The sequence below is a fragment of the Teleopsis dalmanni genome, chromosome 2, assembly GCF_002237135.1.
Source record: "Teleopsis dalmanni isolate 2A chromosome 2, ASM223713v2, whole genome shotgun sequence".
NCBI lineage: Eukaryota > Metazoa > Arthropoda > Insecta > Diptera > Diopsidae > Teleopsis > Teleopsis dalmanni.
This window is the reverse complement of record NC_051847.1, coordinates 99056685-99128773: the sequence shown is the minus strand read 5'-3', so window position 1 is coordinate 99128773 and position 72089 is coordinate 99056685. Positions and strand designations below refer to the sequence as shown.

Here is a 72089-nt window from a genome sequence, read left to right as displayed (position 1 = left end):
GTAAACCTAAAGTACGTCTGATCGAAAATCAATAAATTTTGAAAGGACAAATAAAATGATTTGAATCTTAAAAATACATAAAAAATATTTACTTAAAACTACACCGAAAACCAAAAAAAAACGTTATTTATATTGAATCGAACCAATAGATAGATACTATTTTAACTAAACCGAAACAAAACCCTTAAGAAAAAAATTTTCACTTTGAAGAATAGAAAAACTCATAAAATTTGGAAATTTTATAAGTTTATAAATGCATGAAATAATTAAATATTGATTGTTTTATAAAGAATATAACCAGAAGAAGAACTAAATCAGTGCCTTACAGGTGAATTTAATACGGTTATGCATTGGCGAAGACAAAGCCTCTGTTTTTATATACATAGATACGCGTATTTCGCATAGATACTTTAATCTATTACACAAACAGAATAGTATTGAAATTTAACAATTACAAAAAAAAAAAATACAATTAATTAATTCAATTATTCTACAGCTGGTTTATGACTTCGTTCTGATATAAACACATCAAGTAAATTTGTTAAAACTTTCACAACAAATTAACAAAACTCCAGGAAAATGTGCGAACATAAAAGTTAAGTACGGCTTTGGGTCAATTGGTTAAGAAGCGGTGACTCTAAGCTTCAAATTTGGCAGGGCACGAGTTCGATTCCTGGTAGTTGCAGTCTCAAAAAATTATTTAAGAATAATTTAATACAAGAATTATTTTTCAGACCACTGATTGTGGCTATTTGGCAATACTCGAAAACGGCTGTATGGTCAGCCAAAAATTAAATTAATTAAAATAATATGAAATGAATTTTTGTTGTTATAGTTCACCACTGTTCGAAAAAACGTCTTTACGTTTAGTTTGTAAACAAAAAATTTGCACATTTTAAGCTTATATATTTTATTTAAATTAAATATAAATTATTTATATTTAAACTTAGTACTATATATAAATTTGTATTCACTTATAAACAATTAATGGATGTTACACTTGACATATGCACAATGTGTAAATATATTATATGTGGCTGACAAATTTATGTGACACATATGAAACATAGATTCACTATTCATGTCCACTGTTATTCACTATTTTGGGTAATCGCCTTAGTTCGTATAGAAAACGATAAACAATTGGGACTTCCCACTTCTGGGCTTTGTGATTCCTTTTGCTTATTGTAGTTTTTTCTGTTAAACAAACTCGAATTTAACAACACTTTGTTACATTTAATCATTTGAATGCTCAAACAAACACCACAACAAGAAATCTCAACCCGTGTGAGAGCAGAAAATCAATGCGAGCTGACGATGGTTGTGAAAAACAAACAACCATCTGTCTTTTGATTGGCTGATTATAGGAACGCCTACTTAAGTCCTTATTTGATAATGGGTACAAATTTACTATGTGTTTCATAAGATCACCTTCTAAAAAAACATGTACACCGATTTATGCACGTGTATGTACAAAGTTACATACATTTGCATTTTGTACCGGATTTTACTTTCTGGAATGAGTTGTTAAATATGAGTTGTTTTGTTTTGATCAGTCTTTTAATTCTTAACATTAACTTAATTTATAGAAATAAACTAATTTACTATATGCAATTATTACAAATTTAATTTCAAACATGTGTAAATATTCTTGGATGATTTATTAACATAAATAATATAATAATATAATAACATAACCTCATTTTCATAGCAAAAATGTCTTTAACAAGTTAACATCTAATTTTAAGTTGAAAAAAATGACCGATCATTTTAAGTAAAATTAGTGAAATTAGAAGTATTTAATTAAACATAAAAGAGTTTGTAAAAATTTGAATAAAAAGATAATTAATAATTATCGCAAAACAATAATAAATCTCATGCTTTCACATCACTTTTCTTATATGTGAATTGAAAAGCAAATAGTGTACTAAAATACGATTGATGCGTACTGTTTGTGACATACTTAGATGTATTAAAGTTAATATAATCAAGAGGTTACTACAAAATTTAAATTTGGAAAGCATTTCTAACGTTGCGCAAAGTCTCTTAATATGTCTTCAAAATGATTATTAACAAGATTTAAACTATTGTCAAAAATATTTATAAATCTAAAGTGCCAGATTTTACATATAATGTGTTGACCAGTGATGTCTATAGTAACTATAAGTTAAAATAATAAATAATTCACATTACAGTTATTTATCCACAAACTAACAATTGCACATTTAACATTAAATATGAAAAATAATGTGGGTATTATGTAAATCAGGGGCTGTCCAAAGCAGGGCACACGGGCAGCATAAGGTCCGCAGCTACTATTTGCGCAAATTTTTCTTTGGTATGTTATGTTTAGCTAAAATTGCATAATTTTATTTTTATGGTATTTCAAAAAAATGAATTAAAATAAATTAATAAAACTAAATATACTATTATTGTCGTATTTCTATTTCTCTCCAAACATATCCTGAACATAGGTATATATTTATTTGCTTCTGCTGTCCTTCAACCTATACAGTGATTTGTATTGGCTCGTAATTGACTCTTGTCCAGACAGCTCTGATATAAATAATTTAGATAAAATTCTGAACTCAACATTAATTTTACCCGGAACTAATTTCATTTCAGAAAAGAAAAATCCGCAGCTATCCGTACAAATAGTCTCTAATAGAGATATTAAAAATTTTGTCTTGGTGAAAAAAGAAGTAGATAGATTACTTTTATTAAGAAAACAATGCAAGATTGCTTAAAATGATCTTATATTTTTAACAAACAATAGAAGTTTTATTTAAACTTGTTTCCGAATGAAGTGAAGAATTTCTTCTTGTGGAAAATCTGTCTAAGATTAAAAACTTCTATAGTTACTGAAACGCAATTATGGGATGCGACGGCAATTGCATTCCGCAAAAATCTAGTCACGCAACAACTAAGTTTAGTGTTTGCCCTCAAATTGTTGCGACTTAATGTCTTTTTAAAAATACCTTGGCTAAACATGTTTAGTATAAAACTTTTTTTAAAAGCTTTTCTTAAATGCTTACAGAATACTACAATGTCAGCTATGTTATTTAACATACCTAATAATAGATTACATCCAGTCCAATATATTTTTAATTCAATTTGAATTTGAAAATTGTGTGCAATATGAAAAAGAGTTCTTAATTCTCTTGAAAGTAGAAATGTGTGGTAATTTTAATCCAGATCTGCTTTCAGAAAATGTTATTCTTTCAATCTATATCAAATCACAACTGATTACAACAATGTAAGCCAAATGAAACACCAAAGTTAAATATGTTTAGTCTATTGAAAATGAAAACTTTTAGGACCCTAGGCTACACATGCTTAGCTAAGGTATATTTGAGAAAGCATTTAGGTATATCCTAACCAATGATTATTTGGTATAAATAAAAACAAGCATGATAGCGAACAATACCAGTGAACGATACAATCATGTCTAAAATTATAACACCTCTCATTCTTACCAATAGTCCACATCATCAGACTAATGAATGCCATTATTCGTTTTGGTTATTACTAAATTGAGTAGAAGAATCATTGATCATTATGATACATAAAACAGACACGAAAAATACATTAGCATGCTTTATTCTTTGTTTCTCTGGGTTATATGAAGAGATATGTCTGACAAAGTTGCTGCCTATTCTCAGCGACATCATTTATTCCATTCTTTCCGATTTGGCTTTAAAGAAATTAAAGACATGCTTTTGAACGGAGGGAATATTATTGTATAATGATTCTCGACGTTCAACAAGGTTTTGACAGACTAAGACACAGCAATTCTGTGTTGTCTTGAAGCTATTATTCAAGACAATTTGGAAATCATTTACTTTTGCTGTAAAAATGGTAATTTCATGAGATATTAAAAACAAGGAGCAAAAATGTTGCCATATCACATTGATTTTTAATAGAAATGCTTTCCTAGCAATTATACAGAAAAGTGTTCAAATACCCGAAGCAAATAATGTGATCTTTAAGCTTAAGATATTAATTTCTCCTATATACTAGCATCATTAAACCAATTTGGATTCATTGTCTTCCACTGATTGGCAATGTAAGTGCTTTAAATACAGATATTCTGCTAAGAGTTCAGTCAAATATATCAACTGAACCATTTTATATCAGAAATGAGTAAATCATAGAAATTCGGAATAATTAGTCAAAAAATCGTAGAAAAACTATATACCCATATCTCTCGTTTAATCAGAATACTTGTTTCTACGACTATACACTTACGCTTAAAAAGATCAGACCGTCCAGTCATAAGACAAAACTCAACTGACCTTATTGTTTTCTATAGTTTTTGTCTTCGCTACTGTTTTTATTGTTTACTTTACGTTTTTCAAAAAGTAAAAGCTCGTAAAAAAGTATTACTTATCACCGTTAACTTGTTAATGTCTTTCTACAGCATAATATTGTAATATATATAAGTTAAATCTTATAAGATTTAAATACTTATTGTAAGTCTCTAAGAAAGAAGATTCGAAATACAATAAATTAATTCAATAAAAAATTTTAATGTATAAAAAAATGATCTAACCAGGTTTGTGTCTGGTTAACAGCTCAGAGTTTCACCTTTCTATAATCTTTACACTTTACACTTAAAATATAGTACTTTCAGTTTCAAATTATTTATTTGATATAGCATTTGTTTCTAATTTTATTATTACCTTATAATAACAATATAGTAACCAGAGTTCGTATTTTCGTACCCATGAGCGGCTCATTTTGGCTCATTCTGCTCACGGCTCATGAGCCGGCAAAAAACTCTTTTCATACGATGGCTCACGCTCACGAGCGAGCCCAACTACAGAGCTCACGTTCACGAGCAAGAGCCGCCATTAAGATATAAATGGGCTCACGCTCGTGAGCAAGAGTATGAGCTGCGGCTCATGAGATCTCATGCGCCCAATTTAAGACTTTATTATTATTTTTTTTTGTGAAAACATGTCATTAAAAAAGATTTAAAATATTAATAACCTTAAACTAACTATAATATGGAAATAATCAAAGTTTTTAAAATAAACAATAAATATATTTGTATTGTTTATTTGTGGAAAATAATAATATTTTATAAATTTGTTTTTTAAATTTAAATTATTGTTTCATTATATTGCTTTAATATTAATAATAATAAGCTAAGTTAATTTCAAATTATATATTTTCACATATAATGTTTATAAAAATAAATAAAGCAAATAAATTAATAAAACGCTTTTTATTAAACAGTTGAGCTCGTGAGCTCTTGGCTCGTGAGACCTCATGAGCAGCTCTTCAATATGAGCCAATTTTGGGCTCACGGTCATGAGCCAATTTTGGGCTCATATAAGAATTGGCTCTTGGTCGTGAGCCTGAGCTGCTCATGAATGAGCCAATACGAACTCTGATAGTAACTTTCTTTTGATTTCAAGTTCTATATGATTGTTTTTAATCCTTTGCTTAAAGAATCGGGAGGTAAGTTCGGTATACCAAGTTAGCGTAATCGATGCTGCGTGGAACTATACTATCGTTAATTGTGGATTGGTTTCATAAGATCATTTTTATCTGTTTCATTACGTGTTCCTTAACACATATTGCTGAATGGCGTCATTGAGAATCCAGATTTGCTCAAATACATTTTACTTAGTAACGAAATAGAGGGATGTGTTACAATACCAAAATAAAGCATCAATTATATCAATAAAAATTTCATGAGGAGCCAAGAATAAAAAAAGTAAGTACAGTCAGTATAAAGCATTCTTCCTAATTTTATGCAACTTACGTGATTCAACTCGGAAATATGACTCGAATACCGCGAATTGGAGAGAAGATTTGTGGAGCATACCACTTAGTTACCTAACATTTTGTATCAAAAATAATACTAATATAACACTGTAGCTACTCAATTATTCAAGCAAAAGTAAACCTTTAAAAATTTTTTTCAATTTTTAAGACTTGAAAAGCATATCAACGGATAATTCTCAACAATAAATTGAATAAGGAGAAATCGTAGCGCTCGTTCAAGATTATATCTAAATAAGCGTCCTCACAGTGATTTTCAAACTGAATACTATCGTGGCATAATTTCATTATATACTAGATTGTCTTTTTTGAAGAAAATGGAAAAAATTTTGATAATTAGGCAAATATTTCTTAAAAAGTTGAAAATTCTTGTTATATTTTTATAGTTTAATAATTTAAATAACGCAATATATTCAATATATTATATTCTGTAATTAAAAAACAAAATAATAATCTTGATTTGAAATATGTGTTTTTCGACTCTGGTAATTCCTATTCCTTAGGTTGGTAATGCTATCCCTGACATCTGCATTAAATTTCATGACAATGTCTGCAATTGTCCAGTAGTTGCGCAGTCTAATATCTGCGCATGTTCTGTAAACAGAAATTTAATTTAGAGATTTTTACAATGTCTAATTCTGTTGAGAAAAAAAATTGAAAAATATTTTGTTTGCGTAACATTTTTGCTGCAGAAATGTTGAGAATATGCAGCAGGCTTCGGTGACCAAACTCACAAAAAAATAACACTAGTATTGTTTATACCACTGAGGAATTCAGAGAAGGAAGAGAAAATATTGAACTCAAAAATTGTTCTTAATCTCAACTAATGATTAACTTGTCAAGGAAAATAAAAATTTGGTGCTCAAAAATTATCGATTGGCAATTAGGGATTTCACCCATACTATTAACATATTTTTTAGTAAACTCCAGATCATTTTTTGCCACGTACGAGTTCTAAGCCTCGTACTTGAAGTCCAAACAAATTGTATACTGATTATAAACAATTAAATTCGATTATTTCCTACGACTACTGATGATGAGTACTTGGCAATACTCGAAACAGCGTTGTATGGTCAGCCAAATTTCAAAAAAGTGCATAAATTTTTGTTGTTGACTTCTTTGCTATTCGTCCTAAAGACGAGCCACTATTGGCAAGAAAAAACTTCACATACAAAAATTTCCTTTTGTGCAAATTTTAGTTCCTGGAGCTGATAAAATGTTCTATGTTTTACTTTTAAGATCAGTTTCAAATTATATTTTTTCATGTGTGATTACGACGATGTAAAAAGTAGAAATATTGGAGACTCCAGTATTGTATGAGCTTATCAAAAGAAAAATTTAGAATTATCACATGAATCTTAATAGGACACTGTAAATAAAATACCACCTTACAAGACTGGGTATACATGCGGATGTAAACCGTAGATTCCGCGAAGAGAATGATGTCAACTCTGCGCTAATGGACTCACGGAGTAGACTCCGTATATATTCTTTCGGAAGAGGCAGTCAAACTCTGTAAAGTAGGTTCTATATTACTTTTTATCAACGCAACAGGGCTTAGAGTAAGTCTCTAAGGGGTCACAATAGACCTGATAGTAGCAGTGCCACATCTTCTCTCAATAATAATAAAAAATTTAAAAAGAAATTGATATGAATTGATCAAGAAGATTGTCTTTTTCAAAGTGTCAAAATATGTACTAATAGAATCATGCGTATACCTCAATTAGATTAATAGAGTAATATTAACTTAATTCTATATTTAAATGCATCAAAAGAATAACATATCAACATTTACTTTTAATAAAAAACAGTTGCCATAACTCTCGAAAAGACATTTTTATCGTATTTGTATTTTTAATTCATGGTTATTATGGTTATTCTATTATTGGTCATATTTGTAACATAAAGAACTGACATATATTTTGCCATGAAATATTTAATCAGTTATTATTTTGCTTTAAGTTTGTATTTAATTTTTACATAGGGGGTTTGATAAGTCAGTGACTTTTTGAATTTTCCGCGCAGTTACTCCAAATGCAACAGTGCTGCCGTCAGCTGTAATTTACCGGTGGGCAACTTTCTAATTTTGAGCAAGCTACGTCGTTCAGTTGGTGTTTGATAGCCGTTCAAAGCAGACAACCTCGGAAATTACCACGAAAATGGAAAAAAGTTGTCCACTGGTAGATAACAGCTGGTGGCAGCACTGTTGCATTTGGAGTAACTGCGCGGGAAATTCAAAAAGTCACGGACTTATCAAACCACCCTCGTATCTTTTGTTTGAATTATTTTTGATAACGATCAAAAATTTTTTGAGCCGTCAAAATTTTCTTGGAAATGTGCTGTTAAAAAACTGATGACATGATGTGTATATAATAATCAGATTCTATTCTGTGGTCCTATATCATCAGCCGAAATCCTTGATTTTTTTATAATTTTTGTGCCAATTAAGTTCTACAGCAAAGAGTTACTCCAGACCAGTATCACGATAATCTCGTCACCATTTTCAACAATCATTATTATCTTATTATATAGTTATCAGGGGATCGATTTCTCAACTGTGAGCAGAAATGCAATTTTATAATAATTTTTATATAATAAATTTTTATTTTATATATTTATAATTTTTTTACAATTCTTATAACATAAAATTTCAAAATTTTAGTTTCGTTGGAAAATGCTACATTGACATTCCAATACAAACTTTTGCTCTTCGCTTGCTTTTGACATTTTTCCATTTTTAAAACCTATGAAAAATAATAATACAAAATTATACTTAATTTTGCACAAAATTATCTATTTTTCTTTAACAATTCACTGCCAAATTTGCGGTAAATAAAATTTGATGAAAGTGTATAATTTTGACAAAAATACTCACTATTCATAATGGAGGGATAACTCACCATACTTACTTGGTTGGCCATTACAGACGTAAGTCGTCCTTGCCCGCGTCGAGTAGTCTTTGAAAGGCGTTTTTATTCCCTTGTCTTTCGCCGATATTGTATGCTGGGTATTTCTCTGCGCTAGCGTCACAACACTCTTGATCCTACTAGCTGTTTCTTTTTCTACGGTAATAGCCAATCACCTCTTCAGTAACGATATACATAGAGTTGGAGATGTGGTTCCATTGCGCGCATATACCGGTTTCTTCAAATACTGGGAGAGCGGATTAGGGAAGTCATTAGCTGTTGTGATTGCAGGTTTTCGACGTCTAGCTTTCGCTGTACTTGTTCACGTACCTTTTTTATCACACATAAACGTGTGTGGATCTTGGCTGCAATAAGATAGTGATCCGGCTCTATGGCTCCTCGGATAGTACCTACACCCAAAACACTGGAAGCATGCCTTCCGTCTATCAGAACGTAATCAATTTGATATCTTTTATTTTGATCCGGTGATAGCCATGTTGCTTTATATATGATGAGATGCTGGAATCTGGTACTACTAATCACCATGTTTCTGGCCGCGGTGAAATCAATCAGCCTTCATTATCAGAAGTTTATGTGTAAAGGCTGAACTTTCCGACAGTGACACCAAAGATACCTTTTTTACCCACCTTTGCATTAAAGTCTCCCTCAACGATTTTGATGTGTGATAGGGACAGCGTTCATATGCTTGTTGAAGCTATTCATAGAAAGTTTCCTTGCACAAATTAGAGTAATGTAGAAATAGCTTGCCTTCATACGGATATTGACAAGTATTTCCTTTATTAGTGTAAATGTTGAGACCAAATTTCTCAACCGTCGGCTTCGTGCTTTGTTGCATGGCAGCCTTAGTAGATATCACAATGTTGTCATTTAGAGCATCCTTGTCAATGTCAGCCTTATATTTCTTGAGGACATTAACCAGATGCATAAATGCACCTTCTTTGTAAAGAGTTCAGACATTCCAGGTACATATTTTTAAATCGTGTTCCATATAACGTTCGCGATTGTCGTCATCAGTAAATAATTTCCTTATCTGAGACTATGTCTACGTTTTAATTGAAAGATGTTTTTAAATAATGGTTTCCAAGCCCGATGCATAACCTCAAATATTAATGAGGAAGATTTCGCTGCACACATTAGTTCATTACGTACGGATGATTGTAGCTATCCAGAGAGGGAAACGTGGAGGCTGTGTGTCAACTTGGAGAAGACAGTGACGCGCTTGCATTAACCATGTTAAATGCAATCAGACACTTTACCTTTTATGATCACTCAGTTGATGAATAGACCCCCAGACCTACAGATAATCCATGTACTATTATCATTACATGTTTGGATACTAATTTCGAAGTTAAGACTCTTTATAACATATATTTGTTGTTAGGTCTTTACTATATTATATAGTATATAGTAAATTATATAGTAAATTTACTATATATATACTAATTTACTATATTATTACGTATTTGAGTTGACCCACAACGTATATACTGACTAAAAATCAGTTGTTTCTCTTTTGAAGGCAATAGTTCTAGATATTCTGTAAAGATGATATGTATAATACATGTTTGGCAACCTTGTTAATTGGATAATCAAAGTGAATTATTAGTAAATTAAAAACATAAATACCTTCTAGAGTAAAGTAGATGTTATTATATTTCTTATGCGCAGGCCGTTACCTATAAATGCATATTTCAAAAACTATTTATTATTGACATTATTTTGTGAACATTTTTCATATGCCGATATTAAATGATACGCAACAAAGCGCTAATGCTTGTTTGAACAGACAACAGAGGCATCGTTTTATATAAATAAGACCTAAAATTCCAGTAGTGAGTAGATCATTGGTAGAATCATTTATTAATATTTACCACCCGTTTTCATCTAAAGTCATTTACAACCAGCACTGTTTTATACAATCTTACTTCAGGAAATGCTACGTTTCTCAACTTATAAGCCAATTATTAATCGGCATATGTCACAAACGAGACACCGAAAACTATGTAGACGACAGTCTTTCTCGAACTGCAACAAATTAATGCGAAGCAGCAGAAGTATTAATGCTATCGAAAGTACAAAAGAGCTATGAAGAGCTGGTGTCACTAGTGAATAATCTTTGAAGTTAGAAGCGTACAAGTTACCGTTCTCCAGTACTGAGGTGTTCAATGACGTTCCAACAACTAATTTCGACCGAAAGTACATGTATTGGTTCAGGCAATCTTCATCTGACCAGATTTCGCAATAGATGTAGCGAATTTTGTCAGAAACTGCGTGTCTTGCCAATTATTAAAGCTTTAGCGACAGATTTAAACACATCCTCCTTGATATAGTAAGACAATTTCCACTGTTTCACAGCAACCACATCCGTGACAATAGATGATAATAACAGCAACAGGACAGTGAGGATGCAGGCTTCTATTAAGCCGCTTGTGGCCGAAACAACGGAAGCCGAGCCCTCACCCATGTACCCATGGGGAGGGGTACTGCACAGATCACAAAAACAATCTCACTTCACACAAAAATCTCTACACATAAGCTCTACCAGGAGTTACAACAGATGGACGGCAAGCAACAGTAGCAGCGGTCAGCCCTTTTTTATACGGCACATCGCTTCTGATTTATTTATTCGTAATACCAGAAACCGCAATTGCCGTAATTGTTGCTGCAAAGTTGTTAAAAATTCTCTAATTTGGCAAATTAACGTCTTTAGTAACAACAATGGTACACTTTCCCCTTCTCTCATAATACAGAGCTCCCTTACTGCACCCAAACGCAGCGGCGTTCAGTGATTCTAATTCGGTACATCATAGTATAGCATTCAATGATAGACCGCACAATGTTGTTGCTAATGACACTGAAAATGTTCTATCGGCCAGTAGTTATGGATGTATTGAGTGAATTCTTAAATTATTTGACCTCACCTATGTACGAATGAAATGATATATAAGTCCACTGCATCCATTCCGGAGGACCCACATACATCTGTCAGAAATTCTGGTATTGATAAAGATTATAACATTATTATGTTGGGGGACTTAAACTGCGATCTATGATGTCTCCTTTATGGAATTCGGCTATTTTTCTAAATACTAAATATACTTTTTTATGGTCTTATTCTCTCGACTACAAAAAGTTCTATTAGATTATCCCAGTACTGATTTTTTTTTATTATATTATATTATATTATATTATATTATATTATATTATATTATATTATATTATATTATATTATATTATATTATATTATATTATATTATATTATTAATATATATATTATATATATATATAATTATATATATAATATATATATACTTATATACATCCTTATTATATATTAATACGTTTATTATATTAATGTTTGTTATAATTATATTAATACATATCATATAATATTATTATAATACTAACCATAATTATTATTATTATAATTATTATGCATAATAATAATTATATTATATATTATATTAATATATTTTACATTGTTATATATTATTATTGTACATGTATAATATATATAATATAATATTTATTGATAATAATAATAGAATAATTATATTATATATTATATTAATATATTTTACATTGTTATATATTATTATTGTACATGTATAATATATATAATATAATATTTATTGATATATATATATATATTAATTAATATATTATTTTTATATATATTATGTATACATTATATTATAAAAATAATATATTAATAAATATATATATATATCAATAAATATTATATTATATATATTATACGTATACAATAATAATATATAACAATATAAAATATATTAATATATACATATATATATATTGAAATATATTATATTATATTATATTACATTATATTATATCATATTATATTATATTATATTATATTATATTATATTGTTTTATATATTATATATTATATATTATATTATATTATATTATATTATATTATATTATATTATATTATATTATATTATATTATATTTTTCGGCTGGAGCATTTTAGTGTTGGTTTATCTGACAGGGTAACATGCATTATTTGTTTGTATCTGGGTATTGGTGAATTGTTGAAGATACTTTTTAATTCAGCCTTGTTTATTTCTGTAAATTTTGACATTTTTCGCCTTAAGAGCTTTTTTTCAGATAAAAATTAATAAATATTTTTGCGCAATCGCAAAACTTAAAGCTTTTCATAAGGGCTACCACAAAAATTGATTATAAAAATTAACAGCACAATTTTTCCATAGAGCACACAATTTTTTTCTTTCATTTAAAACTTTTGCTGAAACTCATATATTAAATATGACTAACTACAATTAGTTCTAATGAGATTTCTATTAAAGTACTTTATTATGCATATGAAAGCAAGTGTTGGAGTATGATATAAACCAAAATATGTATAAACTATTTCGCAGTGTTTAAGTGTTCGACTTCTAAAAGGACAACAACATCGACAGCTAGATGACAACGAAATGATAAATGAATGAGATGAATTACATAAATGTGAGATATATGTAACAACAACTGATTTGTAATTGAATGAAACATTTTGTTATGTGCGATTAATACTAGAAATGTATAATTCAGTTTATTACTAGGGAAGTATTATTATATTTGATGCTGATGGCGAATAGGAGATCCCTGTGGGCGTTTTTACTGGCTTGGTTAACACTTATAACAGGTTTTAAGCGGAGAATTTTCTAAATGAAGGAAATATCTTCAACATTGCTTTTTTTTTAGTTACTACATCAGTGCACATAACCAACTTAAAAGTTCCACATACGTACACATTAGAACGAAATTCTGAGCGCAGTCCTTTAGTGCTTGATTGTGAATATGAAGTCGGTCCAAGAGAAAAGGGGTTTGTGTTAAAATGGTTATTTAACAATCATTCAATTTATCAATGGATACCATCAGTTAAGGGATTCGCAATGGTAACTTTAATATTTAAAAGCTTTATGTTCTTAGCATTATATATGGATTCTAAATATAATATATATTACCAGGGATTTATGAAATCTAAAATAGATACCAACATTTTTACCATGGAAGGCAGTCCAGGCATAATTTCGATCAATAAACCTGATTGGAATATGACTGGGGAGTATACCTGCGCTGTTCAAACATTTGAATCAACAGATAAAAAAAGTGCCCGCTTACAAATTATTGGTACGTATATATAACAACAATAGTGATTTGGTAATCATAATCAGTGATTAAAAGATGGACCGATATTTTGGTTTTAATTTTTGTTAAAATATATATACGTTGGCAATATATTTTAATGATAGTTTTATAAATAACTTATATAGGAGCTCACTAAGTTGAACAATAGTAACAGTGTGCTTTTATTTACCTCTAAATTTGAAGATTATTATTCAAAAAAACTTACCGGCAATTAAAATTTGTATGTTTGACGAGATTTAATTAAAAGAAAAATTTGTTGTTTTTAAACTGATAATTTTGAAAGTGTACATGCAAAACTTTTGATCGGTATTGCCCATTATTTTTTCTTTTTTATGAATCGACTTGAAGTTACCAATGCCTGTCAATAACGTTAACTCCAAGAAACTAGTATTACTAGTAACTATTATTAATATACTTTATGAAGATAAATTTGATACTCGTGTCTAAAAGTAAGCCGATCTGTAGAGTTTTGCTACAATGTATAAGCTGAGTACGAACTCAAATTTGAAGTAATTTATTAGAAGTAAAGAAGGCCAGATCGGTTTAAATCTAAACTGATCTGGCCAGCTGATCTGATCTGTATATATAGATCGACTATGTGGTATACAGCTACATATGGGGAACATTCAAAGTAGTATTTAAAAATTTTTCGTTATGAATGTATATATCTGAATTGTTTTCAGTAGTTCTATTAAATTTATTGATGCCCGAATAAAAAAATTTTTGAATTTTATTTGTTTAAATTATTTAATTCAAATAAACACAGTTTTTGTACCACACTTTTAATTGGTCAAGAATTCTGTGAGTCGAATGTTTAAGAATTTTTGTAATATCTGATATTGACGTTGATATGATGATATAAGCGAGGGCTAAATGATAGGTGTATCGAAACTTATAGCTAAAAATCTATGTGACCAAGCGTTGCATCCATGTTGGTACTTCTCCTCTGGATCGAATCCAAACCCTTTTTATAATTTCTATAGAGATTCGAATCAGAAATTGGGTTAGGTACGAATAGCTTGTAGTGACTAACAATCTTACAATGCTACCAAAAGCAACATCATCTTTTTTGATGGGAGTCATCATTTTTCGAAATCTGTTTTTATACATCATTATTATATTTAATCCACCTGTTGGTCTATGATTGGTGATGGCAGTTAGATGTACAGTATGTCAAAGATGAGTTTACTTGCTTTTTTTTGAATTTATATTTCACTAATGATATAGAATTGTTTGACAATCAATTTATTTCATAAGAACTTTTTATTTAATGTGTTTAGTATTTCATATGACTTTCTTTAGCATCGATTATATATTATAGTATATATATAATTTATGCAAACAACTAGAGCGGGAATTAAAAACTTAATAATTACATGTTTTAGTAGGATTTGTAAGAGTTTCGATAGAAAACTCACCAATTTTGCACTCATTTTCCATAAAAGAACTGTAGAGTAATTATTGGTACTGTCATGGAACATAGACTATTAGAGGTACAGGCTCATAAAAATGACTTGGCGGGAAACTACAAGAACTACTATATGCCTGTATTACAATAAACTTTCGCATAGGAAGTAATTTCTGCGAAGTAGGTAGAGAACTAGAATGAGACGGTATTGTCAACATAACTTTTACTAGCCCATTAAACTCACCACAGAGGGCGTTTTCGTAACAGTATCTCAGTAATGATTTCTGGTTGCTTCTCTACGTAGACCTTTGTCTACACGTAGCTATCAAAATAAAAATGAGTCTTGTCGCTGAGACCAAGATTTTTTAGTGAAAATAATTGAGACACATTTTCAAACTAGTAAATAAATTAGACCAGTTTATTTTGTCAAATACTTTAATCATATTCAAACATGCATATATACCTGAATTAGTTGGTATTCGCCAACATTTTCAGGGATATGAAACATTAATTAACAAAAACTGAAGCTCTCTATTAGTTGCCACTAGTTTTTTGTCAACTTAATAAAGTTGATAGAATCAACTTAATGTTATTACAAATATTTTTTTTTTCTTGTTTTTGTAAAACATACATTTATTTATTGCATCTTCTCTTAGAATGAGACTAACAATAAGTTCTAAAATCTTATAACTAATTACATAATATTACAAATTTTAATTTTTCCTTTACATAGTGTAAAATATAATAAAATAAGTAAACCTTATATCACGAACCTCACTTAGATCAATGGGTTAAATTTCATTGGAGTGAATGTAAGGTGGTAATTGAGAAAGCAGTTCAACTTTATCCGATTAGTTAAAAGAAAGGTGCGGTTTTTGCTTCAAGCTATTGAATATTAATTAATGGGTGAACGGCTCTTTTTAGGCGGGAAGTAGAGGATAGATGTGCGAGATTTCTTGCTAAGGGATTAACATGTTCTGCCAGCCTGTTGCAAATATGATATAAATTATTTAAATACAAATATTATAATACAATACAATATATATATATCTTGAGCAATGTTGACCGATCTTGACTAATGTGCGTACATGTGAATATATAAATAAATATCATTATGTCCTTAGTAGGCGTCTTACAAATTGGCATATCGCATTGCATTTTTGAATTATTGCAACCATTATTTCACAGATAATGTTTAAGATTTCCTTCATTGAAGACATAATAACCAATAATAACCATCTCTAATCGATGCGTAGCGACAATCGGGTTCTAAAAATTTACTTCCTTTATAAATGGTTTTTATAATTCCTGATTATATTATGTTATATAAAGTTTTGTTAAGTTATGTTACGTTATGTTAAGTTACGTCCATGTTATTTTATCTTAAGTACATATATCAAAGACATATAAATATTTCTGTCTTTATATATCACGTTATACCAAAAACATAGAAATAGTTTTGCCCAAGTAAAATATATTGTATTCGCTATTGGTTTGATTGCTGTCTCCACTAACATAATATTAGTAATCATACATGATATAATAAGTACTATAGTTTTTATTTTTGAACAGACATGTGTACCCCATTGCCTCTACCTTTTCAGAATTGACGATTTCTTTAACAGAGGGAAATTACTTGTTTTTTATTTCTATGTTTTTGTGTTATGCTTTCAGATATCACATTATATATTATTAGGTCTGTTCCACGAGCTACTCGTAGTAAACTCAAGTAAAACACAAGTAAAATTTACCCGAAAATACAAGAAGATTTGCTGGTGGAAGGGACTTGTGAATTCAGTGGTACTCGAAGTTACTACGAGTAGTTCGTGGAACAGATCTATTATTAAGTTATGTTATGTTAAGCTGTATTACGTTATTTTAAGCAGTGTTACGTTGTGTTAAGTAATGTTATGTTATATTCATTTTTTGTGACTGGTTTTAGAATGACTGACAGAAATATTTTAATGAATTACTTTAAAAGGTGTCGTATATTGCGAATTTTTATATTACTATTTAATAAATTATTCATCAAAATTTTGATAATAATTAAAAAATGTTATCTATAATTATATATATTTATATTTATATATATTTATAATATATTTTAAAGACTAAAAAATTATAATTGACACAAAAATAAATTACTTTTCTTGCATTAAACTAGTTCCTGAATCCGATTTCGTCTTGGAGGCTAGAATGGATAAAAAACACACTGATGTAGATGTCATGTGTGCAGTTCAGAATGTTTTTCCACAGCCAGTACTTTCCGTAATGTAAGATTTTTTACGTATTAATATCAGAACTCCCGATTTATTGAAGCTATTTTTAGATTCGATACTAAAATTCTTGATTCGGTTTTAACGCAAATGGATCAAAATTCTAGTGGATTGTATAGTATGACGGTCAGAACGAAAATTCCTAGAGAAAAATTAGAATCACCGACACCAATAACTTGTGCTTTTTATCTGCTTGGTACTAATTATACCAAACGAAGAGAAACTATTTTTTATGGTAAGTAGGTAAGAAAATTAAGCACAGTCTTTATATTTATATGAGGTTAAATATATGAATTAAAAATTTAGTTTACACAAATTCTAAGAAGCAAAGAAAGATTTCAAAGCAAATAAGCTTTATTTCATAAGAATTGTATATTTAAGGTCTTAGTAATATCATATAGTTAACGTATATGTGAATTCCGTAAATAAAAATAAGACAGTGAAATAGTAATAGTAATATTTCAATATATAGAGCATATCATCTCTGTAAGCACTGCTATATAACAAGAAATAAGACTACTCGTAATTGGTAGTCTCGTGATAGTCCCGTGATACACCAAATGCAAATGACTTATATCAATAATTCACGTATATAAAAAATTTCTTGAAAGTTCATACAAATGTAGGAGTAAGAATAATTGTTCAAAACTAGACGATATCACTATATACCAAACTGTATTAAATATAGTTCAAAAACTAACTACTAGCAAAATATATTATAAAAAATATAATATATTTCAATTCGCTCCCAAATTTGCAAGTGAGGCATCAATATTAACTCCATTAAGAATATTAACTTTTTATCTGAACAAAACGTTTTGAACATTTTGTCTGTGAGTTCACAACATCAACAATCAAACACATAGAATGAGTTTTATTTTGCTCTGCTCAAAAATAAAATGCTAGATTTGCGCCTCATATTTGCTTTTTAAAACACAAAGCATTTTTTTTTACCTTAAAAAAATTATAATTATTTTTGAGTTTTTCATTTTTTAGGCAAGAATAATAATTAATTTTTGCAGAATGTACGATTAATTTATATATAATTGAAAAAGTAAAAGGCGAATAATAATAATTATTTTCTAATATTTTATATATATATTCTTCTCATTTCAAAAGGCAAATACACTGTATGTAAATCATGCATTATACAAATGATAAATGTAGTTAGATTAATAACTACTTAAATAAGAACCTTGGCAAGTTTTTTTTGTGAAAATTTTTGAGATAACTATTATTTTTGGTTCCTGCTTATAAAGTCTATAAATATATAAAGTCTAAGTACTACTTGCGACATTTAATTTGCTGATGGTTCTATGGAAAACAGATTATTTATATATCATAAAAAACTATTTCCACATTTTCATTACATTTATTTATTCATAAATAGAAATAGATAATAATGTACGTAAATTCAATATTTACCTAAAAATTAATTTTTATATTTATATATTATTGTGATGTGATATATTATGCAATTCTGTGTTCTACAGAAAGAAAGATGGAAATAGCCATTAAAGGATATTATTTTCTTTACATATTTTAATTGTGCGTTTGCCTTATACCTAATTGAATTTTAAGACTATTCTTCAATATCGTTTTCCTATAATTTTTTAAACACATTCGGAGTTCTTAAATTATTCTGATATTTCAAATGATTCAAAAAGTATTGGTATAAACCTTTAGTAAGTTTTTATTTTCACTCCCTAATGAATAAAAAAAGTTATCTCAAACATATATTAAAATCGTAAATTATTACTTAAGTTCTTTAACAAAGCTTTTACTTTATTATAAATATGTTTCGTTACATTTATTATTATGTTGGCGATATAGAGGGTATCCGGTAACTCGGTAACCCGGTAATCGGTCAAGTATGAATGTCAAAAACATGTGAACGCTCATTTTTAATTTGTCCTTGGGAAAAATACGATTTTAATTTTGTTTGATTTGTTGTACATAGGACCAAGGAAATAAAAAGAACCGTGAAAAAAAATTAAAAGTTCAAAAAAATGATCGAATCTGTTCATTTTTGTCTTCGGTAATTCGTTAACTCATAAACATTGTAATTAATCTATCACTATCGAACAGGTCTGAAAACGTAAATTTTTTTTATATTGTTTATATAGTTAATATAAGTGTATTCCCAAGGACGTATACGTGGAATGTAATTAACAGATTGGTAGAGCAAACTTATATGCAAATTATTTTACAGTTCAGGTGCATCTCATATTATTTCTAGACGGCTTAGTTTATCCGTTTTATGTTAAATAAAATTTTGATTCTTATCTGGGACGGCCAATAATAATCTCAGTTATGGTTTGTGTTTTATTTATATTTTTAGATAGAGCTACCAACATACATCGTAAATGGACGACAGTTGCTGTTGTTATGTCGATTGCGTCATTGGCTTTAAGCAGTTAGTTCGATCTGTTTTGATTATATATATGTATGTTCTTGTAGGGTATTTACACTTAGATCTTAATGAATAAATAAATTTTGCGGTATTTTAAAATGCTTATTTTGTACATGCATGTAAATGTAAGAAATGGTAATTTTAGTAATTAACCGTAATTGTATAGAAATATGCAACTATATAATAAAATTACATTTATTATCAAATAATTTCAATTCTGTACATATTTTTATTGCAATTCTAATTTTAACTTTTAAATTTTAATTTAATATAATACAATATATTTTTAAGCTTGGAAAGTTGGCACTTATAAATAAACAACTTATATGTAACTCTTATTATTACAATATAATTTTCTTACGTAAGTATGTCTAATTTATCTAACTTATCACAGACAAAATCACTTAACAGAGTTATCAGGACTACTATATGGTTTACGAAACATACACAAAAATAAAACCAGTATAGAGAAATACGATAATTACAATATGAAATTAAAAATTATTTAACAACGAGAGTGCATACGACTTAGAGCTTACGCAGTATTTTCCCAATGCATCCATTAGCTGCGCTCTGAACAAACTTATAATTATGTCATTTCAAGAGTTATGCATAATATGATATGACGACATACTCACATTGAAAGTATAACGAGTCTGCTACGGTCCCTACATTAACAAACAAGCATGTTAACAAGCTATATCTAGTACAAACAATCATAAGAACGCAAAGGATGGAAACGAGATATTTTTACAAATGGTTGCGAGATATTTCATGAACGGACTAAGAGATCAGGTAATGCAAGTCAGATTTATTAGGCTGAAAGGGACGTAAGTAGTGGCGACTTATCCAGTGACTATAGACATAGTAAACTCAAAGATAAATACAGAGTTTAAAAAATTACTATATGTCGATTTTTTAGATTCATTCTGAAATCTGTTGATCTGCCTTCTTTGTCCAAAGATATCGAATTGGATGACAGTAGATGAGGTCGAAAGGTAAGAACACCACTTTATGTCCTTTTGAGCTAAAGATATTCTTGCTCCTACTGTGCATTCGAACCATTTTTTTCGTTCAGCATTAACATGGAGTAGTGAAGCCACATTTGCTACCTGTAATGAAAATACATTGCAATCCATTGCTCTATTGAAAAGTGCCGAAGATAAAGACAATCCTGGATCAAAAATAATTAATGTAATGGAAGGTTGTGTGCCACTTCTGGTCAATTCGTTGGCTTTGCAGTAGACAGGAATGTTCCTATGGCTCAGAATACATTTCAGGCTACCTACTGAGTCCATCAATGTCTTCTTTAAAAATACGTCGCTCTGAACTAGCTTAGATGTTGTGAATACACCTGTTAGGGACATAGGGACAACTTGAGACCCAAGAGCTTTTGTTGGCGTAATTAAAACCAACAGAAATTTTAGATTTATCGAGAAAAATATCAGGATACTAAGTTAAGGATAGACACGATAATAAAGAAGTTAAAACTTACTGTGATATATTGGAATTTCTCACAAATAAATGTGACATGAAATAGAATCTAAAATGATTTCTCGGTCTATTTATTGATAGCGATTACAAGGTTGTTTAAGCATATTTTTAAATGTGACGGAAATATTAGTGGACACACATGGAGTAATAGATCTGGAAATTCAAGGGTCAGCTTACAGTTGACCAGAGAAATAAAATGAAAATTGAAGAGGTATGCAGCACAGATTAATTAATAAAGCTTTCATGAATATGGTATGAGCAGTGCCAAAACGAGTAGAAAATAAACAGATTTTAATCTTTTAGAGAGGTGAAGTTTAAATCACACCTACGTGGTGCACCCTGGGTACTATCTAAAGGTCTTTCCTTCCTAGATGCTGTCCCTTTCATGGGCTAAACCATCTGCTAGCAATAACCGTTTGAGTTGATTACCTTTTGGTGGTGGCTACAGCTTTCTGGATCTAGATGTCATGTGGCACGGTAGCATCGGGTGATTCTCGCTAACTTTGTAACTGCTGTTGTGAGTTAAATATTTATTTCACGGTATTTAATTTCACGGTTTTGGCAGTTTTTCCGTAATGTAGTGTGTACGATCTTAGGTGATCGTACATTTTCCCTAAAAATAGGCAAGATTATTTGCATCTGGGCAGTTATTGACTAGAACCAAAGCATCAGACCGTCAGTTCGACGATAAGAAATGTTGATTTTTGGTATTTGGTTAGTAATTGGTGTCATGATGTAAGTGACTTTGAAAATGTTAAATACGGAAGAATTGCAAAAATATGTAGAGCATTCTTGTAATAATAAAAACTTTGCGAATTTAGCAAAGTAAATTATGAAACTATGGAAAAGCCCAATAAGGTAACTAGGGTAATTCTAAGGTCACATATTGGATTTTTGCATCAAGTTTAGGTATACATATAAGATGGGTTCAAAATTTGAACTGTCTCTCTTAGAAATATAAAGTGGTTAAGCGTAGTCGCGCTTGAAAAAGTATTAAGTACAGAGTGTAGAATTGTAAAGTCGTGAAGCGTAGTAGCGCTGGCACATAAATTGAAATCAATAAAGTCGTGTATTTCTAACAATTAAAAAGAGTGTATTATTTTACGGGTTTTCGGTAGGATTTCAACAGCAACGACACCTACGACCTCAACAATATCAACCAAGAATATAATATTTGTTTGGGAGAAGAAGTGACATCATTCATCACAGAAAAACCATAACACTGCCACATGACTATCACTCGAATCAAATGGGGCATACAAACTTACAAACCTTATAAATCTCCACATCCGGACGGCGATATTTCCGCTGATATTCAACAGGGAAAACTGTTCCCTGGCTTCTAAATATTTATAATAGTAGGAAAAGCAGGAAAAGTAGGAAAAGTAGTAGGAAATGCAGCAGACTCCAACGTCAAGAACAACAGACCAGTCAGTTTCTCTACCTTTTTACTGAAAGTGCTGGCAAGTGTTCTTAACATACATATCAGGAACACTATTAATCCAGCACTTTTCTCTTCTCTTCTACAGCGTTCCATGCACTCATTTATAAGTTAATCGTTCTATCTTTAAATGTCCAAAATTGTAGACATTCTACTCGAAACCAGGGTTATCACCTTATATTTTGGAACGGCTTTGTGAATCATAGCGGTAAGCACATTGCTCAAACTATTGGAACAATAGCAATAAATGACATTGCTATCGCTTCATGGAGTGAATTTTTCCAGGTATTGTCCGATGTTATTAATTCTTTACACGTCATGGTAATACAATGGTGCTGTGAATTCGATCTTGGTATTAACTGAAAAAAACGGGTTCTTCCCGTTGCTTCAGGTTTTTTTACTCAAAATAAAAGGCATATGCTCAATATAAGCACGAAAGTTCAATATTTGATCTCTGGACTCTAAACTCAGTTGGTAGGGTAACTTGGCTGAAAGAGTCCATAAAGCAACATGTGCCACCTACCGTTGTTGAAGAGAGCTATAGGATACGTATGGGATATTTAACCTCGAATCACGCTCTGGCTCTACACAGCTGTTATAGAACCCATCCTTTCTTACGGGGCTACACAAAGCTGTTTGATAAAACAAGAAGAATGGCTGCTTTGCGCGCCACTGGTGCTCTACACTTCACTCCCACGAAAACCTTCTTCACTCTACTTTATTAGTTGCCATCTCAATTTCTGATAAAACAGCAAACTAAATAAGTGATATTGATATTTGGCAAGCGATCATAAAAAAACCGAATTTACCAGTCCCTGACTCAATTGTCTACATTTGCTTTAAACTAGACATCGACCGTGAGTTCGACTTTCTTATACCTAGTAAACATCTACACAAGCGGTCCCAAAACAAATAAATTCTGTGGCGTATTTTATAAAAACTGCAACACGGGTAAACACTGGCAGTATTATTCAGGCAGAGTAATGGCAATCAACTATGCAGTAAAATAGGTCTAGGTAAAAATCGTAATCTTTTCGAACTGACAAGCTGCCATTAAATCACTGGTAGACACTACACCATTTCTCTAAACTAAAAATCAAACAAAAATATTTGAGCATAGTTAAGCAAAATGAATCCTACTGTCAGATATTTAGATTGACCTGAATTTAATTAAACAAAAAATGTGTCAGGCAGCGGCTTCAGCTAAGGCGCAGCAGTACAGTACGATGTTAACGAGTTACTATATTCTAGGAAAACATTCTATGAAATGGCATTTCATATTGACTTTTTCGTGACTGTAGCTCTGCAGATGAAGAGGAAACTGGACTCCACTTCATATGTCAGTGTTCATTTAAGAAAAGATCTAAAAACTTCAGGTTCTAAAATCTTAGTTTACTCACGGCATGTATGCATATAATAACATAGTACAATCAATAACGACATAAAGGGCAACCCGTATATTACTCGGTTCCAATTTTTAGTAAATCGAAGAATGATGTCAGACACTTATGAACTAGAAAAAAAAAGAAAAAAAACCGAAAGTAAGGGAAAAGTCAATATTATAGTACAATAAGCAACATTCCGCGTTTTCAACATAGAATACAAGGTCTAGTTAAAAAATCAGAGTAGAAAACACAAACATAGAAGTATAAAATACGAATATTAACGAAAGATACATCAAAGTGTTAAAAAAAATAACTTATAACATGAAACTAATTATAAAAACAGTATATTTCATTTACTGTACATTTATCAGAATTAATAATACTATAAATCACTAAAGATGACAACACCATGGAAACTTTATATTCAAAGTTTGAACAAGAATATGAACGCTAATCCCATCATGATATCAAAATCGTTGTAGGAGACGATTACCCACAACGCAAGGGTGGATGAAGAAGGTATCTTTGGTCCTACTGTAAATTGAAATTTCGTAGGGATTTTTTGTATTGCACTTATGGAAATATTTATTTATTGCACTTATTTATTGTTTATGGTTAAAAATTTTCAAATTTATTGATTTATTTATTCAACAACTTATAAAATTTTCATTATGGTAATACATAATTTAGTTAATTTTTATCCAATGTATCCTACTCGAAATTCTGGTAAATACCAACATTCGCTGCTATACCGACATAATTTACTTTTTCCCTCAATTTACCATCAATTTATTCGAACTCGCAACTCTCGATCATGATTATTTCTCATGATCAATGCTTTCACCTAGATGATCAAAGGTGAATAATTTATATGTTGTCTCTTGATTAACAGCGGTTATCGCTATTAATGATTTCGTAGCCTACCAAACATAGTTTGCAAATTCGATTCGGAAAGACTAATAATTCTCTTATTAGTATAAGCGCAAGTGCAGCCAAAACTGCTTTAGATAGATGAAAATAGATCTAGACAGAACAGGACAGGTAGACATGACACTTCCAGTGTTAAAAGAATTATCCTCTGATGGTACGTCTGCAGATAATACATTAAAGAGTACTAAATGGAAATGTTCTTCGGCTATGAATCTAGAATCTCAGGAAATATTTGCGTCACACATTTGTTTCTGCACTAAGCAACATTAAATAAAACTAAACCCTGATCCCTCACCTCGATCAGAAGGTTCATTCGCATTACACAACTTCGTTTCATTTAATCACCTATCAAACAGCATCATCTAATTTAAGTGATTCACTATCCTTATTTCTAATATTAAGGTTAAATATTGATTAACGTATTTTTGATATTTTATTTGCAATAATTATTTGTGTTTTTAATAACTTTAACAAAACACAATAAAATTGAATTAAAAAAAAATTTAATTAATAATATGAACAAAATCTAATTACAAATTCAACCTATCTTTAAAATAATTTTATATTGTAGAATTTTAATTATTTTATGGAATATTCATTTACAAACATTTAATTTTAATATGGATTTACAATTTCGGCTGACAGAGAGTTTAAAGCATCTTCAACAGTAGGTTTACGTCGATTTATTTTTGTTAAGCTAACAGGTGAACAATTTTCTATAAAGAAATTTAAAAATTAAAAAACATTGGAAGTAAATTAAGTTATAAATTCACCTAAATCTCCGCTGGAGCTAGAGTCTGTAAAACTAGGTGTACCTTCAGTCCATGTGGGAGTTGAACCTTCTCCGGATGCTGGTGGTGTCCACGCAAGGCCGCCACGAGAACTATACTGACTATTAGATAATGTGTCCGCTGCTAAGTATGTATCTAAATGTATTTCAGAAAGACTAAAAAATAGTAAGTATATTATAAGTGAAATTTGTAATGAAGTCGTTATTCATATTGTCTTATTATTTAGTGTTTTATGATATTTACTCCACCATTCTGTGAACGTGACAAATTTGTCAAGTATTGACAAATATTCACCATCTCGCTTATTTGTCAATGTTAACAATTTGTCAAGATTTTATTTCTGTGCTACAAATAAAAAGCTCTTTTCTTGATAAATTGTCAAATTGATAAATGCTCTTGACAAATAAAATATTTGCTTTTTACAAGCTTGTCTGAATAATAAAATTATACATGGTATTATTAGTGAGTTTATAATTATTTATTAAAGTATTGCAAAAATACGACAATGTTTTGATATATCCGCATGCATAATAAAGTATTAAATAGCAAATAAGGAATTTAAAAAACTTGAAGTAATAAGGAATGATATGAATATAATAACTACTCCACACAATATTTTTGATTTTTGTATACAAAACACTTTTCACCATAGTGTGGTAAAAAGCACTAGGTGCTTAAGCTTTGAAGCTGTTGCCCAGAAAGTAAATGGCTTTTTGTTTGATAAAAATTTTGATTAAATGTCAATACTTGACAAATTTGTCAAGTCCACAGAAAAGGGCGGTAAGTCTAATATAGCTAATATTTTTAATTTGAGATATAACAAAATGTAAGAACATTTCTGGTTCCCTTTTTATTTTTTTATACTTTTTATTTAAAAACAGTAAAAACTTAAGAACTCTTAACTAAATGAAAAACTTGCAAAATAAAAGTTAGAGAATTTATCATTGGTGGTCACCATTAAGGACAATAAAATAACAGAAATTTTGATTTCTTTTTGTAATAATGACATAAAGAAATAGTAACCGCGGGCCTGATTAATAGAGAACAGTAATTCCAAGAAAACAGAATGCAAGTAAATATGTAATTTCTTCTCAGTTTGGTATAGTACTGTCGAAAGTTTGGAACATTGTCTAATTGGGTCCACAACAAATGCTATTTTATTCTTTTCAAAAACAACTTAAAAGCAAAAAAGCACACATATATAGTATAGAGCTTTGATTTTTTGCAGAAATTGGACACAATCGTTGTTTCCTAGACGCCATTTGGTATGACGGTAAATTGTTACTAACCGCTGCTTGTATTATATATTGCAAAACGATATATAACATATATTATATCATTCAGTTAATTTATTTGCTACATATTATGAATATTCCAGCTGTAATTAATGTATTCATAAAGTTCTATCAGAAAACGGTACGTTTTTTGTTATCACCATTTTTGGTAGTTACAGTTTTCTATGCGGATATATTTATCTTGGCGCTCCAGATATCGGACTTAAAATCCGCACATTTTTGCGCTGTTTGTACAAAAAGTATCTGCTCCATCAATCGGAAACTAATATAGCTGATTTTCATTACAAATAGCTTTTGTTCGAAAGGTACACTATAATTATAATTTAAACCAGTGAACGAAAATAAACAGTACAGTATCGTAGTGAACTACTCATGTCCGAAACAGATCAAAATATTATATCTCAATAAATACATACGCAATATCTTTATTTGAAAACACAAGCAAAACACATATAATACAAATGCAAACAAAACTTTTTCTTCTTCTTATACAAACGAAGCAACAACAATGCACATTAAAAACGTTTCCAAATTGTTTTGTTCGACGAACACTTAAATACATTACATTCGTGAGAAGATCGTCAGAAAGTTCACTACCTTCGGGAAAAGAACATAATGCGAACGTTAAAAATTCGAACACAAACAGTAAATTAAAATTTTAAAGTTCGTGTTCGCGGACACAAAACTCGACCGACACTAAAAGAACACTAAAAATACACTACCTTCGAGAAAAGATCGTTAAAAAGTTCACTACCTTCGGGAAAAGAACACAATGCGAACTTTAAAAATTCGAACACAAACAGTACATTAAAATATTGTTCGCGGACACAAACTTTCAAACATTTTTTAGTGTACTGTTCGTTTAGTGTTTTTTAACAAAGATGGCAAATGGTACACTATGCTCGGTACTTTAGTATTTGTTTTCGTTCACTGATTTAAACGATATTTAGTTGATATATCAGTAATATTATTTCCCCACTTTAATTTGATTGAAATTCATGATCACCGAATATTCCATCAAAGATCAGCAAAAAACTTTATTGAAATTCATGGATAAGAATTGAGCATCGTAGAATCATCAACTTATTGCATTTTCAGAGGGTGTTTGGGAATTTTTGTTTTATGTTGGAATTGGACTGGAGTAAGTGCGCAATAAAGTGCTAAGTGAATATAAATATTAGCTTCGACCTGCATACTCAGAGTGTTTCCAAGAGAAAAGACAGAAAAAATACCTATTAAATTCACATGGAATCATTTCTTAAATAGGTTTCTTAAATATAAGCTGAAAAATTATGTATCTAAACAACTTCTTCTTAAGCACAGAATTGGTGTATGATACTCATAATTGAATGAATACATTGAAAGTATTAGAGACAGTGAAAAAATAAAGAAAATGGTCGCTACTGCTAGAATATAGAGTTCTATATTCTAGTAGTACTAGTATTGAGAAGCGTACACTATTTTTTAAAGGCGATAACTGGAAAGATATTATATTATATGAATTTGGATGGAATCATTCCTCCGACTACAATCTGTAGAACTTTAGATCTTTTTCAAAACAAAGTGTTTTTACTACATATAATTTTAGTGAAATGTATTATTTTGTTTTATTTTTTTTTTTTTTGCGCAAATAAAGTATAAATGAATTATCATGAATAAAGAAATATTATTGCAAATATTATTATTATAGCTCTAAGCTTCATTTAGAGCAAAGGAAAAGAAATATTTAATAAGCCTTGAATCGCATACACGAGATTCTTCACAAATATGTAATTTAACATTTTTTTTTGGTTAAATCATAATTTTACCGGAATATTCCGATCAATTCTTTTCCATATTCTCAAAACATGTTAGTGCTTGCAAAAATTTATGTAAGAATGCGATATTAGTCCATGAGTTTCAAAAAGCTTAACATTGTATTTTGGGTATATTTCTTAACTGACTTGGGTCTATAACATCTTGTTGTGAATACTATTTGTAATAGAACAAATGTCGGGTAAAAGAATAAAATATCGTAAAATTAAGAAAACATTATCTTTCTTACAGCATGATATTTCACAAAAACTATTGGTGTAGATTATAGAATGGATTATTGCGTAAAAGAGGTACCATATTAAATTATTTTTACCTTGTATTGTCCTCCTTATACGAACTGCGAAAAGCAGGGCCCACATTCATCTTTCTTTCATTGTATAAATGGGAGCTTCGTCCAATAGTAGCTGAACTAGTTTTGTTTGAGCTATCAACCGAAATTTCATCAAAGGCAGGAGGTGGAGTTGAACTGCAAGATGGCGTTGTGCCTAGCGATACATGAAAATGAAATGAAATCAAATTAAGACAAAGTTTTACGTTATTTCGCATATGTCTATGAAAAGCTAATGCAAGACAAAGCAATATGGTATGATACATATGCTATCATAATGTTTAATCATAATGTTTTAAATTGAACCGCTTGTTTGGCATTTTAAAGTCTTTCAAATTGATATCGTAAATTGGATTAATACTAGAACAAACTGACAAATTTTCTGGAATAAGTGATTGAATTCTTGATACTCGTCTTTGTTTTTCATCAGGCAAATTCCTGGGAACAACTAACTTTTTTTCTCTATAATTATTTTTTTTTATCACGTTTGAATTTCGAGTTTTGTTTGAATATTGTGACGTTCGAGACCATTTGTTTTTTTCAAAATCTGTCTTCACTTCTAACAATGCATTGAAAGACTGTAGTAAATTATCTTCACTGTCTTCAGCCATATTTTTTAATGCTAGATCAGCAATATAAAATATTCGCTTTGAGTTTTCGTGATCAAGGATGGGACAACAATAATCGTTTGATTGTTTGGTCTCAATAATCTTATTGTTTAAATTATTACTTGGAAACTTTTGTACAACATAATCCTCTGCAAAACAATTAGTAACTAAGCAGTTTTGTTGGATTTGATGTGATGATAATATTGATGACTCTAATGAATCACTTTCTTTCATAATAAATGTGTCTGAAGTGGTTGGCAACTGCGTTGGGTCATCATTATCTTTTAAATTAAATATTTCGTGAACTTCTAGCCAATCGCTCACATTGCTTGGAGAACGCTTTTCACCAAAACGAGGAAAAAGCTCAACTTCCAGATATTTCCTTTTAGAATAACAATTACAGTCTACAGAAATATTGCCTGCATTCGCTTCATCATTTTTAGATGATAAGGTTAATGTACCTGATGTAGGTAATGCTCTTTGAGGCATAAACTGTTCGTCTGCATTTCTTTTACGTGGAGAACCTCTAGGAGGAACTGGTGGAGGAATTTTTAATTTCTTCGTACTTGATGCATTAGCTGTTAGCAGTCGCTGTTTTGGATTTACAGGAATATGTGTATTATTTAAAGATGAATTTGATAAGACATTATCTGATGCTTGCTGATTTAATCCGGAAATTTGTTGAATCACTTTATTGTTGCTGGCTGCATTTGTTATCCATATGAAAAGAAAATATAGTAAAAAATTATTGGACTGAATTTTAACGGTTTAAAGTACTACATAATAAAAATTTGGACAGCGTTTATTAATCAATAATGTTGCGGGAGTCAATATAATTTATTATTATTAAAAATAAATATAAAGTGTTTCAATTACAAAACCAGAATCGATTTTCTCCATGAGTATAATATATATCATACAGTGACAACCGCTCTATGGTGCGGAGGTGTGCGACGTACTTTCAGAATTAATATAATATAATACATATACATATATAGATTTTCAAAGATTAAAATTTTGTCGAAAGCATTTAAATAGAATTGTCTATGAAAATTCAATCAATTTTCTTCTCTTAGCTTCTATAATTGTTAGGTGAGCTCATAAGTGTGCAGAAATGTCTATTATACTTCGTCTTTCCCCTTTAAGCAATTGCATTTATAAATTTCTGTCATCAATTGTGCGACAAAAACAAAACAGGTGTGTGTACAAAATAAGTGCGTGTGTTTTCGCGTAAAATATGAGAAATAGAGATTTATATAGTGGGAAATATATGAGAGTAATTATTCTGTTCTATTCGAATATGAACTGGTTGTATAGGAATCAATCATTTTGATTTGGCGAAGCGACTAGATGTGCGCTTAAGTTTACAGCTCCCATCACCGTACATTTCGTCTCTCCCCTTTTAGCAGTAGCACCCACGAATTTCTGCCGCTAGTTGTGCGCAGTAGTTGGCCGCACATTAATACAATGCAAGTGCGTTGGATTTTGTTTGATCACTGCATAAACATGTAAGGTTTGAAGTGCAGACTCTTTTGTTTGAAAAAAGTTGCTTTGATGTTGTGAGAAATTGTGTTTATTCCATATTGATCAAATATTAAACTTTTATGTACATATATAAATTAAAAATTCAATTTATTTAATATGTTATTTTGGTAGTGAATTGTTAAATGTTATATTGAGAAAATATTATTGCCTAATGTAATGTAGGTATTATTAATAAAACATCTCATCTATTTCAATTTATCATTTTTGATTTAAGCAGTACATGTAAAAAAAACATTGTAGAAGGGTCGCACACCCTTCCAGATAGGGCCCGCTTGTTCACTGATACCATATACATATATTGTCGCAAGAGTGCAGAGGGATTTATAGATTTGGCTAAAACCAGAAATAGTATTATATGGTATCAACTTATAATTTTGTATAAAATACATTTTCAAAAAATATTGTAGATGCATGTGTTAGTTTATATATTTAAAGTGTATATTAACATTAAAAAATAATATATAACATATGTAATTTATTATTTAATTGTTTGTAATAAATGAAGAAACTAAATCAGTGGATCAATAATTATAAATAATGATGTACTCACAGCGTGCTTCTTGGTCACTGTCCATCGATCGTTGTAAAGATTTAGATAAACTTTTTCTTTTTGACGGAGAATGTTTTAGTGCTGAAAGAAAATATAATTATTTTTAAATGAAATGCGATTACTGTTTTGTACTATAGAAATAAAATTGAAATAAATATACTGAATATATATTTTTGCTTTAAATATAATAAATTATTTTTATTTTCATTTCTTTATATTCAAATTTAATTCCTACTATTCCAGTTTTATTTGAATCAAATCACTGAGGAGCGAATGTCCATCATATATATAGTATATAGTAAAATTTATCATACTAGGGTACTATTGTGATACCCTACCTAAGATACCCTAGAACATGTAGTCTTCTATGTGAATTAGGTCTACAGTACAATACTGTAAAGCTTATATACAGTAGAGATTCAACTCTTAGTTTCAGAGTTGAAGACCTTTTTATTATCACAATATTTGAACTCATTGTCTTTAAGCGATGAGCGGTACCATTGCGAACTTTGACAACTTATTGATACGTAAATCATTTTCAATTCAGTATATAGCTAAAATTGATCATTATAAATTTATTAATTTGCATAATTAATTTTAATTTCAACAATCTAAAGTGCACGTATTGCAGTCTGACAATCAATACATTGATTGATGAAGATACCGAATAAGAACTGGTGAAACTACCGGAAGAGTTTCCAAATAAAATAAATTAATTAAGTCCATCTTTGAATCGACAACAGAGAGAGGGACATATAGTATATCAGAAGAATTTTTATTCATTTTTGATTCGAAATATATGTTATTAGCAATAATCAAAGTACTAATATAATCAACATAAAAATATACCTATATTCGAATTAAACATAAGCAATTACCTAAATGCTATCTAATCTGCTTTTTTATACTTATGACTTACCATTTTATATTTGCAAAATTTTATTGATTGTCATTTCTGTAGATAATTTGTAATAGTATATAATATCTAGGATCAATTGTTATATAAAACATCACTTTTTGTTTGTTTCCATACAAACGGCTAACTTCAACTCACTTAGCGATATCTCCAGCATTAGCATTAGCCAGATTCTTGCCTTTGTTAATGCCTCTGGCTGGTTTTGGTTTGACCCTCTATCTTCTACCCACTATCACGAGGTTTTTTGTGGATTCAAAACAGGCTTTTTCTTTAGCTAACTGAGGAGGACTCGTCCTCCTTCCACCACAACTAACTAACTAACTAACAACTAAGCACATTTTTGTTACAATTATTTTAAAAATAAATTATTAGTTTATAAATATTAATTTCTTACCTATGTAACTTGATACCAGTGTCCGGAATTTTCTATGATTCCCTTTTATTTCAGGTAAGTCCACTTAGAAAAAATAGACAAAATAAGAATTAATAGCTTATGTAGTACAGTTTATATTATAGTATATATAGTATATTATATATAAAACTAGGTGACCCCGCGAACTTCGTAACGCGTAACAGTCAATAAATGTTATATTAAATTATAGGTAAACTAAATTTAGAAATTTATTAACGTAATAAAATGAATACAAAAAATTTATTGTATTCAATAGTTTATTAGGATATTGACATATAATTAATTATTTTAGTGGTCTGTCAGCAAGAACCTATGGGTTGCACTCCGATTGATTCTCTTCAATAAAGAACCTTGTAATATACGATATTTTTTGTTTTTTTATCAGGCGCAAGAACAAATAAAGCAGATGGTTTGCCTACACGTGAACATGCCACGTACAATTGACCATGTGAAAAATACGAATTTTTTAGATTCAGACCACAAACACTAAAGAATTGGCCTTGTGATTTATTTATAGTCATAGCGAATGCAAGCCGAATAGGAAATTGAATTCGTTTAAACTCAAAGGGCATATCGATTGAGATCATTTGAATCCTCGGAATGAGAACTTCATCACTTTTGAATTTTCCTTTGAGTATCATTGCGTGAATCACATTGGCCATCAGTTTTGTTATCACTAAACGCGTTCCATTGCATAGTTTTGGTTGGTTTAGATTTCGAAGCATAATGACTACCGATCCAATCTTTAATTGTAAATTGTGCGGTGGTAAGCCAGGCACATCCAAGGAGTTTAAAAATTCAGTTGGATAGTTGATAGCTTCTTCTTCGTTTGTTGAACAGTCAATAGATTTGAATGTATGCAGAGTACCAACGATTTGATTTTGAATTACAAAGTTTAAGTCATTCACATCTTTGTTCTTAGCTGCCAAAATTGCTCGCTCACTCAACCATTTTTTGTTTTTATGATTATCAATGATGTTCGGAAATACTTCATTGATGAGTTCGTCTTTTGATGAAACGAAATTGCAAAAATTTGAAGGAAATGCAATTAATCCGCTCGATTCTTCAACAGCTACACGGCCATTACCGATTAACAGCAATTGCTTGAAGAACTCTTCAGCAGATGTATCGTTTACCAATGCAACTCTCATGTTTGTTACCAGCTAAAGCTTCTTCACATAGCGTCAAAGATTTGATGATTTAAGGCAAGCATTTATTTCGTCGGCAGCAGTCGATTTTGGAATGACTGACAGTAAAATCATTGCGCCTCCAAAACATTTCGAGTCATTGCGAAGATCTTTCAATGTTCTGTCAAGTGCTTCTAATGCGCGTTTGTGCGCCATTGTGCATTCGTCCCAGATGATGATTTTAGATGCTACTAAAACTTTAGCCATTGCAGAATGCTTCGCAATATTACATATCGGTTGCTCGGTAGTTTGAAGGTTTAACGGCAATTTTAACGCTGAATGAGCCGTACGGCATCCTTCTAACAATGTAGCCGCTATTCCAGAAAAAGCAACTGCTACCGCAATGTCGGAATATCGCACGAACAGTGGCCAAAATTAATGACATGAGTAATGTTTTACCAGTCCCTCCGGGGGCGTCCAGGAAAAAAAAGCCACAATTTTCTTCATCAATCGCTTTCATTAGTGTTAAACTTCCTTCTGTTGCGGATTCAATAGAGGCACATTAGTTTGAACTGATTGGTCTAATTCATGTCGATCATATTCACGTTCACGTTCCAATTCTCGATTAAATGCGTTATTTATTCCACGATCAGGAGCTGGCATTCCTAATCTGACTAACAAACTACCGCAGGTATGCTAACATATGTCTTCGATCAAGAGCAAAGCCTGATTATGCATTTCATCATTCACTTCAAGATCGGGATTTCTTGAACTGACACGAATTCTATGTAAAATGTCTTCTGACATGTTATCCTTATATTTGTTCCACAGGTCACGTGGATTCAATGGTATATTGATAACAATATTTATTTATTATATTTGAATTTATTATATTTGAAATTTCAAATATTTGAAATATTTGAAAAAAAAATTTAAAAAGAAATCAATATCACTCAAAATGTCGAACTGTCAACAGTTTGAAACAGCATTTGCAAATTTATTATTTTTGCTAAAATTAGTGGATTTTTCCAATATTTTATAATGTATTCTGCTATTCGGAGCGGAGACGATTCCAACAAATCAAAGATAATTAAAATCGGTTCAGCCGTTCTTGAGTTATGAGTGGTCTAACTAACACAACTTTCTTTTATGTATATAGATAAGTTGAAAATAAATTTTAAACACATATATATTTCACAACTGCAGTTTAAAAAATTTATTATAATAAGAATCAGAGAACTCAAACTTTTGGTGGTCGCTATTGTTTGTTGAGCATAAAATATGTTTGTGTTTTTATATTTTGAAGTCAACTACTGGATACCAAAGCTTGCTGACTCGGATCACAAAAATATCGCAAGCATTAACACCACTGATCAAGAAACACTTCTGTGCTCTCTGGGTAATTTGATAGGTGCCAGCTCCATTAGAGAGACAAAGCAGTAATGAGGAGCTTAAGCTAAATCTAGGTACAAATTCTTATTCTTACCCCTATGCTTCACTTAAACTTAAGACGAATCTGTTGAAAGAAGAGAAGGATAGGTTAATTTGGGCAAAAAAATTGATGGAAAAGGTCGACCTTTTTCGCTAATAAAAAATTGTTTACGTCCTCAGATATAACCTAAATCAAAGAAATACTTTTGAAAAACATAAACGAAAAATTGAGACTATTGTTGAAATTAAGCTGCATAAGGACGAAAATAAATGGTTCATATCGATAACAACCTTGGTGCAGATGATAATTGAACAGCATTTCATCGTAGAACTAATTGAGTTGCAGCAATATGACAACAAATTTTTCAAGAACAGCAGAAAATGGTAGAAGTAAAGCTGTTATATGCTATGTTTAACAAAATGAACACTAAATTAAATGCAACAATGTCATCTGACATTAAACTAAGTACAAGATATTGAAAAAACACTTCAGGGCCTATGAGAAAAAGCAAATCGAAGGTTCTCATTCCTCGAATGGTAAAACCTGAGAATGCGCTACGACACCTACAAAGACATTATTCTGACGTGTCATCTGATGATAGGATGGTGTTAAAAGTCACTAAGCCCACCTTATAGGCTGAAGAACCGAATTACATCTTTCAGATTGATAAGATGGCCGAGGACATTTTGTACGCACGATTTGGAAAGATATCATGCGGTTTAGAGAGCGTGCGCCTGTGTTTTAAAAAACATCATCAGTGTGACAAAAACAGCAACAACCGCACAACAGAGTTAATTGATAATGATCAATCAGATGAATCAGATCAGATGACAATGCTGAAGATTCAGCAAATAAATGACCACTGTTGTAAAACCATATCTGCTAAACTTCTCCTTACATTAGTAAAGGACTGCTACGATATCGCTTTAGTTCAGGATCTATGGATAGCTGCAAGTAATATGAGATAAACTTAAATATATATATCTCTAACAGGATCACCAAGGTAAGAACTGCTATAATGTTTAGAAAATGTGTTAATTTTCATAGATCTCCCACTATTTTCTACACTTAGCATGCATGAAATGGAACACAGAAGGAATGTTTGCAGGTCAAATCAGCATTTATCCCAGAACTAAATATCCCTCACTGAATATATTCGAGTTAAGTGTGACGCCAGTAAATTGTCAAAACTAAATTTCGGACTACATACATAACATAAAGCAGACGTATCATGTTCAATCTTATGCTGAATCTATGACAGCTAATAAACAGTGAACCAATTGAAGCTTTTGTCAATACATATACGACAGGCAATAATACTAAGTGAACACATTAGTCAATGTGTACTTGTATATTTAATCTGTTACTTTTGTCATCATTTTTATCGGAGCTATTATCGGGTCTATCATAAGAACAAACAGCCTTAATACTGAAATTGTTGACTTGATAATTTGTTTTTGCTATTATTATATATATACTTATTTTGATTCCAATCGAATCTAAATAAGCTAAAACTACTATATCAAATATAAATTTTAAGTAAATGAGTAATTCTTACGTGATGGTATTTTCCTAAATACTGTTTTTGCCATGAAGTTTTGAAATCTTTGAGCGTAAAAAGAAGGTCTGCAGACTGACACGGTATCCTATAAAGAAATTTAATGTTTAATAATGTATTTTTAGTATAGTTTATTATTTCATATCAACTATGTTAAAAAGTTAAGTACAATTTGTTGATAACTTATTGTAATATTAAATTAAAAATTTTAACGAAATGAGCATTCATTTCATTCAGTAGTAGATATTTTTTTTTAAAGAAAAACGTTAAAGAAAAGTAATATTAGTATTAGAATCGAAGAGTCATAAAATTTTTTATTATTTTATTAAATTAAATTTAAATATTTTTTAACATCATTGTTCAATATTTCCTTAATTTTTAAGGACTGTAATAACTATTCATAGATTTCATTTAATTGAAATAATTTTTTGGCCGTTTGTTGTCCAAATTTAATAAAAATAATCCAAAATCTTGAATTAGTGGCAAATGTTAATATAATTATATCCGGGTGAAGGACCTGGTAGTCCAGTTCCTTATTCTTAGTTAACTTTAAAATTACGTTTAAGCCTTTTTTTTGGTCAGTTTTTTTTAAGTATCAAAATTAAATACATAAAATCTGTAATAACCAATACAGATTATTAGAAATAATTTAGATTTTTCTGATATGATATGATTTGCATTATACAAGGCATCACCCAGTACTATTGCTCTGATATATAAAAAATGGTAAACGAAAGTAAACACTACACAATCATAGTGAACTGCCTCTTATTAAAACACATCAAATAATATTTAGTGTAGTGTTCGTGGACTAAACATGAAAGCTACTTTTCCGAAACACTAAAATAAAATTTTTAGTTTTAGTTGGTAGTGTTTTTCTCACGAACGTAGTGAACTTCCATAACGACTATTTAACGTACGTAATAAACTGTTTAGTGTCCATGCAGAGACAAGTTAAATATTTTTTTCTATAGATATTATGTGTAAAAGATTTCAGAAATACAAACAATATGCATGATAACAAATGTTAATAAAATCTTTTTCTACTTACACAAAGGAAAGAACAATATACATTACAAACTGTTCCAAAATGTGCTGTGCGACGAACACTAAAATATACGCTCGAACACTAAAAATTTTAATTCGTTTGTGAACAAATTATTATAAAAGTTCATTACGGTCGTGAAAATATCGTTATAAAATACACTTCGTTTGTGGAAAAAACACTAATGAAAATATCAGAATTTAAAGGCAGTAAAAAAGTAGTGTACAAAACAGTACACTATGATTAAAACTGTACAGTTTACTTTTACTCACTGAAAAGAACTGATAATATTTAAATAAAAATATTTCATGAATCTAAACTTGCAATTATTGATAATAAAAATTATTATTATGAGGCTTACAAGTAATTAATGGCAAAAGCCCTCAGTTGAAACTTAAAAACATATAATTTTACATTTAATACATTTTGAATGGATAATTAGATAAGAATCAGTTTAAGGAATTCGGATATAATTTTATTGATCTCACAACTAACAACTGAAAGGCTTTGTTGCAAATTCATATGCTCAGTGGAAATTTGTGATGCGACGTACAATGATAGTTAGGATAGTTAAACACCACTAATCGTGCAAAGTGATGCGTTGTCTGCAAAGCGGACAGATGCGATGTAATTACCTTTAAAGATATGTGAATGAGTCACTGTTGTATCGCTAAGTTGCTCGTCTTAATAAATAACTTTTTTCTTGCTGGGTTCAGTATTTTAGATCCCATGTTTTTGCTGGATGTAAATTGTAAAGAAACGCATAACAGTTGAAGATTGGGAGATTAACAAACATATGTGAACAGAATTAGGTCAAAGCTTCCATATTGTTATATAACAGGATATTATCCATTCGCTAAAATAGTATTATATATCTAAGAAATGATGAATTGATAGCCTAAGAAAAAATATTCGAGTTTATGTGAACTATAAGAATCCTGTGGTTACCACAAACAGTGAATGAGGGAACTTCACTAATAGTTTGTGTATTCAAGGTGACCTAAACAGTGAGCAGGGTAAATGTGTAAGAGTATGGATAAATTATAGTATGGACAATAGCAACATTTTTAAAAAGCAGGAAGACAGAAAAATAAAATTTTAATATTTTACTCAGTGGATTATATATGCAATATCAACATTTTATGTCATTGATCTTTAGTTCTTTATATAGTTTTATTTCTTAAAAAGGTCTTAGTAATATCAGAAAGTACATAAACCACTAACCAAAATTATAAACTGTATGAACTAACAAAATTATTTTTAAATTTTAGTCTACATACCCCATCATGAATAATACTTTTAACTGTATGTTCCAATTTTTTTTTAAATCGGTAAGATTGAAGAATATCTATAATGCCAACAAACAAGAGAAGCCTTTCTCCTTTTTCACTTCGTGCTGGAATGCCACCGGGTCTATAAATAATATTTATTAACGTTTTTATAATATTTTAGACACAAATTTCAAAATTTACGGAATATCATCTTCATCGTCTATTGGTTCACTTTCTGCCTGAATACTTTCCATGGCTGTTGAATGTGCCACCAAACGCTGTCTATTTATAACAGTTTTGTATAAAGCACTGAAAATGATTAAATTTTAAATCGAAACTTAAACATAAACATTTTAAATTAACCTAGTTTGATTATGTGCAGCAGTGCCATCACCGCCACCCTCAATTATTCCCAAATTTTCCATTTCCGTTCCATCATCGATATCCGATTCTTCCGGTTGAACAGGTTTTGCTTTACTTTTGTCGTTTTGTTTTTCCTTAACATTTAAATCTAAGTTATGTATTCCAACCAATAACGAGTAGTCCATAATTTTGAATGACTCCAGTACAGTACAATCGCGTTGAATTGTTTTTACTAATGCATTGTAGGTCTCGGCTTCTAAGAATATACCATTTGGATGATGTTCCATAAAATCCAAGTCTTTATAAGTAGGTGACTTCTTTGCTCTCTCTGACTTAGAAGCTTTTCGTTTAAATGTTGATCCTTTTAAATCATACTTGAAATGCATTTTTATGTACGACGGTAACAAATTATTCATTACTACCAAACGAATATTTTTACTATTGCTAGTTTGCAAGCAATAGAGACCAAAAAATTTTGGTAAAAGTGTACGAGGATTTTGATTAAGATTCATATAGTAACTAATTTAAAGTTAATGTACATTAGTAAAAGAAAGTTTTGATAATTTTTTAATCATTTATTACCCTGGAAGAAGTTTTTGTAAAAATTCTCCCTCTTTATGTTGCACTGTTTTAATAATGAACTCATCATCATTCGTCAAGTAGAAAATTGAACCTGAAGCTCCTGGATTGGAGAGCTCCCGCAATGGTGCTGAACACATTGACATCTGTGTATAGAAACATACTCGTATTTTAAAATTTAATTTCTCAGCATTTAATTACTTTTTTAGAGCTATTCTAAAACAATTATTTTATCTTACCCAAAACTGTTTAACATAAGGTTTAACATAAACAACTCTTAGTTTAACCAAGGATTCCTAACGTTATTCTACCTCGTTTGTGCTTGTGTTATATATCAAAATTTATTATTATGTAAATACATGAGAACATAATTGACGACATATATTTGCGGTTAGTTAAATTGAATAATGTTAGTCACAAGACAAAAAAGAGGAGCCACTATTAGCTTCACTGCAAATAAAAGTAGTATTAATGCTGCATATGAACTTCTAACTGTTTTAATTGACTATTAAAAATGTCAACGATGCCTCCAAGCTTCGAGAGATTGTGTCTTGGAGCGCTTTAAACAGTTGTAAAAAAACAGAACAGTTCATGAACAATCTCGAGTCAAGAGTTCCCACCCTACTGACTACGGCTATTACGACACCACCAATACATTTCAGTTAATGAATATTATCATTTCGATCAAGCTAGTTGCGAACGCTAATGTGGCTTCAATTGAATAATATTATAATAATATTTTTGCCTTGAAAACATAAAAATAAAAAACACCTATTACTTTTGGTCTTGTACACAAAGTAATATAAACAAAATAAACAAAGTTGGTTACACCAACCCTTTCAATTGCAAAAACAATTTCTAAAATAAAACGCCTGATGTGTCATTTATATTTTGTTTTCTAAAATAAACAACTAAAAACTCTGACATCTTCAGATTAAGACTCTGAAAGTACTAAAAGTCGGATACTACAATATGAGACAGAGAAAGAAAGACAACAGCATGAGGTCACTGACGGGGTTCCACAAGGTTCTGAGAACTACACTGCGAAATGCTACGTACGATCGAGTCCTGAAAATAAAACATGCCGATGAAATGACATTTGTTGGATATGCTGATGACATTGCACTAGTGGCAAGAGACAAGTGACAAGAGTACAACGTTGACTTAAAAATGCAGGTCTAAGGTTTGTGGTTCAAAAAACAGAAGCGATGCTGATTAGCGCAAGAAAGCAAAAGAAGATGAAACTCATATTTGGTGGGCATGAAATATTGTCACAAGAAGCAATAAAATACCTTGGAGTCATGATCGATGTAAGACTGATCTTCAAACAGAACCTTACAGCAGTTAGCTCTAAGGCAGCGGAAGTAAATAGTGCACTTACACGAATCCCAATATAGGTGGTCCTCAGGGTAAAAGAAGACATCTTCTGTCGATGGTTACGGACTTAATTATATTATATGCCGCTTTTATATGGGGAGCAGCAAAAAAGCATCCGATACAACTGGTAACACAGATATATATACGCAGTGCATTGCTTGTCGCCTGCGCTTATTGAACAGTGTCCGATAGGAGGCTTTTTAGAATATCTTTACAGATTTTAGCTGGCATGTAATCCCTACTGCCCAAACTGCCACAACGACAGAAAGCGCAGAACATGTAGCCTTTCGCTGCGACCGGTTTAACGAAGAACAGGAACTACTCATGGAGACTCTAGGGCATCTAGCATCTCCTAGGAGCATTGTACATGAAATGTGTTTGAGCAGATTTAAATGGAAAGCTCTTTCACAACTCGCAAAAACGCGGTGGACATTCCCAAAAAGAACAGCTGCGGTAATACAACTGCAATAACGACAAATTAAAACATACAGGCTAAAAAATGTACTCAATTGACGAAATTACGAAAAAACAGATGTTTGAGCTTCGTGCTCTGGACAGTCTCTTGACGAAAAAAAAGTATACATGGAAGTATTTTAAAATGTTTCCTACCGGCATCGATAAACTTTAAATTCGCAGTAATTTTTTTCTAAAGCACAAACTATAATTTTGTTAACTCTATATATGCAATGCCCATGTGTGTTTTACTAACCATGAAATCATCAGGCTGAATTCCAAACAGATCTCTGAAGTAACGAAACGCAATAGGAGCATAGATTTTGTATCTAAATTCACTATAATGATGTGCAGGAGTTAAACTAGACCCTTCCGATGGAAACGTAATACTCTCAATTTCCCAGAAATCCATCATAAGTAAGTCCCGCTTCGGTTTTGATGCTAAACTTCCAACCTATTTATAAAACTCAAACATTTAACCAAATTCAAACATTTAATATAAGAGGCATTTAGTACGGTATGTTGTATTCCTAGTTGAATAGATCCCATAATTTGTGATGTTTGGATTTTTTTATATGTTATTTCACCACCTTCGCCTACGCGCCTATGTCCTATTTTTCGTTCTTTGTCGCTACGGTTTCCATAACGGGAGTGGCGATTTCCGTATGTCTTAAAAAAATAATAAATTATTATTAAATTAAATGTAAATAAACATATGCTTACATCTACGGAGCATGATTGGCATGTGGCATCTGAAATAATAAATAATTGTCAATATTATAGCTTTATATCATAAACATGAAAAAATGAATTTATTTAGAACTTTTAACTATTTATTGAATCATTTTAAAGTAAGTATCTAAAAATAAGTTTTAATTAATATAAATTCTAAATGAATTTTATTGAAGAAATTTTGATAACACTTCGTACTTCTCCATTAAAATTGATAGTATTGAAGATGTGAATAAATTACTTGAAAAGGTTAGACAGCACAATTTTGATTAATGATAGTAGGTTATGATAATAAGAGACAACGGAGGACAAGAAGTAAAAATTAGTTTATTTTGTAAGAGGTTCCCAAAATAGTCACAATGTAATAATTATATTAAAAACAAAGTGTTGTTGCAAATCTTTACTCGAACGTTGACAATCCCAGTGCACTAGCTGGAACATGGAACTGTAATATCAGACCGTAGACCATATGAACTCTATTGTAATGTAAAACTTTTCAGACGTATCATATTCACACATTCTGTTTAACCAGTTGTCCCAGTGGAAAGAATAAAAACACTTAGACTTAGAAGAATGGTATCTGAAAGTTTCGCGATGTTAGTTTTTATGCTGTACGATATTGTCCAATGTTCTATTTATACATGAATGTTTATTGAAAAGTAGTTTACTGTTGGGAAGACACAACGAATTGTCTTTAATAATGAAAGAAGGAATAATTAATCTAAGAACACACAAGTGTAGAGAAAAATAAAAGATCAAACTTAAATAATTTGGGTGCACGACCAGATCCGTATTGGATAAGTCCTTTCCGTATGGGATAGTGAGGCTTTTAAAGATTTTACTTAAAGGATAAAATAAAATAAAAAAAACTTAAAATATTTTTGGGTGATTTATTTTCTTATATTTTCCAACATGAAATTGACGTTTGCTTATTTTTTTTAATAAATCTTTTACTGTTTCATGCCTTTTGTCTTAATTTTTTTTTTTGCAAAAAAAATGTAGCCTAACTTTCACACGTCCTAAATTGAGTTCTAAATGAGGGAAATTCTAAGTTGTGCCGATAATGTAGTGATGTGTCGATACGTGTTGATAAATGGCTAAATGTATGCAGTGCAAAAAAATCCCAAAAAATTTCCCATTTGGTTTAGCATCAACTTAGCCTAACTCACACACGTCCTTACTATTTCAGCTTGGCAGAGTGGTGAGATTTTTTGTCTATGTTGGGCTTGTAGCTGAAATTGGAGTTTGCTATCGGGACCACGGCAATTTAGCGAGTCTTATAATAGCTGTGTGTATTGTTAGAATCCATATTAATGCATTTGATGTTTTGATAGTAAGAAATTGTGGAAAAGATAACTGCTATTTGTAGCCTTTTAAAACATAAGTCAAAAGTCATAAGCTTCATAAATCATTTGTAAGTTTTTACCACTAAGGAAGCGAATTAGCTCAAATAATAAATTTTATCTTCATTTTTATTTACACCTGTACTTTTCTTTGTTTTCATTTTTATTTCCTGTTAGTCTCATTTGAAATTAAAACATTATTTTAATTTTTATAACATAAATTTCGTAGAAAGAAAATCAAGAAAATGTTATTTCTACTGGATTACTGCTCCCTTATAAGGGGTTACACCATCCCTTATATATAATTTAAATAGTTTATTTTTTTGGCAGTAGTTTTTTAAAGAAATTTTAAATATTTGTGAAACAAAATTTTTTCAAGCAATATTTGAGATATAGTGTATTAATTATGCATTTCCAACCAAATATTTGCTAACTATTAATTTTGCTACTTGAATCACTATTTCTTAAATAGTATTTGAACTTAGTAAAGAAAACCCTTTCAAGATGCATCTTTTAAAATCATATTGAACAGACTAATTAACATTTTAATTAGTATGTTGATTATTAGTATATGTTTTAAATGATTTAAATCTTAAACAATTTAAAAACAAATAGATTGGAAAACTAAATTTGACAATTTTATATATGAATTTGTTTAACGGAAGAAGACATCATATGTGTCCCATTAAGGCTTGTAAGGTACATGCGCCAAGCATTTTCCACAATTCATTGATTTTTCACTCACTTTTTTTTGATATATTTATTACAAAATAAATAGAAATATAAGATAAATTAGTGATTACTCCATTTGAATAGATTTTAATAATCATAAATTAAAATAATTAAATGTAAAATTATTAATAATTGTAGAGTAAATATTGTTACCTTCATTTCCAAATAAGGATGGATCCACATTTTTTGTATTTAACGGCGATAAATGGTCCAACCCAACAAAATTTTTAGTATTTACTGAAGCCATTATAAATAATTTATAAACTTTAAATATATTAAATAAAACTCTTTCCTTTTAATAAGGAAATTCGTGATTTAATTGTCTCTATTCCATATATATTCAATAAATTCAACCATATTCACGGTTAATTCTAATTTTAAAGTTTAGGAAACTTTTTCTAAATATAAAGTATTATAACATACTTTTAGACATGCAAAATTTATTCGGATAATTGGTAATACACAAATGTCATGTTCTTAAGTTGGTCCCTGTTACAGAGTACAAATGAGAATGGAACACAGCGCAACACTAAAATTTTAGTAATCACTTCAAGGCTCATATTTATACACATTATTTTCTTATTAAAAGTTGATCTCAACTATTATATATTTGAGCAAAACATGATACAGACGATCCGATGATTTCGACAAGTTTTTACTTCACTTTATTTAATATAATAATGAATAAAAAAGGAATACAGGAAAAAATGACAGTTCTCTGACATAAACAAAATATTTGTATAATTGCATATAATTAATAATAATTAACAAGCAAGAAATGTAAGAATAGTTCATAATGATATATTCTTGTCGAATAAATAATAAATCGGTTAATGCTCTTAAAATCTTCAGAGTTAGGTTTTACTCCCCAAAATTATTACAAAATTTACTATTATTAAAAATTATCGGCAAAGATCCGCGATACCCGGAAAAGGGTAAATTTTAACCGGGTTTAAAGACACAATAGTGCTTGCGTTTAAAGACACAATAGTGGCTTTATCGAGTTTTCCTTTCTAGATCCATGATGTGCTGTTATGTCGACGTGATAATCAACATGAAAAAACAGGTTCACGCATCATAGTCTAGATATGACATAGGTTAAAGGCCATATCCTGTTTAAAGAAGAACACGAACCCATAGTCGTAGTAATTCGAAGTTATTATGAGTTCTATGGCAGCTGAACACTGGTTCAGTAAACCTGCACACGCATTACTTAACATCTATTAAGTACAATTCAGCAAAACTAATAAATTAAAAAATAGTTAAGATTATACTATTCATATCCAATAAAGGATGTTTAAAAAAAAAGCATTAAAATTATGAATTGCTCGCAGGATGTTCAATTAATAATTAAAAATACTTTTAAAAACGAAGCTATAACGAAAATTTCAGCTTTTTAATAAAAATTAATGATTAACCTAATATCATGTGTTCTCCGTACAGCTAAAATAACTTATGTTAATCAAATTAAGATTTAGTCGTTTTCATTGGCATAAATCGATTTATGTATGTAAAAAAATTTTACGTGTCAAACAGTGCTAGAAGAGCTTTTGTTTGCTTATATTTCAGTGGAAATCCAACTGAAATAGATACTTTTTGTTAAGTAATGTATATTGTACAATGATATCATATATATATTTAATATACAAACTCATTTGTTTAGTTTTATATATCAATTATACATTTTATTTATAAAATACAAACGGCCTATTTACACTATCATGAACGTGAGATGAACTTGACGACAACATGAACTGTCAGTTCAATATACACTATCATGAACTCTCATGAGCGTGAAATTTGTTTTGTTTTGTGTAAACGTAAGAAACGCTTATGTAATAGTGCAGCAGCAAATTTTTTTTTGCTTGAAATTCATAAAATAACATCAAATGCTTTTCCCCCTCTCATCTTTAGGAAACCGGTTTTCAAGTTCATGTTCATGATGTGTTCATGATAGTATAAAATAGTTAATAATTTCACTATTTTTTTTTAACTAAATTATTTAATTCCTAAGAGACGTGTTGACGTTGCAGTGTCGCGATGGATACTTTCCTAAATGCACTGTGTGCATTTCAAGTGTTCCTTAAGAAGTCGAAGAATGTCACGTTTGCGTAGGAACGTCTTGTATATTATGCTGCCACCGTACCTCCCTCCTAACAGTGGTGTTTGGACGACGGCGTGATATAAAAGTCGAATACAGGTTGTAGTTACTTGTGATAGTCACATAACTTCGTTGAAAAACGTATTGATTGACCTGCACGTGTAATCTTTGAAAAGTCAGCTGGTAGTTTAGGAACCTTCTTCTCATATACTTCTTCCTTCTCACGATTAGCTAAGGGGGGTGACGAATGTCCTCAATGCTGCTGAGGTAAGTTGGTTTCAACCTGTCAATTGCAACAGTACACCTGTTCCCTCTCTTATTAATCATAAAATCCTTAGCCCCTCGCTACACTACTTGAAAAGGTCCTTCATATGGTTGTTCCAGTGGAGCCTTTACTCGAGCAATGCTTACAAACACAAACTTACTAGTTTTTAAGTCGTTGGGAACATAGACTGGATGTTTCCCATGCCTACTACCACGTTCAAAACGAAGTCCGTTTCACCTAGTTTTTGGCGTTTTTATGACAATAGTTGTATTGGTACTCGTAAATCACCAAGATCTTCCTTTGGGGTAGTCCTCAACCCCAGCATTATCAACGGAAATGCACGCGTCCAGTTGTTAGTGTTATGGCGATGCAAAGCGGTTTTAAAAGTCTTTTGGACTTTAGATAACTGGCATGACATGCAGTTCTTAACTAAACGTCCTTTGCTAAATCTGGCCAGACGAAACCTGCTTGATCCAGTTTACATGTCGCTCTCACCCTTGGATGTGCTAAATTATGTAATTTTGACGTTACTAACTTACGGCAACTAGCTGGGACGAATGGTGAACATTACCTTGAATATATCGCAAATACTTCGGTATTGCAGATAAGTAATACGTACACAAAGAGCTTCAAAGAAGTATCGGGTTGGTTATCAAGTAGAGGACGTAGCTCGTCATCTAAATCTTGTGCTTTTGCTATCACATCGACCTCTGCTGCTTCAAATTCGATTGGCGAAATACGGGAAGGAGTGTTGGCCACAAAATTGTCTGCGCCAGCAATATAACAATTGCTGGTGTCATATTGCGGATATCATGGAGAACTGGATTATGAATTCTAGCTGTCTAGCACGTCGCGGCTATGTTTTTCGTAAACAGAAATGATAAATTCACGTCCTTTGAGTGCATACTTGGAATGCTTAGGCGATGGCGTTCAACTCTCTACCCGTTGTATTTTAACTGTGCTGTATTCAACGCCTTCGAATAGAACGCTAAAGGTTGAGTCTTGCCCTCTACAATCTGCTACAGGACGGCGCATACTACTGTATCGGAAGCATCGGTGGTCAGCTTTAATTGTGATTTTGCTATTGTCGTTTTTGCGATTTTCTGGAGTAAGATTGAATAAACCTCGCTGGTTGCAGATGACATTGTGTAGAAATGGTCGCTAAAAATTAATCATTTCCAGGAAACGTCTTAGTTCTTTCATCGTTGATAGAAGGGGAAAATCAAGTATTGAAGCTACTTAGCTTTTAGGAGGCTTAAAACCGTGCACGCTGATGGTGTGACCCAGAAAATCCATCTCGTTGTACGCAAATTCCTACTGTGCAAAATTTACCATCATACCAGCTTACCGAAGTCACTAGAAAATCATTTGAAAATATACTCGATGTTCTCTAGCGTCTTTAGTATGTTGTCGATATACGCGAAAACAAAGTTTAGCCCAGCCCTAGTTGCATTGATAAATCGTTGGAATGTTTTCACAGCGTTTCGTATGTCAAAAATCATGAAACGAAATTCGAACAAACCGATAAGAGTAGTAATCGCCGTATTCGGTATAAAACATTCTGTTACTGGAGTCTGGTGGTACGCCTTCTGTAAATCAACTTTCCAAAAAATGCTTTTCCATGGGGGATGGTTGTTACATCATGCAAAAAAGGAAACAGATACCGGTCGAGCTTTGTTTAAGCATTCAACATACGATAATCGATGCATGGTGACCAAGTACCGTCGTTCTTCAACACCATGTCCCAGTTAGACGTCATGGTTGAGCAATCTTCGGTGCACTGAGTTTCAATGAATTATTCGACTTACATGTTGCATGTGCGATGTGGCTAGATCGCGATATTCGGATGCTTCCAACTTGCCCCTCTGCAGAACTTTTCGCTGCTACGAAAGGTTTGTTATCAACCAGTCGTTTCTGCTTCATGTGAACCAGTAGATCGTAGTGCTTAAAAAATCTGCGCCGACAATGGGATAACTTACCTCTGTAACTATAAATATCCATGTGAATAATTGTACCAGGTCAACACTTGATGCCTGCAAGATAGCATGTACTTGCGGTGGTAGACGCCGGAGCCAGAAAGACTTCAGGAACTCATTACTAACTTTGTCTTTTGACAAAGCTGTCAGCTCATTAAGTTAACCGCTGTATCTTTCGTTGCTCGCTCTTACTTTACCGCTCTATAATCTGAATCTTAAGATTGATGTATTTGCCTATAGTTGGAGGGTGTTAAACCGCCACAGCTACATGAGCAACGACGCTGGACTCGATCGCAGAAACGAGGGTGTTAAATTTATTGACATCGCTAGAAATCCCTGTAGCTGCATTTCTAGCGGTGCGAACCAAACCTGCGGCCATTCATGCCAAAATGGCTGCACTTTCACGGACACACCGATCTCTTTAATACAGCTTTGAAAAGAGCTTCTATAGATGAAACTTGTCGTTAAAACGACTTTTTATTGTATATACACATAGTAGAAAAAGTCTACGGATATTCACAAAATTTTTCTTAACTTACGCATAACTTTTTTAATTTTTACTCAAATTCATTTTTATTTCCTGATTTATTTTAACCCAAGAAACAACAATAAAGTTCCAATATAAAAACTAAACAGTTATTCTTTAAAAAAAAATTGAACACTATTATATGAAAAAGTAGCAATTTTTGAAGCAGAAAAAGTCTACGGATATTTCTTAATATTTACATTTACCGTTAATTTAAATTCGCTTGCAAGCATAAACGTTTCATTAAATGATGTTTAATTATTAGTTGACTTTCTGAAGAGTCTAAAAATTAATCACTGAATAATAATATTTTTTATATAAGCAACAAATTTTTACAATATAAAATAAGAGACTTGCAATTAGTTTTAGTGAGCGACAAATCAGTTATAAATTTTGGAAAGATGACGTATGCCAAAGAAAAATTGCTGAAGATATTGGTTGTCAATATTCATCTGTGTATAGAGTTATAAATAACTTCAAAGAGACGAGTACTTACTTTTCTAAACCTCGCACTGGCCGCCCCTCATTTCTGTCAAATAGAGAAAGATGTACCATAATCAACCAGATGAAAGTAAATCCAAGAGTAACAGCCTTCAAACTAGCTGGACATAATGTCGAAATACTAGAAAACAAAATATGTCCTGATACTGTGCGGAAAATTTTAAAGAAATGCATGTATTATACCCTGATTGCAGGAAAGAAGCCATACATATCCAGATATAATAGAATAAAATGATTAAGCCGTGCAAGAAAGCGTATAAATAAACCTATAAAGTTCTGAATATGAGTTATTTTCTCCGATGAGAGTCAATTTTAAATATTTGGAATCAAAGTTAGAAAACTTGTATGGAGAAAATTATGCACAACCTGTGATAAACCGTAAACAGTAAAACGTGTTGGTGACGGCGTAATGATTTAGGGGTGTATAGCAAGTAATGGTGCGGTTAGACTTGAATTTGTACAAGATACAATGGAGAAATATGGTTTTCTAAATATTCTAAAAACAAATTTGAAAGAAAATGTCAGAATGCAGGGCAATGACTCTAAGCATACGGCAGTCATAGTACGGATTTGGATGCTGTACTATGCTCTCAGGCAACTTCAAACACTACCAGAATCACCAAACCTTAGTCCTATAGAACATCTGTGGGTTTATTTGGAAAATAAGATTCGCCAGCATATCTTTTCCAGCAAGGATATAGTAAGAAACGTCATCAAAGAAGAATGGCTAGAAATAAACGCACAGGATACTGCAAAGCTGGTTGAGTCCATGCAAAGACGCTTAACAGAGGTTATTAAATGCAGAGGTTATCCCACAGGCTATTAAATTTAAGATTTTTGTGAATTTTATTGTTTTAATGTAAATATTAAGAAATATCCGTAGACTTTTTCTGCTTTCAAAATTGCTACTTTTGCATATAATTGTGTTTAATTTTTTTTTAAAGAATAACTGTTTAGTTTTAATATTGCAACTTTATTGTTGTTTCCTTGTTTAAAATAAATCAGGAAATAAAAATGAATTTGAGTAAAAATTAAAAAAGTTATGCGTAATTTTAGAAAAATTTTGTGAATATCCGTAGACTTTTTCTACTATGTGTATATATGACTCTTAAATTAGGATCACGTCGGGGTCGCAACTTTAGTAGAAATAGTATCCATTATTTATACACAAAGTTTTAGTAATAATAATTTCACTACTTTATTTGACTAAATTATTTAATTCCTAAATGACGTTGCAGCACCGCGACGAATACCTCCCTAAATGCACTGTGTGCACTCCTTAAGAACTCTTTTCAAACGAAAGTTTCAGTGCGAGTTCGAATTTCACATTTGTGTTTGATCATCTTTTATATTATGCTGCCACATATTGAATTATTTATATGCATTTTATATATCAATTACATATGTATTTCATTAACAAAAACAAAAATTTTATTAAATACTTTCTTTATCAGTGCCTTTGTTTACAGCTTAGCTGTTGTTTGTTTACATTATACATATAAAACATATGGCACATATTTTAAAAAACTAATCATCCTCATTATTGGCTTTAATGAGCAAAACCGCTTAAATAAGACAGTGTGAATGTGCTTTAAGTTAAAAAGCACGAAAGTGTTTTGTATGGTTAATCAAATTTTATAAGCGATCTTAATCAAATAAACTGCTTTAACGAAGGTAGTAGGAACATACTATAAGTCAAACGTAAAAATTTTGTATCATATATAATTTTAAGAACAATATTTTCACTTTTAAATTAAGTGGAATAATTAATATTACTCCTTAAATATGAATAATTCCATGTTAATTCTTTATAAAATGTTCAATAAATTATCTTCAATATGCAAAATCTGTCTATATGTCCGTACGATTTGAAAAGCCCAATATAAAGCTATATAGAAATTTGCTAAAATCTGCCCAATATACGTACATAGTCTATATACAAATTTTACTAATAAAGTGAGAACAAACTTGCTAAAGAACTACATTATATGACATAAGCCTCTGGAAGTACTTACAAGTACAAACATCGGTGCTGTAGTATCACAATAGATCATTATTTGTACTCAAGTGAACCTTAGTGCACAAAGCTACCATTGCAAACGAACCTAACAAGTTCCGGTTATTATAATAATACACCGGCCGACCTTGAGCTTGCTGTAGGGAAGTTGTTTCATTTTAACCTCGTTCTTCCACCTCGTAGTCCTCAAAGTTTTCAATGGCTATTTCAAGATCGGTGTTTCGAAAAGCCAAATTTATATAAGTGTACCAGCCCTTGAGGTGATTAAAATAACCAAATGATAAGTTGGCCTTTCATAACCATCATAATCAGTATACTACGTATGACGATTTTGTATAAAACAAAAAAAAAAAACTATGTAGTTCGTAGCATGTCTTCGCGAAACATCTTCCTCGGGCATCATTTTTTACCAAAACTAGGCATATACTCTATATACTACTTTTTAATATAATAATAAAATACATTAAAAAATCTGTGAAATCCTGCTGGACATACGATTAAACCAAATTTGTATTGATAAAAGTCTTGTAAATTAACAAGTAATCTCCTGCATAATTTTTAAAGCTCGTTAAATCATTTTTTTTAAGTTAGTTTGTACTGTTACCCAAAACTTAATAAAAAAATAATTGTTTATTATTTGGAGTTGTAAAATTTCATAAGGTAACAAGAATTACATATTTATTGCGTTTTATTCATAATTGCTTTTATATCTTCAGCGTCAAGAGTCTCATATTTTAGTAATGCTTCTGCCAGAGCCTTATGCTCCTTAGTATGTCTTTTAAGTATCAGTTTGGCGCGTTCGTAACTTTCATTTAATATACGTTTTATTTCTGCATCAACAATCTCCACAGTATTTGGTCCAAGCGGTTCACTTCCCAATATACCTTTTGAAGTTTCAATAGTTCGCAAACCGACTCTTTCCGACATACCCCAATCTTTCACCATGTGTGTAGCAATTGAAGTAGCTTGTTTTAAATCACTGCTAGCTCCAGATGTTATTTTGTCTGCCCCAAAAATGAGTTCTTCAGCTGCACGTCCGCCCATCATTGTATCCATCATAGCAAGAAGTTGTGCTTTTGTTACATGATATCGTTCCTTTTCAGGAATGTAAGCAGTATGTCCAAGTGAAGGACCTCGAGGCATTATTGTAACTTTATGCAAGGGATGTGATTCCTAAAAAAATCAATTTATTTACATTTCTATAGTGAAATAATTTGACTAACCTTAGTAAAATACGCAACAATCGCATGACCTCCTTCATGATAAGCAGTAATTAAATTAGCTTCTTCATCTGGTAGTCTAGCTTTACGTTCTGGGCCCATAAGAACTTTATCTCGAGCGGTTTCTAAATGTTTCATTGTAACCGTTTCTGCCTCATCAATAGCGGCTCTAATTATAAAAATATGTAGTGTAAATGGTAGCAATAAATGAAATATGTGATTTTTAAACACCTTAATGCTGCTTGATTTATCATGTTTTCAAGATCAGCTCCCGTGAAACCAGAAGTTCCACGAGCTAAAACATCTAAATCAATTTCATCGTGAAGTATTCGAGATAAATACAATGAAAGTATTTCTTTTCTTCCAGTAAAATCAGGAGTTGAGACTACAACCTAAAAATTAAATTTAAATTAAATTTAAAATGCACTTTTATTTGTTGTTTTTAGTGATTACTTCAACATCAAAACGGCCGGGTCGAAGTAGAGCTTGATCTAGATCATCTCGTCTATTTGTTGCTCCCAAAACTATAACACCAGCATTTTGATGGAAGCCATCCATTTCAGATAATAATTGATTTATGGTCTGGTTAGCGTATGGATGTAAGACAGAATTCGTTCGTTTTGCACCTACAGAATCAATTTCATCTATAAATATTACGCATGGAGCACGCTGCTTGGCCGCTTCTAAAATAGATATTCATTTAATATTTTTGTTATATATACAGCATTAAATAAATTTTACTAAATAAATCCCGAACTCTTCTTGCCCCTTGACCAACCAGAACTTCATCAAACTCAGGTCCAGCCGCATGAAAAAATGGTACATTTGCTTCTCCTGCTACTGCACGTGCCAACAATGTTTTTCCTGTACCAGGAGGACCAACAAGTAAAACTCCTTTTGGTAATTTACCACCAAGATTTGAAAATTTTTCAGGATTTTTTAAGAATTCCACCACTTCTTTAAGTTCTTGTTTGGCTTCATCGCATCCTTTTACATCATCAAATGTTACGTGAATTTCTTCGGGATCTACCTCTACTTGATTCCCCAATTGAATTCTAGAAAATATATAAACCAAAACATTATATATATACTTATTTCATATTTATTGATCGTAATTTTACCGAAAGACAGAACCATTTGATGATGAAAAAAGACTTAAAAAAATGCCTATGAATACAACAATAACCAAGACTTGCTGGAAAACCTACAAATTTATAACAAAATATTAATTTTTAAAATAAATATATTAATTACTTTTAGATATTTCATTGTTTTTCCCGACTTAGGCATCTCATCAGAATTTACAGCAGCCATATATCCTTCAGCAAATGCGATTTTCAAATTATTCTCCTAAGAAAATTTAAAACAATTTTAGAAAATAAGCTTATATTGCGAACAATATTGCAATAATTAAAAATTATATTTTTAATTTAATAACAGTGAATGACTCTTGTATGTATATATATCTGGTATATAACTGGATATCAATGTCTACAGCTATTGAAAAACAACTGTTGAAACCAGTTTGTTCACACTGACATTAATGTTTTCTACATTAAAAAAGAATCGGAAAATTTTTTTTTAAAGGATGATTACTTTAATTTTTGCTCTTGTAAATAGTTTGCCTATCAGTCATATCGAGCGTCAGTCCTATCAGTCATATGTATTGTGTATGCAACTATATTACAACTATTTCTTTTCAAATCAACGAAGATATTTCCATGATATTTAGTTAAGTCGTATGGGTAATTCCAGCTAACTGGTCATAAGATTGAGAGGAATCTTACCTTTAATTTCACAATTAAAGGTAGTAATGTTAAAATATTGGAATCAGTCCACTGTATATTTTGGACCATTATGGATATTTAAACCATTATATGCTCAGTTAATAGAAAAATTAATAAAACAAATGAGAACAATGATGGAGGTACTCATCTCAATTAGGACTAATAATTACATTTCCATCTAAAAAACATTGAGCGAATTGAATGTAAAACAATATTCACTAATGAAAATGTTTTTAAACACTTATTAAAAGAATATATTTCTAGTTTCTGACATCTATTTTAAATCTAAAACAAAATATCTTCATATTCTTTACTCAGATGTTCTATTACGAAGCATTAAGTAATTTAACATAGCTTTTTATAGAATTGTTATCATACAAGCTATAAATATATTTAGTATCAATAAGGAATATGTATATTAGATTGATGATTTAATTGACTCTAACCACTTCCTTAACTTTGCCCATGGTAGCCAATAATAAGGAAAAATATATTAAGCGAATAATGGTATATTAAAAAAGAAACATATGGTAACAATCCAAACATTGTAAGGAAAAGAAAAATAATTATGACTATAATAAAGAAGAAACGTTTCTTAACAGCGTAACTGTGTGAGCTTCAACGGAACATTAATAACTATTAATTATTAAGTAAGCTAAAAGTACAAAGTGAGTTTCAATACGTCACAAAAATGTGGACCTTGAGCGTTTTAATGATAAACAGAAACTTCCACAAATAAAAACAGATGTCCGTTGGAAGTCATTTATATGATGTTATATTTTACACATAACAGTTCAAGCAACATATTGAAATAATAATTTAATAGAAATTTTAATCAGAAATGTATTCTAATCAAGCCGTTTTATATACATATATATTCAAATACATAAGGAAATGAAATTCAAATACTTACAACATTCTTATTATCTCCACTCTTTTGCAATAACTTTTTCAGTGTTTCTGTTTGAGACGACAATTCATTTTCATTCTTTGGTGATGAACCTCCGAAAGCTCGTTTTAGTCTGGATAATATTGTTGGATTTCTTTTTAATTCAACAGCTATAGACCGGTCTGTCTTGAAGTGACGTACAAATTTTCTGTAATTATTTATTAAAATTATTTCACAATAAACGGATTTACATTCTAACTATATTCGCTTACAATTGGGAATTCAACAAAGTACATGGTAAACAAGTATTACGATTCTGCTCAATTGAGTTGTGTAAAAATTCAATTAAATGATTAGATTTTCTCTTTGTATAAAAGCAGGGACTAATTTTTATAGCAGGCAATTGGTAGGAACTTAAAACACTAGCAGTAAAACTAATCAGCTTCTCAAAGCGATCAGATTGAAAGAAATCGCTCATGCTAGCATTATGTTCTATCACGCGTTGCAAACCATTTTGTGACCGATTAAGTTCTAAAGACAAATTCTTAATTGCATTCACAGCAGGTTTTCGAGCTCCACTTGAAGATGCTTCTTTGCACTTAACATTTGATCTGGCCACATAATGCGGTCGAATGCCAATATTATTAATATAGATAGATGACTGCAAATAAATACTGTGATTAAACAATAGTCCAAAAAAAAGCCTTCGAAGTACTTACAGATAAATATGAAGATGCACTGTACATATTTCACGGCCAACCTTATATAGAAATACTATTGCAAAAAATAACAAAATATAATTTCTCAATAAAAGCAAATATGTTATAATCAGTCAACTTGACTTTACCAAACATCCCTGCCTTTAAGCATTGAAAAAATTCGGAAAACCAATATGTGTAAAACTGAAATTTTGTTCATATTGACGTATTAAAATTACATATATATCAAGAAAATTTAAAACTACATAAAATTATTCATTTTAAATCTAAGTTTCCTTTTTTGTTATCTAGCAAACTTAAGTATACAATTTTAAAACATTTTTATTTAAGTAATATACACAATAGAATGTCATATAACTTTGTGAGAGAATTGCTCACTTCTACAAAAATATTATTAATTAGGATTACGTGTAATACGAATTTATGCGACAAGCTGTAGTGCAAAATTGGTATATTGGTATTACGCCGAATAAATATAACTCAAATTGACAAATTTTTAAATGAAGAATATTACAACAAAACATTTCTCTCAAATATTAAATATCAAGGCAATGAAAATTTCATGACGAACAAAAACTTAGTTGTAACCGATACAAAATAAACAAACACACTCTCAGAAGTTGCACAAACATTATCGCAATTTGAATTATTATTTCCAACTTCACCTTATTTAGGGTGGTATTCTAAGTTGGTCATGTGATTATTTTCAACTTCACCTTCTTTGAGGCCATATTCTGACCATGATAAGACTTCATATTCAAACATTCAATAAAGGTGATGCTACACTTTATACTCTCCTGTATTTTCGCTGAGGCGGTACTACATATCGCAATATTAAATAATGAGTTTTTATTTGAAATTTTAAAACGTAGATGAAGTTTTCGGTTCAGCTAAAATTTATATTCACTTTACAAGTTGACTGCAACCAAGTTAAGGTTGTACGTTGTATGTTGTTTGCAATTGTTTTCATTAATAAAAAATATAAATTTGCGACCGTGACAGAATTTAAGTACTTAAGTTATATTTCGGTTAACTATTGGCAGTTATTCATTATAATATCGTAAGCATTTTTGTGATTATTTGCTCAAGCATTTAGCTTAAGGTACTACTCACAGTCCCGTCCCACTTAGCAATATCTAGGTTTTACATATATAAACAAAAATCGGCAGACCAAATTTTGTTCTTACTTCTCACATACGTAGTCTAATACGTATCAAAATCCATAGTACGTATCAAAATTTGTAGTAACTTTCAAACTTTTGAAATTTTGAATTTAATACAGTTTAAATATTTCGTGATTTATTTCACACACAAATAAATTTGATATTTTTGAATGGAAATTTCAAACTATAACTTTTTTGAATATTACCGGGCTTAGGTTGTTTATTTAACTCGTTAAATTATAAAATTTTTATAAACAATTTTATATTTGTTAATTTGTGTTAAATATTTTAATTTGCAATTTAGAATTTGTTGATAGTATTGAAAGACAAATTAAAAGCTTGCACCTATATTCATATCAAACAGATATTCGTTCTATATATGTGAACATTTTATTAAGTTGGATAATAGTAAAAATATTAAAAATATTATTATAATAAACCAATTAATTTAAATAATTTGAAATATGGGATATTAATTTTACACGTATGGATAAAATTGTGTTAGTGCTATCTCCATATAGCATATAGATTACCTTTAAACGTTTGAAGAGTAACAGGAGATGGATACAAAGGCAATTCAAATTGCAGTTAAGAATCATATTTGAAAAAGTAAAATGCGGATGTGGTACCTCAAGTGATGGCATTACCGCTAGAGAATCTTTTCAAAACACTCATTTGTCTGTTTCAATAAGAAATATTGATTATGAACTTATAGGTATATAAACTTTTTTTTAATATTGCGTTGGTCATCTAACGGATGTCATATATATACCACAAACTCTTCAAAAGCTTCTTAAAAAAACCAGCACAGTTTGCTTGAAAAACGACAAATTGTTTTTTATGCCTATTACTGTTCATAAAATACTTATTTACAGAATGGATATAATTAGAACATTTGATCTTCCTATTGGAGTATCATCTGAAGAAGCCTTAAAAGTCAATCATAAACAAATACGTAAAAGTCGCTTATTTCACGGTAAGAAGACATTCAGGCTTGCAACAAATACGGATGTATCATCTGTTACTAATGTCAGAGTCAAGTTTTTCACAACAAATAGAAAGGAGAACAATAAATAAAGAGTATCATGATATCAGAAATTTTATTCTAATTGATTTTTGGAAAGATAATTTTTTTGAAGGTTTTGAGTCTGTTCGTTAAATGCGGTTTTTCTTTCTTTAAAGTTTCAAAGAAGATTTCATTTATTTATCTCTAATATTACTTATCATATAAAACATATTTTTAAATGTAATTAGAACAAAACTCAAACAAATTTACTGCACAACACGAAACACAACCGAACACGACGGATGCTCGTACAACAACAAGAATGAAACAACTTGCTAACCATTAAAAGCAGCCCACACACAGTGGTTGCCAGATTGATATAGATAATTTTAAACATTTCTCCCACCTAGACGTGGAGGTACAACCGGATCTTGCGTCTATATTACTCGTGTGCTTCAGGACGTCCTTCAATGTCGATTGGTAAAACAGAGATCTTCGTAATTGGCCGTTTCACAATGGCGGACTGTGTTTTTATGGTTACGACACGAACAGCACCGTCCGTGCCAGGAAGGACTTGGATAATGCGGCCAAGCAACCAGGAGCTTGGAGGCAATCGTTCATCTCGAAGTAGGACCAGTTGACCGGTTGCGACATTTGTTTGGCTTTTAGTCCATTTGTTTCTGGCATGTAATTGTGTTAAATATTCTTGGGACCAACGGCGCCAAAAGTCTTGATACATCTGGCTTAACATCTTCCATCGGAATAGTACACCAATCTTTGTATTTAGCAAATTAGGTTCAGGTACGGCAGATGGCGCTCGTCCAATCAAAAAGTGTCCTGGTGTCAACGCTGATAAGTCTGTGGGGTCATCAGATAGAGCCGTAAGCGGCCGCGAATTTAAACAATTTTCGACTTGTTTTAATAACGTGTAAAATTCTTCAAAAGTTAAAGTTGCCGTGTTTACTACACGCTTAAGATGAAATTTCATGCTTTTTACTCCTGCCTCCCATAGGCCACCAAAATGAGGCGCTGCGAGTGGTATAAAGTGCCAATTTATGCCAACGGTTGATGCAAACACAGACCCAGCTTCAATTTGTTTTTTAAATAATTTAATTTCATCTTTCATTAAAGCATCAGCACCGACAAAGGATGTACCACGATCGATGTACATATCTGAGCATATGCCACGGACTGATACAAATCGCTTTAACGCTGCTAGAAATGTTTCAGATGTCATATCACTCACAAGTTCCAAATGAATAGCTCGTGTAATAAAACATATAAATAGAGCCACATACCCCTTGTAAGTACGATGGCCTCTCCCTCTTGTCGCTCTCACATTAAATGGACCAGCATAATCCACGCCCGTGTGCATGAATGGCTGTGATATATTACACCGTGCTGGAGGTAAGTTACCCATAAGTTGTGCTTGCGGTCGACAGGCTTGACGAAAACATGTAATACATTTGTTAATCACTCTCTTCACAGCGGATCTTCCTTCAATAACCCAAAATTGCCGTCGCACATATGCTAATGTTGTTTGAGTTCCGCCATGTAATGTTCGACTATGAGCGTGATTAATAATCAACGTAGTAAAATCATGACATTTGGGTAATATCATTGGACATCGTTCATCTGAAGGAATATTCGCATTTTGCAGTCGTCCATTTAGACGCATAATTCCGTCGGAATCAAGCTTCGGATTCAATTTAAACAATTTACTTGATTTGTTGATTGGATTGCCTTTCCGTAAAGCGGCATAATCGTTGGTAAACTCGGTCCTTTGTACAATTGTTACTAATTTTTTAAGAACCGTATAACGTTCTTGCCAAGTGCAGAAACTTTCATCCCTACGCATCCTTTTTTGACACATATGAATAAAACGTAGGCATTGCGCCACGACTACGACTAATTTGTCAAGAGTAGCATATCGTCCAAATATTTCCCACACTTCTGTTGATAACTGCGTAGTTAATGAGTTAATCTCTTTTTTCTCAGGTAAACTGTCAGGAGTATGATTGATTTGGTGGTTAGGCCACATTTTCTCATTTAAGCGAAGCCAAGATGGTCCATACCACCACATCAGATTATCTTTTAGTTGCAAAACGGTCTGCCTCGTGATGCACAATCAGCCGGATTATCCTTTGTTGCAATATACCTCCAGTCTTCAATATTTGTCATTGACTGAATTTGTGACACTCTGTTTGCCACGAACTGCTTCAATTTGCCTGGATCAGTTCTAATCCACCACAGTGTGGTTGTATTATCAGTCCACAAAATACAGCGTGATAGTTGACACTTAAATGTTCCTTTAACCTTGTGTAGAAGTTTTGCTGCTAGCAATGCTGCACATAATTCTAAACGTTGTATAGACGTTTCTTTCAACGGGGCTACCTTAGTTTTACTAATAAGCAAATTTACAAAGCTGGTCGTACCGATGGTTGTTTTCGCATATACTGCAGCCGCATATGCTTGATTTGATGAATCACCAAATGCGTGTAATTCAATTGCACTTGTCGAAGTGGTGTTTATCCAACGTGGGATTCGAATGTGATGTAATTGTTGTAAGTCAATACGAAAGTTATGCCAAATGTTTGCCATCTCTATTGACAAGGGATCATCCCAATCTGATCCAGTACGCCAGAGTTGTTGCAGAAACATCTTTCCTCGAATGATAACCGGAGCCAAGAACCCAAGTGGATCAAATAACTTCGATATGTCAGACAACATTAGTCGTTTTGTGTAATGATGGTTGTCACAAGTTACATTGACGTTGTAACCAAAACTGTCGGATTTTGTATACCAAGTAAGGCCAAGTGTCTTAGTTTTATACTCGGTGTTAATTTCCACATCGTCGGCGTGAGCTTTTACGTCCTCAGTCAGAGTGCTTAAAACGTCATTTGAATTCGAATTAAATTTACGTAAAGTGAAGCCTGCAGTTGCTAGAAGCTCCTGAAGTTCGTGCAATTTTTCTGCAGCTTCGATTGGAGTGTCTCCACCTGATAGTACGTCATCAATGTAAAATTCATTTAGAATCGATTCAGCTGCCCGTGGAAAACGAGTTTGCTCCTCTTTTGCCAGAGTACGCAATACTTTGATGGCAAGATATGGAGCACAATTAGTCCCATATGTTACAGTGAGCAACCGGAACGTTGTAGGGGCGTCCCCGTGTCGAACGCGCCACATTATTCGTTGCAAATCCACATCTTTGCTATCAACAAGAATTTGCCTGTACATTTTCTCGATATCTCCTGTAAACACTATAGGGTAATGCCGCCATTGCAAGATGATATTTGATAGATCATTTTGTAATCTGGGACCTATATGCAGACAATCATTAAGAGATATTCCGCTCAAACATTTATTAGAAGCATTGAAGACTACGCGAAGCTTCGTTGTAGAACTCGATGCTTTATAGACACCATGGTGAGGAAGATAACATGTTGAAGCTACCTCATACGAGTGTGGCACCACTTCCATATGGCCACAGGTCTGATATTCGTCCATGAAATCTTGGTAGAGTTTGTACATATCCGGATCTCGGGTTAATCGCTGTAACGTGCTGTTTAATAATGCAAGTGCATTTAGTTTACTTGACTTAAGTGTTGCCAAGTCAGCTTTCTGCTTGATTGGTAGTCTAACTACATATCGACCCGTTGCGTTGCGTACAGTTGTACGCTCAAAAAAATCTTCACAGTACATTTCATCTTTTGTTAACGGAGCGTGGTTTGTTATTTCTTCCAATTCCCAAAATTTATGTAGCATTTCGTGCAATGTTGCCCGAGTATGACAGCAATTAACTTGTCCTTTCACTGAAATACCCTTTCGTCGCGACAGTCCACCAAAAATTACCCAACCGAGTTGCGTATATTGGGCAACAATATTGTTAGTTGGATGCCGTTTTAGTCGCTCATAGACAATAGCAGCATAATCTGAAGCGCTCAAAATCATATCGACTGCCCCCGGAACCTGTAATTGAGGATCAGCTAAATCTAAATTCATGAACTCACCAAGCGCTTCTTTCGGTATGGGAATGGTTGGGGTAACGCTACCCACTCGTGGAAGTATTAGTGCAACACAATTCATGTTGAAATCGGATTTTAACGAATGGATTGTAAATGAAACCATTCCTCTTGGATTGGCGACCCTTTCACCATTTGCACCACTCACCGGCACTATGACATTTGTTTTGTCCAGTTTTAACCGCTGCACGATGAATTCGCTGACAAACGTTGCTTCCGACGCGCTATCCAAAAGAGCTCGCACAATAAGCTTCTGACCAGAAGGACTCCTTACCTCTATCAATGCAGTGCCAATTAAAACAGTCTGTAGATGTAAAGTTCGAGCACCTTGATTAGCACTGGAAATGTATGTATTATTTGATGTGACAGCGTATTTCTTAGTCGCTTCAGTGGTCTTTTCCGGTATATTTGAGTAATTAGTTTCTCCACCACTTCCACTATGGTCATGTAGTAATGTATGATGCGCTGCATTACATCGCAGACACCGATATTTCGATGGACAATTATGACCCATGTGTCCCGTTCTCAAACAATTGAAACACAATCTTGCAGATCTGACTACCTCATATCTCTTTGTCCCAGTCATTTGCCGAAATTCTGCGCAATATGCCAGTAAATGCTTACCTTGACAATGCACGCATTGTTGAACAGTGGTATGATGGCTTTTCACGAACCCCTTTGTTCTGATAGGTGTTACAAACTTTTTCTCCTGATTAGAGTTATCGGTCATGCTATTAACTACCTCCAGCGAATGTATTCGATTTTCTAAGAAACTGACCAGCTCCTCAAATTTTGGAATTTGTTCTAAACTGGTTGTTGACAGCTCCCAAGCTGAGCGTGTTTTCGTGTCTAATTTTTGGAGAAGGGTAAAGACCAACCAATCGTCCCAATGCTGCACTGGACGACCCAATTGCTCTAACGCACGCACAGCTGACGTGATGGTGTCACATAACAAGCGTAAACTATTTGGTAAACCATCAGACACCGTTGTTAAATTAACAATTTGTTTTAAATACGCATTAAGAATGATCCTCTTGTTCTCATACTTGCGGACGAGTAAACTCCATGCTACTGCCCAATGTGCATCTGTTGTAGTAATGTTGTCTAGGGCGTGTTGAGCGTCCAACACTAACGCATCTTTTAAATATTGAAGTTTCTGTGTATTAGACAATGCAACGTTATTTGATACAACTGACGTGAATAAATCCTTAAATGCGTACCAGTGCAGATAATTACCATCAAACGACGGAATTTTAATACGTGGTAAATTAGACGTCAGTTCCATGCTTGACACACCTTTAATTACAGTTTCGTTATTACCTGGAGATTCTATAACTTCAGTGCTTTCTAACTCATCGATTAGCTCTCCCATCATTTCCGAATAAATTATTTCAATTTCCATGTAACTGTCTTCGCTAACTAACGCTTTTATTGTGTCACTCACTTCTTCCACCTTTGCACCGTCATAAATATTGGCCAACAAATCTTCTCGAGCTTCCTTGTACTGCGTCCAGTAACTTTCCAAGAGATTCTTTCTGGCAGTGAAGAAACCTTTTGTTTGCTTGCTTTTTGCCGTTTTCCGTATGTTGGTGGAGAAGTTTTTCAGCAGGGATTGCGTAGCTTCCAATTTTCTGGCGATTTTTTGCATTTTCAGATTTTATGCGAATCAACTGTGATTATTTTCGAAAGTAAATAATTGTGCCCAGCGGCTATAAAATTTGGTAGATATGCCCAGCGGCTATGAATATGAAAGATACGCCCAGTGGCTATAACTTTGAGAAATATGCCCAGCGGCTAGACGAAGCACGCGATCTTCGTAGGCAGCAACACACAATTGAACGCAAAAGATATGTTGCTCCCCGCAAGGGATGCCAAAAATGTTCGTTAAATGCGGTTTTTCTTTCTTTAAAGTTTCAAAGAAGATTTCATTTATTTATCTCTAATATTACTTATCATATAAAACATATTTTTAAATGTAATTAGAACAAAACTCAAACAAATTTACTGCACAACACGAAACACAACCGAACACGACGGATGCTCGTACAACAACAAGAATGAAACAACTTGCTAACCATTAAAAGCAGCCCACACACAGTGGTTGCCAGATTGATATAGATAATTTTAAACAGAGTCTGACATTACAGATTCTCACAGTTCTGGTGAGAATTAACTTTGTGGGGCAAGTATGCAGGAAAATAGGCGAACCATGTCCATAATTCATAGATGTTTTTATTTAATAAAGACAGTTGTTTGTGCAAAATTTTATTGAAATGAATTCGTGTTTGTTAATTTTGACCAATGACTTTGTATGGTAGGTGGATGCTTAAATGGGCAGACCACGTCCATACTTTGAAAATTTCTTAATAAGTCTTATAAGTCTTATCTCAGTAAAATAACGCGTTTCCTAATTTTAGCCGCCGCTTATATGAATTCGTTACATGGGGAGTCACTAAAACTCTGGGTATTAGCAGAAGAACTCGGACTGGCATATTTGCATTCTACTTTACTTTACTAATTGAAACAACTGTGATAACATAAACAGTTTTAAGCGCCATCTCTAAGTTGCTTGAGTTACTAGGACTTATTAGCCAAGTTATCATTCGTTGCAAAATTTCTATGTAACTACGAAGAATTCTTCAATTAAATTGGGATACTTCTATTCCAAAATATCTATTAATTATATGGTCTTAGATCCGAGATAATATAAATAATTTGCATAGTATTGAATTTCCTCAGTTTGTTAGTACAGCGCTAAATGATCCCATCAAAATTCAGAGATTTGCAGATGTTTCACAGCATGTATATGAATACTGCTTTTACGTTTGTGTTCAGGTGGAAACAACACATTCATTGAAACTATTTAAAGCAAAATTAACCGATGCTTCAACCAAACATTCTACGTTTAGATTTATGTGGAGCTCTATTATCTTGTCGTTCTTGAAAGACTATCAATTATATTTTTTAAAAGAGTATGTTTTCAGACTGACTAGTTAACTATTCTTCAATGACTTCCGATACATTAATATGCACACCAATATTTCCTTTTTATTCAAAATTGAACTCATACCGCCATGCAACATCATGAGTACCATCTTATATGTCAGTAACACGATTATAAACGAAACAGCTAAAATTCAAAAAATTGATTTTACAAAAAAATGAGAAACCGATAGAAACATCTCAACTTGGACTTTGGAAGGTTATCTTTACATGCCATCAAATGACAAACGTTGTAAGGACCAAATATCACCATGTAAATTACCATTTTTTCTAAAATTTATAAACCTCTCTGTTAAAAACCCATTTGGGTTCGTGTTCTCAATGAACAGGGTATGGTCATGCGCAAAACATCAGCCTATGCCTTACCAAGACCATGGTGCGTGGTACTTTATCACACCCTTCTCGAGGTGAACCTGTTTATAGTTGATAACTTCATTGACTTAACAGAACACTATGGATCTAGAGAGGAAAACTCGATGTTATTCGACCCGTGCCGATGAGATGAATGGCACTACGTTAGTGTGTCTCTAAACGGAGACCTCCGGATAATTAGCGCCCTCCGGTTGTAACTTAGCCTTGTCCGGGTATAGCGGATCTCTGCCCGGATCGACTTTCCTTTCTCCGCAACTCGTGGGTTTAAAATATGAACCAAATAAATAAAAATATACAAAAACCAAGCTCGGTTAAACCAAGCTCGTCTGGAACTGCTAGTTCCAAGGTACCTACCGCAACTTCTAGCGGTAATAACAGGGTACCTCCTAATAAACCAGTAATCTCCACGCGTTCTAGCCCCTCTGCATGGTCGGGTCCTCCATCCAGGAGAATTTATAAAGAACGGCGAGCGGCGACTAGACTGCTCGAGAGATATGGCAATGTCTCGGTTACGTCCGAGTCTCTAAAGGCAAGATTAGCCTGGGCAAAACGGGTCTTGATACTTCTAAGGAAGACAAAAAGGAACCTGTATCGAAGCGACAGCGCTCATTAGATGAGTCAGCTTCAAAGCCAGATGCCAAAAAGGCAAAATTTCGTAGCAACGCCACCACTACTAAGTCCTTTAGCGACACGCTGAAGGGCTCCATCATAATGGCGGTCATTGATGAAAATGATCCAGATGGCACTATTACTCCTGAAAAATGGGATCAAATTGAGCGAAAGCTCCATCAATGTACGTCGAAGTTCTTAAGGAATTTCCAGGTACAATTCCCAAATGTCGCGACGGTGGATGGTTTCAGGGCCATGTGAAACTAGTCGCCTGCGTTGATCTTTTTCGTATTGCCATCTCCAGAATGGGTGGCCTACATAGGGCGCGTTCCCGGATTCCAGCCGAACCATCCGACCCTCAGCGGATTCTGGAGCTAATTCGGGTGGGAAACCCTGATGTAAATACGTCCACGTGGAAGGTCAGTAAGCTGGAAGAAGCTAAAGGCAAGTTTAGGTCGGTCAGTTTTGTGATCGACAAAGCCTCTCTGGCCATTTTGGCGCGATCTGGTGGCGTATTAAATTACGGTTTTTCCCCATAACTATGAGGGTATATAAAAAAGATGAGGAGCAATCCTCGTCTGATGTACGGGAATCAGCGGCAATTTCTCAACATACTGCTGATCCCTTATCGAAAGTGGGCAATATTAAGCCTGCTTCCATGACCGAAGTGAGTCCGGTTATTCCATCTGAAGACTCACCTGTGTGCATGGACATTTCGGTGTCTGCTCCTTCGCGAGCTCACTCAATTACATCAGAGGAGAGCATAGGCATGCGCTATCTCTTCGATGAAGACGAACTTCTAATAAATAATGACTCTGAGGAGGATAGTGCTCTTGACGTCACTGTGGTGGAGAGAAATGGATCCACACATACTGAAGATGCGAACAAGTTAACCTGCATCATAGCAAGGCTGCATCCGCCAGTCTACTGCAGCGCCTCAGCAACAACGAGGCTGATATGGTCCTGATACAAGAACCATGGATTTATAAGGATCTTGTATGCGGAATCAGGTCTAAAAACTACAACCTATTTTATGCGGTAAATAAGGGTAAGCCTAGGTCCTGCATAGTGGTTAACAAAAAATTTAATGCTCTCTTACTTTCGCAATATAGTGATGGTGACCAAACCGCAGTAAGTATCGAAGGCTCCTGGGGCCAAATATGAGCAGTATCTGCATATCTGGCACATGACCATGCCACACTACCATCGAATATCCTGATACAGCTAACAAGCAGCGCCAGGAGACTCGGAGTAGAGCTTCTAATAGGTTGCGATGCCAACGCTCATCATGAGGTTTGGGGCAGCTCTAACAATAATGAAAGAGGTGAGTTACTTTTTGATTTTGTATTTAGTAACAATCTGTTCATCTGCAATGATGGCAATATGCCAACTTTTATTACAAAAAACAGGCAGGAAGTGTTAGATGTCACTCTTGCTACTGCTAGGCTTCTCGAATCGGTCAAGAACTGGAAAGTGTCCACTCAACACTCGTTCTCAGACCATATGATTCTAGAATTCACCTTAACCTTGGATGAATCGAACATCTACAATCAAAAAACGTTTAGAAATGTTAAAAACACAAACTGGACGAATTATAATGCAGCGCTAAGTGAGCTGCTTTTAACCATTTCCTCCGATCCCCCTGGGAACACTTTTGATCTAGACAATCAAGTCCAAGATCTCACCTCAGTGCTCAACGAAGCTTTTAATTATGCCTGTCCCCTCACACAACCTAGTAGAAAATGTAACCCACCTTGGTGGAATAAGCAATAGGTCTTTTACGAAAGGAGTGTAGGAGACTCTTCAATAGAGCAAAATTATATAATAATGAGAGTGATTGGCTGAATTACAAAACCTCTCTGCAAGAATATAAGAAAAATCTACGTAGGTCCAAGAGAGATAGTTGGCAATCGTATAGAATAGAAAAATCCATAAAATTCAAAGAATTTTGTATGGTTGCTTTTGTAGATATTGAAGGGGCTTTCAACAATATACTCCCGGGTGCAATAGTAAGCGCGATCTCGCGTCTGGGTGTTGATGATGCGCTCATTGGCTTTATAAATCAGTTGCTAACTGGCAGACTGCTAATAAAACTGAAGGCAGAGGGCTGCGAAACTATTGCATATGCGGATGATATTGCGATAACAGTCACCGGAAAATATACTACCACTCTTAGGGATATTCTATAAAATGGTCTTAATATCCTAAACAATTGGACACAAAAATGTGGCCTTGGGGTGAATCCCAATAAAACTGAAATCGTAGTTTTCACAAGAAAACATACGGTCCCAAATCTTTCTCCACCCTCTCTACGAGGTTCTGTGATACATGTGAAGGAGGAAGTTAAATTTTTAGGTATAGTTTTCGATAGGAAACTCACTTGAAAGAAAAACACTCTAGAGCGCGCAAGAAAAGCCAATGTTGCGCTTCTTCAATGGCTATATATAGCTGTTATTAGGCCCATATTGCTGTATGGTATTACGGTATGGTGGACAGCTCTTGATAGATCTTCGTACTGTTCGGTACTTAACAGGATTCAGCGTAGAGCTGAACTCTGTATTAGCGGGGTGCTATGCACCACACCATCCATTGCACTAGATTTGATGCTTCAGTCACTGCCAATGGATATTATTAGTAAACAAATGATAGCTTCATCTGCTTTAAGACTAAAAGCTACCTCACAATGTAGAGCCAGTGACTTTGGTCACGCCTCCATTCTAAATCTTTTCAATTTTACTCCTAAAAACGTTGATTACATCACACCCACTCTCAATTTTGACAGGAAATTTAATGTCGTGTTTCCATCTAGAGAGGTATGGACGTCAGGTGGTCTCCTCTTAGATGAGGGCGTAACCATCTTCACTGACGGATCCAAAACAAGTAGTGGTGTAGGGAGTGGAGTTTTCTCAGAGGAATTGAACAAATCTTCCTTTTTTAGGCTTCCAGATCATTGTAGTGTCTTTCAGGCGGAAGTGATCGCCATCAGGGAAGCTATAGCTTGTTTGAATGTAGATGATATATTTGGCAGGAATATATACATACTATCAGACAGTCAAGCTGCACTAAAGTTCTTGAGTTCGGTCCAATTTACATCTAAGACGGTTCTTGACTGCTACACATCTCTAAACGAAATGTCGACGCAGCTCAATATTTCTCTAATCTGGGTTCCCGGCCATAGGGATATTTTCGGAAATTGCAAAGCAGACGAGTTAGCGAGAAAGGGTGCTTCAGAACCATACTCGGAGCACCTAGACTATCTGGGCATATCGCTAACATCATGTAAATTGTTATTGAGTTCTTTCTGCACTAATACTTTTAACAAAAGATGGGAAGACTCAACAATATGTAGACATCTGTATGCAATCTGGCCACTTTCCGATAAAAGGAAATCGAAAACTCTAATTGAGATGTCCCGCAAGGACATTGGTCTTCTGGTAGGGTTGACTACAGGACACTGTAAACTAGGGAACCATGCTAGAAGACTAGGTCTTCCTTTCAACCAAATCTGTCGTAGCTGTGGGGAGGATGATGAGAGCGCATCTCATCTGTTGTGTTTTTGACCAGCTCATGCACGTCGGCGATTTAGTACTCTAGGAGCCCCCTTCCTTGAGGACCTGGACCAGTTACAGGACCGGGCTTTAAATAGCATTTTATGCTTCGAAAAGGTTCTAGTGGTTTTAAACCCCGAGGTTTTTATTATTTATATACGGCATCACAATGGGCCAATAGGCCTAAGTGGATCCACTAGGGATCACCGGTATAACCTAACCTAACCTAAAGACCCATTTTTTTTAATGAATTCTAATCATTTCGTAACTGTGCCAGTATGCCAATATTCTTGTTAAATTTGTAAAATTGTGGTTTTTCCACGATTTTATTATTATTAAAAGAAGGGATTGTGCACTGCGACCTAAAATATCTATTGTGCCCGTTACTTGTGTTAGAGTGTTTCTCCAAGTCCGATTTCTTTAATGAAAGACAGTATAAAGCCGACCTTTCCTAGTCTTGAATCTTTATGATCTATGGAATACCCTACTAGGTGTTTCTTTCGCTTATGCATCAGTGCCGGGTACTCCCAAGCACATGGTATGCAGTTTCTCTTGGATTGAATTTCTAACTTCGATAGGTGATTATTCAATCTACAGTGACCGGTCAATAATCCCGTAAAAATTCTTAGGTTGTTTTTTGATTGTGCTATGCAATCTATAAAGCGTTTTATGTTGTAAGTCCTTAATAGCATTTCAGATTATGAAAGTTCTGGTACCCTTTTCCAATAGACTTCCCTTTCTTTTTCCTCTGCACCATACATAAGAATAGATAGAGTTCTTTTGCTTAGACCACAGAATGGTTCTGGGCCCTATCATTCTTGAGGCTGCGCCTCTTCTTGCAAGTTT

The 72089-nt window shown here is 32.3% G+C and overlaps 5 protein-coding genes across 12 annotated transcripts; 1 reads left to right on the top strand and 4 right to left on the bottom strand.

Annotated features, from left to right (window-relative positions):
• The first annotated feature begins 12942 nt into the window (after positions 1-12942).
• LOC119686234 lies at positions 12943-20202 on the top strand. Of its 5 annotated transcripts, none has more exons than XM_038100758.1 (7): positions 12943-13244; positions 13301-13394; positions 13454-13647; positions 13720-13882; positions 17473-17581; positions 17638-17819; positions 19926-20202. In XM_038100758.1, the coding sequence occupies exons 2-7, from the start codon at positions 13331-13333 to the stop codon at positions 20003-20005; spliced, it is 792 nt and encodes a 263-aa protein (XP_037956686.1). In that variant the 5' UTR covers positions 12943-13244; positions 13301-13330; the 3' UTR covers positions 20006-20202. The 5 variants fall into 5 exon arrangements, with proteins under 5 accessions (XP_037956686.1, XP_037956688.1, XP_037956685.1 ...); XM_038100760.1 differs by having other exon boundaries at positions 12996-13216; positions 17638-17827; positions 19926-20001; XM_038100757.1 differs by having other exon boundaries at positions 12998-13216; positions 13312-13394.
• Positions 20203-25663: 5461 nt separating this feature from the next.
• Positions 25664-46004, bottom strand: LOC119680314 (phosphatidylinositol 4-phosphate 5-kinase type-1 alpha-like). 2 transcript variants are annotated; one of them, XM_038093077.1, is made up of 15 exons: positions 45673-46004; positions 43436-43464; positions 43229-43381; positions 42969-43166; positions 40886-41028; positions 40304-40822; positions 40142-40249; positions 39950-40082; positions 37625-37712; positions 33490-33552; positions 32180-32260; positions 30546-30788; positions 29462-29633; positions 26021-26193; positions 25664-25963 (listed from the first exon to the last, which is right to left on the bottom strand). In XM_038093077.1, exons 1-15 carry the CDS (start codon positions 45764-45766, stop codon positions 25863-25865), a joined length of 2298 nt encoding a protein of 765 aa, XP_037949005.1. In that variant the 5' UTR covers positions 45767-46004; the 3' UTR covers positions 25664-25862. The 2 variants fall into 2 exon arrangements, with proteins under 2 accessions (XP_037949005.1, XP_037949004.1); XM_038093076.1 differs by lacking the exons at positions 25664-25963; positions 26021-26193 and having other exon boundaries at positions 29605-30488.
• A 7501-nt stretch (positions 46005-53505) lies between these two features.
• On the bottom strand, positions 53506-57740 carry LOC119676526 (ATP-dependent zinc metalloprotease YME1L). 3 transcript variants are annotated; one of them, XM_038087765.1, is made up of 11 exons: positions 57649-57740; positions 57521-57575; positions 57074-57462; positions 56826-57009; positions 55380-55475; positions 55247-55329; positions 54867-55180; positions 54579-54808; positions 54357-54517; positions 54129-54294; positions 53506-54078 (listed from the first exon to the last, which is right to left on the bottom strand). In XM_038087765.1, exons 2-11 carry the CDS (start codon positions 57545-57547, stop codon positions 53584-53586), a joined length of 2145 nt encoding a protein of 714 aa, XP_037943693.1. In that variant the 5' UTR covers positions 57548-57575; positions 57649-57740; the 3' UTR covers positions 53506-53583. The 3 variants fall into 3 exon arrangements, with proteins under 3 accessions (XP_037943693.1, XP_037943695.1, XP_037943694.1); XM_038087767.1 differs by having other exon boundaries at positions 55247-55320; XM_038087766.1 differs by lacking the exon at positions 57649-57740 and having other exon boundaries at positions 57521-57632.
• Positions 57741-60131: 2391 nt separating this feature from the next.
• LOC119675164 lies at positions 60132-61730 on the bottom strand. The gene is made up of 2 exons (XM_038086353.1): positions 60680-61730; positions 60132-60601 (listed from the first exon to the last, which is right to left on the bottom strand). Exons 1-2 carry the CDS (start codon positions 61728-61730, stop codon positions 60132-60134), a joined length of 1521 nt encoding a protein of 506 aa, XP_037942281.1.
• A 53-nt stretch (positions 61731-61783) lies between these two features.
• LOC119675163 lies at positions 61784-65359 on the bottom strand. The gene has a single exon (XM_038086352.1). The coding sequence runs from the start codon at positions 65357-65359 to the stop codon at positions 61784-61786; it is 3576 nt and encodes a 1191-aa protein (XP_037942280.1).
• Between the last annotated feature and the right edge of the window lie 6730 nt (positions 65360-72089).

What these genes read in the sequence shown, in the direction of transcription:
- LOC119680314 (XM_038093076.1), bottom strand. Translation starts at nt 45,766, where the DNA reads ATGGCTTCAGTAAATACTAAAAATTTTGTTGGGTTGGACCATTTATCG. An exon ending in GACGATGAAGATGATATTCC is followed by an intron (nt 40,083 to 40,141) that starts GTAAATTTTGAA and finishes TATTATTTATAG; the next exon opens with ACCCGGTGGCATTCCAGCAC. An exon ending in CAGTGACCAAGAAGCACGCT is followed by an intron (nt 30,789 to 32,179) that starts GTGAGTACATCA and finishes TAACAAATGCAG; the next exon opens with CCAGCAACAATAAAGTGATT.
- LOC119675163 (XM_038086352.1), bottom strand. Translation starts at nt 65,359, where the DNA reads ATGCAAAAAATCGCCAGAAAATTGGAAGCTACGCAATCCCTGCTGAAA.
- LOC119686234 (XM_038100756.1), top strand. Translation starts at nt 13,193, where the DNA reads ATGAATGAGATGAATTACATAAAT. An exon ending in TGCCCGCTTACAAATTATTG is followed by an intron (nt 13,883 to 17,472) that starts GTACGTATATAT and finishes GCATTAAACTAG; the next exon opens with TTCCTGAATCCGATTTCGTC. An exon ending in AAGAGAAACTATTTTTTATG is followed by an intron (nt 17,820 to 19,925) that starts GTAAGTAGGTAA and finishes TTATATTTTTAG; the next exon opens with ATAGAGCTACCAACATACAT.
- LOC119676526 (XM_038087765.1), bottom strand. Translation starts at nt 57,547, where the DNA reads ATGTACAGTGCATCTTCATATTTATCT. An exon ending in ACTTTGTTGAATTCCCAATT is followed by an intron (nt 57,010 to 57,073) that starts GTAAGCGAATAT and finishes AAATAATTACAG; the next exon opens with AAAATTTGTACGTCACTTCA. An exon ending in TCAAATGGTTCTGTCTTTCG is followed by an intron (nt 55,181 to 55,246) that starts GTAAAATTACGA and finishes TATATTTTCTAG; the next exon opens with AATTCAATTGGGGAATCAAG.
- LOC119675164 (XM_038086353.1), bottom strand. Translation starts at nt 61,730, where the DNA reads ATGTGGCCTAACCACCAAATCAATCATACTCCTGACAGTTTACCTGAG. An exon ending in ATGGGAGGCAGGAGTAAAAA is followed by an intron (nt 60,602 to 60,679) that starts GCATGAAATTTC and finishes TATTAAAACAAG; the next exon opens with TCGAAAATTGTTTAAATTCG.